At 50.4% G+C, this 71,505-nt stretch overlaps 2 protein-coding genes across 2 annotated transcripts; both read left to right on the forward strand.

The window, feature by feature from the left end:
- The first annotated feature begins 388 nt into the window (after window positions 1–388).
- On the forward strand, window positions 389–26,139 carry LRR1 (leucine rich repeat protein 1). The gene is made up of 4 exons (XM_075330908.1): window positions 389–693; window positions 7,192–7,290; window positions 9,011–9,738; window positions 24,408–26,139. The coding sequence occupies exons 1-4, from the start codon at window positions 415–417 to the stop codon at window positions 24,661–24,663; spliced, it is 1,362 nt and encodes a 453-aa protein (XP_075187023.1). The 5' UTR covers window positions 389–414; the 3' UTR covers window positions 24,664–26,139.
- A 6,303-nt stretch (window positions 26,140–32,442) lies between these two features.
- On the forward strand, window positions 32,443–37,487 carry MGAT2 (alpha-1,6-mannosyl-glycoprotein 2-beta-N-acetylglucosaminyltransferase). The gene is made up of 2 exons (XM_075330943.1): window positions 32,443–32,549; window positions 35,630–37,487. Exon 2 carries the CDS (start codon window positions 35,920–35,922, stop codon window positions 37,219–37,221), a length of 1,302 nt encoding a protein of 433 aa, XP_075187058.1. The 5' UTR covers window positions 32,443–32,549; window positions 35,630–35,919; the 3' UTR covers window positions 37,222–37,487.
- Window positions 37,488–71,505: the final 34,018 nt, after the last annotated feature.

The following is a 71,505-nucleotide window of genomic DNA, read 5'->3' on the forward strand; positions in this document are numbered from 1 at the left end:
CGCAGAAAAACACAAACATCTGCGAAAAAGGAGACAGAAACTAAATGTATTCAGCGCACGTTGTAACACGGTGAAGTGCACGGAGCCACAAATCTACAACAAATCCCGCAATAAAAAGAAAGGTCAACGTGAAAATTAATAAAGTTACGGCTCTTGGAGGAAAAGAATGAAAAATAAAACAAAAGAGGAAGAAAAATCACCAGGAAGGGGTTAATATGACAAAAAGTGACTGTAATTTTCAAGAGAGAAGAGAAGCAGTGTTTTTTTTGGTTGCTATTGACAACTGCACATTTCCCACTACACACAGGAGCTGGGTTTTACTAGCCTGGACAGACACCATAGAGAGTGAGGCGCTCTAGCCCGTCCTCTCTATCGCCTGGGCGGAGTAAGAGGAGCGATGACGTCACCAGTCTGATGCGCGGGAACACGAAGCTGTCGTTGCCATGGCGGGATAGAGCGGCCTCTGCTCTCTATGACCCTGGCGGACTAACAACAGGACTCAGCGCCATGAAGCTGCAGTGTGAGGTGGAGGTGATCAACCGGCTGCTCCCGACATTCGGCCTGAGGAACAGAGGGAGAGGAGCCCGGGCTGTGCTGTCTGTGGGGAGACAGGCGGAGAAAGGCTCCGGGCAGCGGGGACCCATCTACCTGATGGTCTGCACCATAAAGGACAAGGCTGGCTCCAGATACAAGGCGAGTGCTGCTCCTTATCACTGTGTGTGGAAAGAGGTTCTGCAGCAGCACTTCCTGACTGAGAGACTGACATTCCTATAATCCAGAATGGCTCCAGATTAGCAGATCTCCTGGATCAGAGATTCTAGGGTTATTGCTTCCTTAGGAGCCACACTGGTATAGATAATAGGGGCCACGCACCCCCTGACCATTCCCTGCCTGTACTGGAGAGGCGCTACCCACCCCCCCCCCTGTATTGGAGAGGAGGTGCTCTCCCCCCCCCCCCCCCTGTATTGGAGAGGAGGCGCTCTCCCCCCCCCCCCCTGTATTGGAGAGGAGGCGCTCTCCCCCCCCCCTCCTGTATTGGAGAGGAGGCGCTCTCCCCCCCCCCTCCTGTATTGGAGAGGAGGCGCTCTCCCCCCCCCCCCTCCTGTATTGGAGAGGAGGCGCTCTCCCCCCCCTCCTGTATTGGAGAGGAGGCGCTCTCCCCCCCCCCCCTCCTGTATTGGAGAGGAGGCGCTCTCCCCCCCCCCCCTCCTGTATTGGAGAGGAGGCGCTCTCCCCCCCCCCCTCCTGTATTGTAGAGGAGGCGCTCTCCCCCCCCCCCTCCTGTATTGGAGAGGAGGCGCTCCCCCCCCCCTTGTATTGGAGAGGAGGCGCTCTCTCCCCCCCCCCCTTGTATTGGAGAGGAGGCGCTCTCCCCCCCCTCTTGTATTGGAGAGGAGGCGCTCTCCCCCCCCCCCCCTTGTATTGGAGAGGAGGCGCTCTCCCCCCCCCCCCCTTGTATTGGAGAGGAGGCGCTCTCCCCCCCCTCTTGTATTGGAGAGGAGGCGCTCTCCCCCCCCCCCCCTCTTGTATTGGAGAGGAGGCGCTCTCCCCTCCCCCCCCTCCTCCTGTATTGGAGAGGAGGCGCTCTCCCCCCCCCCCCCCTGTATTGGAGAGGAGGCGCTCTCCCCCCCCCCTCCTGTATTGGAGAGGAGGCGCTCTCCCCCCCTCCTGTATTGGAGAGGAGGCGCTCTCCCCCCCCCCCTCCTGTATTGGAGAGGAGGCGCTCTCCCCCCCCCCCCTCCTGTATTGGAGAGGAGGCGCTCTCCCCCCCCCCTCCTGTATTGTAGAGGAGGCGCTCTCCCCCCCCCCTCCTGTATTGGAGAGGAGGCGCTCCCCCCCCCCCTTGTATTGGAGAGGAGGCGCTCTCTCCCCCCCCCCCCCTTGTATTGGAGAGGAGGCGCTCTCCCCCCCCTCTTGTATTGGAGAGGAGGCGCTCTCCCCCCCCCCCCCTTGTATTGGAGAGGAGGCGCTCTCCCCCCCCCCCCCCTTGTATTGGAGAGGAGGCGCTCTCCCCCCCCTCTTGTATTGGAGAGGAGGCGCTCTCCCCCCCCCCCCCTCTTGTATTGGAGAGGAGGCGCTCTCCCCTCCCCCCCTCCTCCTGTATTGGAGAGGAGGCGCTCTCCCCCCCCCCCCCCCTGTATTGGAGAGGAGGCGCTCTCCCCCCCCCCCCCCTCCTCCTGTATTGGAGAGGAGGCGCTCTTCCCCCCCCCCCCCCTGTATTGGAGAGGAGGCGCCCCCCCCCCCCCCCCCCCCCCCCTGTATTGGAGAGGAGGCGCCCTCCCCCCCCCCCCTGTATTGGAGAGGAGGCGCCCTCCCCCCCCCCCCCCTGTATTGGAGAGGAGGCGCCCTCCCCCCCCCCTCTTGTATTGGAGAGGAGGCCCTCCCCCCCTCCCCACTCCCCCCCTCTCCACTCCCCCCTCTCCCTCTTCCCCTCTCTCCCTCTTCCCCCCTCTCCCTCTTCCCCCCTCTCCCTCTCCTGTATTGGAGAGGAGGCGCTCCCCTCCCCCTCTCCTGTATTGGAGAGGAGGCGCTCCCCTCCCCCTCTCCTGTATTGGAGAGGAGGCGCCCCCCCTCCCCCTCTCCTGTATTGGAGAGGAGGCGCCCCCCTCCCCCTCTCCTGTATTGGAGAGGAGGCGCTCCCCTCCCCCTCTCCTGTATTGGAGAGGAGGCGCTCCCCTCCCCCTCTCCTGTATTGGAGAGGAGGCGCTTCTCCCCCCCCTCCCCCTCTCCTGTATTGGAGAGGAGGCGCTTCCCCCCCCCCCTCCCCCTCTCCCCTCTCCTATATTGGAGAGGAGGCGCTCCCCCCCCCCCCCTCCCCATCTCCTGTATTGGAGAGGAGGCGCTCCCCCCCCCTCCCCATCTCCTGTATTGGAGAGGAGGCGCCCCCCCCCCCCCCCCCCCCTCCCCATCTCCTGTATTGGAGAGGAGGCGCTTCTCCCCCCCCCCCCCTCTCCTGTATTGGAGGGAAGGCCCCCCCCTCTCCTGTATTGGAGGGAAGGCGCCCCCCCCCCTCTCCTGTATTGGAGGGAAGGCGCCCCCCCCCTCTCCTGTATTGGAGGGAAGGCGCTCCCCCCCCCCCCTCCTGTATTGGAGAGGAGGCGCTCCCCCCCCCTTCTCGCCTGTATATGAAAGGTGCTCCCCCCCCCCCCTCTCGCCTGTATATGAGAGGTGCTCCCCCCCCCCCTCTCGCCTGTATATGAGAGTTGCTCTCGCCTGTATATGAGAGGCGGCTCCCCCCCCATATCTGTGGAGGTCTCTAGTGCCTCCTAAAGTGGCAGAGATTGGTGCACGAGTCCGTCGGTCATGGGGCAGGTGCCCTCTGTGCCGAGTAGATGCGACAGGCTCTGGGTAACGCCCTTTAGGCTGCTGCATGTGTTGCGCGACCAAACACATTTATGCCGCCATATTAAATCATTAGATGTAATGCAGCTATACGCGCTGTGTCCAGGTCCTGTATATAGCAGAGTGACTCCTACGATTGGTTATTAGATCAGTGGGGTCTGATTACCAACGCCACTCCCCCACCGTCGGCAGCTCCTACTGTGGGCAGAACAGCACAGCGCCATACCCTTCATAGTGGATGTTCTTGGGTACTACAGCTCACGTTCACTTCAATATGAGCTGAGCGGTTTCTGTTGTACAGACTCCTGTGCTGATTCATCAGATTTTTTGCTGTATTTTTGTCGTAAACCACTTTGAGTTGCACAAAACATTTGTGACTTTCTTTTTCAAAGTTGCCCAAAAACATTGATACTTTTTGGTGTTTTCACACTAGTCCTGGCAACAATCACTAAATTGGAAGCCGCCCGGTGAATTCTTAAGTTACGCCACTTTAGTGCCATTAACTCGTGCCAAAAATGTACTCTCCAGTCCCTGACTGCAGTAACATTTGTGAGGAGGTGCACGCCAGTGATACGATGCGCCTAAATCATGAACAGGCTTCTGTCAGCACAGAGGGGAGCGGAGATATAGAAAAAACATACAGGGGGGAAGGGGCACGTAAATGTCCGCACCATGATGCACCGAGCATCTGTACTAGGTTTGAACAGTCATTCTATTGTGGCCTTGTCCCTTTAAAAGGAAACTGGTTTGATACCGTATGAACACTGGCCCATCACCTATTATGACATATAATTGGGGCTCCTTCAACTCTTCATACCTTCCTCCCACATGATCATGGGGGCCAATCGTTGTCATGGCAACCCCAGGTCAAGTGACCACCTCCGGGTTACCTGGCTACGGTGGCCTGTTAGACCATGCCAAGAGCTATAGCTGTCAAAATATAGTGATGCAGAATCAATTTTTATTTTCTAAATTTTTTTGTGTGATCAAGGCAAAACATAAAAAGGCACATTTTTATCGCTTTAATTCTACTGACTTGTAGAATAAAGCCGTGTTATCACTTTTACCAAACGGTGAACGACCTAAAAATATCACAATTTTTGAATTATTGTATTTTCATTCTGTCTCTTGAAAATTGGAATAAAAAGTGTTTAAAAAAAAAATGTTGTGTCCCAAAATGGTACCAATAAAAACGTGAACTCAACCCACAAATAAAAAGGTCCTCACATGACTGTCGAGAGAAAATAAACAAAATATATAGCTCTCAAAAAATGGTGATGCAAAAACTTTATTTAAAGTTTTGTTTAAGTGTGTGATGGTATCCAAACATAAAAACCTGGTATCTGTAATCTCCTCACCGCCCCCAAGAATAAAGCCGCCTGATCACTTATACTGTACAGTGAACGGTAGAAAAAATAAATTCTTGACCTACAGTTGATTTGTTTGTTCTTCCTCCCAAAGATGGCAGTACGATACGGCTCACATTTATCCTGCGCTCTACGCTGAGCACTTACATCGGGGATTACATATAAATCTCTAAAATCCGTGATTCAAGCGAAACTCCTGAGAAGATTCACCATAATGAGGCAGATGAGGACACTGTCTCTCTCTGGCCTATAATCCAGTAGTGTCCTTCTTTTTAAGCGTTCATAAAAGTGCGGTCAGTTTTGTACATTTCTGAAAAGATGGACACCACTCAACAGGGGCCAGACGCAATCCTGTTGCCTCCTTATAGTGAATAGATCCATCGGGAACGTCATCTGAATCACATCATTCAGAGATTTAGATGTAAACCCCAACATAAGTGATCAGCGTAGAGAACAGGATAAATGTAATCCAAAATGTCATATAAAATGATCCCAATAAAAGCGTCAACTCATTTCACAAAAAAAATATAAAGTCCCCACTAAGGTCTCTCAGTGGAAGTATACAGGGTATCCATATTACCGGTAACACAGAGGCTCTGGAAAAGCGCTTTGGTTCAACCCCCACCCCCTAAAAAAAGCCAAAACAAAACCGCAGAATCGCACATCCAAATACCCGCCCCTCCTTTCTGAGCATCGCAGTGTGCCTAAACCACATCTGGTGACCACCTGTTTTGCATTTCTGTAGTGAGGGGACACTTAATTTACCAGGTGAGTGTCTCCAGAAGCACGAGCTGGGAACAACAATGTATGAGCACTACAATGGCAGACTTTCAATTGTCACTCAGCAACATCCATTGCTGCTTGTTTCTGGAAAACACCCCGGGTGTCAACATAGTTGCTACACCTGTGGATAAATTCACAGACTGGTGTCCTTTCCAAAATGGGGTCACTTCAGGGGGGATTCAACTCTTCAGGCACTTATGGTGTCCCCAAACTTTTCTAGAAAAATCAGTGCTCCAAGGGTCAAACGGTGCTCCCTCCCTCCTCAGTTTTGCCATGTGGCCAATCGGTACTGTATAGTCACATATGTTGTATTGCCACGCTCGACAGAATTCGTGTGACACATCTTGGTGCTATTGTTGCCTATTTTCCTGTGTGAAAAGTAAAATCTGGCACTAAAACCAGATTTTTGCAGTAAAAACTAATTCATCTTTCTTCACCGCCCACTGGTATAAAATTCCTTGACACATCTGTACTGGTGATATAATCACTGCACCCCTGGGTGAATTCAGTGAGAACTGTAGATTTTAAAATGGGGTCACTTGTGGGGGTTTCTGCTGTTCTGACACCTCAGGGCCTGTGACATAGCACCCGCAAACCATTCCAGCTAAATCTACTTAAATATGGTGCTCTGTTTCAGCAGAGCTTTGCACTGGCCTAAAAAGTAGTTTCTACCACATACGGGGTATTGGTGAATTTAGGAGTAATTGTGTAACAAATTGTATTTTGATTTCTCCTCTTACCCTTTTGAAAATTAAAAACTTGGGGCCAAAGCAATATTGTATTGGAAAAAATAGGAATTTTTCAATGAATCTGCCCAATGTTATACAATTCTGTAAATCGCATGAGGGTGAGTAATGCTCACTACACCCCTAGGGGTCACCTGTGAGGGGTTTTGTTATTTTGATATGTCGAATGGGGGGCTCTTCAAATGTGACATAGCATCTACAATGTATTGCAGCCAAAATGGTGCTCTTTCCCCCAAAATATGGATTATTTGTGTACTCGGGAAAAACTGCACAATAAATTGTACTCTGCATATTCTCTGTATTTTAAATTTGGGGCAAAATTACCATAAAAATGGGTGCTTTTATGCTTCAAAGTTAAAAAAAAAATGTCTGTGAAGCATCTGGGGGTTCAAGATGCCATTCCATTCCTTGAGGGGTCTAATTTCTAAAATGGGATCACTTGTGGGGGAGCCTCACTGTCTAGGCACATAAAGAGGTCAAAGTAGTGAAAACTCCTGATATATTCATGGCAAGTATACGGGATCCCACCACTAGGTGGCGCCTGCACACCACAATCGCAGACTTTGATTCGTAGTTTTCTTTGTGTTTGAGCCATTTGTCACAGCAAGGAATTGATCTGCTCCAGGTAATATCACTAGTGATCACTATGGAGGCGCGCAGAAGACTTGTGTATCTTCTGGGCAAAGATATTACTATGGAGTCTGGATTCCCAAGATGATGACTAGAACGGTGTATTAGACTATTAACCATTTAGTAGGTTACTATTGGCTGCTGATCAACTTTTCAATAAACCTTGAAAGCAGAAAATAAGTGTTGTAAGTGAAATATTTGTAAACAGTCGCACAATGTGACACTTTGCAGTTTGTTTCCTAGTAAATATACTTGGTTAATGAAATTGTGCTCTCCCATAATCTGGTTTCTGCCTCTAATCACTCGTCTCTTTTCCCGTACAGCTCCAGGAGAACATTGAGAATTTGTTTTCCAAGTTTGTAAGTGAAGGAAAGGCCACAATACGACTGCGAGAGCCGGCGGTAGATATATGTCTCAGCAAGGTATGTGCGCGAGTGTACATGTGTATATATAGAGCTCTGATAGCTTTCTATGGCCCTACAAGGAGAACAGCAAGTTTTCCCTATTGAAACTGTATCCAACAACACCTTTTATAAAAGCTCAACTGCGCCACATACAAAGGAAGAAGCCTTTCTTAATTATTCTGTGCAATTTGCTAATTAGTGGCTGGCAGTGCCTGGTGCCTCTGTGCCCACCATTGCCGCCTTTCTTGCCTTGGTTGATGCATGTGACTTAGCCTATGTTATCCAAACAGTCTGCTACACTCTGCACAGTTGGGATCAAGCCCTGTGCAGACAGCGAGCAGCGTGGAAAACATCATCCACATCACTCTAGGCAGAGGAGACGACATGCACGGTCAGGAGACGGCTGTCTGACCAATGAGTATACAATGCACAGCATGAAAAAGCTGATACAATGTAATCAGTTATTTAAATATATTTCTGGAATGGTTTTATTAAATAAAAAAAATAGCCATATTACACAAAATCAGTGTCAGAAAAGCTATTTCTTATTTTTTTTTACTTTTCCGTCTTACAGCAGTGACTGAAAGCCGGCGGCTGCATTTCCAGAGCAGATTATCACCATAGCTACAGGTTGTGCTTTTGGGCATGACAGGTTCCCTTTAATTGGATTTTTTGCAAAGACTAGACAGGAAAGTTTCTAAGGCCTTTTATTATTGTGGATGTGTAAAACAGATGGTAAAAATGGACATACAGATGACACCTGGTAGGTATACAGTATACCATGCAAATATAGTTTTCCTGGATTTTAAAACTAAGCTTCCTCCTGTTTGCTCATCTGAACTCAATTCTTGATCAGACGGACATGTTTTCAGTCAACCGACCGCACAGTAACAAGGGTTATCCTATCTGCTAGTGCATGAGTGACTTTCCACATGGTCCTTAGGTTTCTGTTGACATAATCATAGCGTTCACCATTGTAATGAGAGCTGGCCCCTGCACTCAGTGTGCAAGTGAGCGCAGGAACTGCACCAGGTAAGCACTAGACCTGTACACAGTGGGCGAGCACGGCATCGGGCAGGCTGGCTGGCGAGCACCGTAATGATGGGCAGTCCGGCTCTTTTTGGTGGTCCGGTTCCCATGGCTCCGCTCACCAAAAAAGAGGCGGCTCATTCGGATCGTTCTTGGCTCCCTATTAAATTTAAGATTATAGTAACGCCTATGAAGCCCCAACCACCCTCGGCTTAACCCCACCCACTTACAAGGAACCAATTAGGTTGGTGAGTGGGTGGGGTTTAGCCACGGGTGGGTGGGATTTCAGCAGCAAAAAGAGCAGTTTAGAGAATTTAGTGGCTCTCACTGGGGATCCGGCTCCTGTCGGTCACAGCAGGGAGCCGCCTCTTTGTGTCGGATCGTTCACGACCGACTCATCACTAGAGCACCGGGCTGGCTGGTGAGCGCGGCATGTATGGATCCATTCATATCTGCGATTTCTGCCCGTTATTGGACTTCACTTTCAAAAGTGTCAACCATAGATTTAGTCCCACAGTTCAGTGAGGGCAGCAGCAAATGACCTCCGCGGGTCCCACCACCAGTCAGTGCTGTACGGCTGCTAACCGAGCCCCATTCTGTGGCTGAGCCTATAGACTACAATAGCACAGTTGTCGGTGTGGGGGGGGATCTACCTACTCCCAGATTCTGGCTTTTACCTACTAACATTTCTGTGTTTTCGTTGTTTCAGGCTGATGTCTGTAACCTGAAGAACTTCCTTTCTGCAGTGAGTTTAGCACACAGGGGCACGGATGCCAGCCCTGTGCCCCTGTCACGTCTGACTCCTGCCAAGACCTCTGAAATTGAAAAACCCAGAACCAGAATGATTATTACTTGCAAGAAGGACTATCCCCTGACAAAGAGCTTCCCCTATTCTCTGGAGCATCTCCAGGTCTCCTACTGCAAGCTGGCTCGTGTGGACATGCGGATGCTTTGCCTCAAGAAGCTTCAGAAGCTCGACCTCAGCAACAACCACATCAAGAAGCTGCCGAAGACCATCGGGGACCTGCTGGGCCTCCAGGAGCTGAGCCTGCACCGCAACTTTCTGGAGACGTTCGAGGTCGAGCTGTGCGACTCCACCTGGAGGAAGTCTCTGAAGTCTTTGGACTTGAGTGAAAACAAACTCAAGGCTCTTCCCATCCAGTTCTGTAATTTCACAGAACTTGTCAACCTGAAGCTCGACGGCAATGAACTCGTGCAGTTGCCGTTTGCGGTTGGCAGGATGAGTAAGCTGCGCTTCTTCTCCGCCACCAAAAATAAGCTTCCATATCTCCCCAACAGCTTCAAAAAGCTGGCGCTGGAGAATCTGGATCTCTTCGGGAATCCCTTTGTAAAAGCGAATCCGATGACTCCCGACATCCAGCTGAAGTTCCCTCTTACCTTACTGGAAACCGCTTCAAGGGCAACGCTCGGCTATAGGTAGGGCATGACTTGGGCTGTTTGTTTTGTTTTTTATAACACCTCCCTGTCGTCTGTGAATTTATCAATGCTGGAAAAGCATGGCAAGTATTTTCTTGAAAGACTGGTTGCTGTTAGTTTTAAACCGGAATGTTTCCATTCACATCATATCTATAGGCTGCATAGGAATTGTGTTGGGATGTATATCTGTATGTTTCTGTGTCCATATCCTGGTTGGTGGTGGTCTGATAGGTGGTACATAGTAAAGCCGGCAATGTTCATGGGTTTTAACATCTTCACGACACATGGCGCGCTGGGTATGTCATGGATCGTGTGAAGTTAATCCCTGCCGCCTGCCGCGGGTAGTCTGCAGTGATCCCTGCACATGTCAGCTGATTTGAACAGCTGACATGTGCGGCTATCAAGCACGAGTGGATCCGCTCTCCATTCGCACCTGTTATCCCCTTGCATCTTGCTGTCAAAATGTGACAGCGAGATGAAACAGTGCGCCGCGGTAAGCATTCACTTACCCAGCGCCATCAGAAGTCACGTGACATAATCACATGGATCCGATGGTAGCACAGGGTCATGTGATGACTCGTGTAGCTATCATGAGTCACTTCCTTACACCCGGCAGACTGCCGTTGTAATAGGAGAGCTGCTTTTCTGCAGATCTCAGCTGTGTAGCTGTGATCTGGAAAAATGGAAGAGCGATCAGACTGCTGATCCTTATAGTCTCCTAGGGGGGACTAGTAAAATAAAGTTTTTTTTCAAAAATTTAAAAAAATAAAACCTAAAAGTTCAAATGACCCCCCCCCCCCCACCCCCATTTGCCCCATTGAAAATGGTTAAAAAAATAATACACACATTTGGTATCTCTGATCTGTCAAAATATAAAATCAATTAATCTGATCGGTAAATGGCGTAACGGCAAAAAAAATTCCAAACGCCAAAATTAGTTTTTTTGGGCGCGGCGTATTTTGCACAACATGTGATAACAGGCGATGAAATTGTAGCATCTGTGCAAAAATGGTACCACAGGACCATGGGTGTTATGCTGCCTATCCATAGGAGGACACTAAGTAGATGCAAAAGCATAGCTCCTCCTCTGCAGTATACACCCCCTGGCCGGGCCAGGCAGCCTCAGTTTTAGCTTAGTGTCTGTAGGAGGCACTTCCTTTCAAAATTTGCTATTTTTTGAGGGCGACGGTTTCCTTTTGGGACCGATCTCCCACTACCATCAACGGGCGGGAACGTGGAGTGTCGCCTCCACGTACCCCCTCCTGCGACGCTGGAGCCTGGGCTGGACGAAGGGTTCCACAGACACCGATTTTCCAGGGCAGAGGCACAATTCCTCAGCACCTCTTTGCAGGCTCTTGAGTTGAACATGGCACCTGTGTGACCGGACACAGCAAGCTGACTCTGCTATTTTCACTGCCTGGACTGAAGCACTGTTTAAGGTGAGATCCCCCCTGACTGGTTTCCCAGACAAAGGGAGAAAAGACGGTGCAGGAAAGGCTCCCAGGACTGCTGAATTTGCTGTATTTATTATGAGAAAGTCCCTTGCTGATTGCAAGGAGGAGAGCCCCAGGGATCCTGAACACAGTGTTAACTTTTCTCTCGCTTGCTCGCTGGAGGAGGGGGAAGTCCCTCGCTGTTTGCAGAAAGTCCTGCACAGATAATTTACCGGTGGCAGGGGGAGGGCCCAGAGCTCAGGAACTCACACTGTTTATTTGCTCTGTTTCTTTGCTCTAGCAGAAAAGCCGGCAGCGATAACCACCAGTGACAAGCTGTGTGCTGACTGGAGGGAGATGTCACAGAAGCTCCCTTCTCGACGTTTTTTACTACCCACAGCAGGGGGGGGGGCACACTGATTTCTGCTTCGAGCTCTTTTAGCGCTAAGCCCCGCCCCCCACGGCCGCGATTGGTAATGTCTAAAACCTCTTCCTCCACATGAGAGAAGTCTGCAGGAGCCTTTATCAGATGGTGTTTATATACATGTTCTCTTACAACCACCCAAACTTCTATGTGATCCACATGAATATATAAAGATAAAAGCTTGAAATCTCTTCCATTGGAATACATGTACACTAATTCCTTCCAGCCAAAGGAAATCTAACCTGCTTCTAGACTTCATCCTCTGGAAAATCTTGTATCATAAACTATTCTTGGTGGTACTCCTTCCATCCTGCTCCATTATTTTCTACTCTTCTGAAACAGCCCTCTTGTGGAGCGACTATACATGATAAAGGCCGTTGGGCTGAAACGTCCACCATCTTTTGTCGCCATCAAATAAATAATCACTTTTTTGTAAAGAAAAAAACTTTTTGTCTTCATTTTATCAACAAGAGAGTGCAGTGTCTATTATATAATACGTTCTGGGACTATTGACCCCACACTAGCACCTCTAATGAAACCATACTCTAGCTGAGTGCACACCAATACCGTATAACTCTATTATTCAGCCTACACTGCCTGCCATGCTGAGCTACCGTGTAAACACACCTCTTCTCTCTGTGAGTCCTATGCCCCTATAGCCCCCCAAGAACCCCCCCGCCGCAACCGTCAGCCCAGAGCCTAGGGCTCCCAGCCCACCGGAATGGGCACAGTTTCTGTCCCAATCCTTGGAAAAACTGTCACAGAACCTGGTTCTGGCTATGCAATGTCGTCCTCAACACCCTTCTGGGCCCCTGGACGTAACGCAGCCTGAGGATACCCCTATGGAGGATCCTTCTGAGGTAATATGGGCACATGCTTCACCGGTTGCAGGGATCAGGAAAAGCGCACACGGCCGGGTGTCTCCAGCACTCTCTCTCATGGCCCCCATGGCTCTCCCTCGGGAACACACAGGGCAGGCTGTCCCACACGCTCCACGGCTTCTGAAGAGCTGGAGGAGGGAGAATGCTGTTTGTACCAGGAGGACTCCTTGGTTTCAGCCTCCCCAGATGATCAAACTGCAATAGATTCCCTTATAGCAGCAATCAACCAAACTCTGCGTGTGGAGGATCCCCCATCCACTATCACTGACTATGCGGTCTCCTTTAAGTGAGCAAGGAAACCCCAAAAGGTTTTCGCTGATCACCCTGAGTTTCAGGATATCCTCACAAAGCAAAGGGAGAAGCCTGACAGGCGCTTCGGTAACCGAAAACTCATGGAGTCCCGGTACCCTTTTGCCTCACCTGCCCCTAAGGGCTGGGCCGATCCGCCCTCTGTGGACCCCCCCCCCCCCCCCCCCCCGGTCTCCCGCCTTCCCACAAAGACGCTCCTGTCTTTACCCGATGGTTCCTCCATCAAGGACCCGACAGACAGACAGGTGGAGCACCTCGCCCGCTCTGCTTTTGAGGCTGCGGGTTCCTCCCTCTCGCCCTCCTTTGCCTCTGTGTGGGTCGCAAAGGCGATCTCGGTCTGGGCAGAATCCCTTAACACTTCGCTTGAGGAATTCCAGTTCACTCATACCTTCACAGAGGTAACAGCTCAAATTGCCGCTGCGGCGGAGTACCTCATGCAGGCCTCCATGGACGCTGCTACCTGCGCAGCGTTTGCCGCCTCAAATACCATAGCCATTCGTAGAGCTCTCTGGCTCCGACAATGGCGAGCGGACTCTGCCTCCAAGAAGTCTCTCACGGGCCTTCCCTTTTTTCCCAGACCGATTGTTTGGCGAACGTCTGGACAAGCTCATTTCTGACGCCACGGGAGGAAACAGTACCTCCCTCCTACAGCTCAAGTCCAGGACGTCCTTCACCAGACGTCCACAGTCCTCGTTCCGCTCCTTTCAGAACTCATTTGGTTGGTCGACATCCCGTGCTGTCTCCGCCACCAGCCGCGGACTACGCAGGGACCGACCTTCTCAGCTCTCCCCGAAACCCACTTCATCATGGCAGCCTAGACCAAAACAGTCCAGGACTAGGGAGACTCGGCCACGACGTTTTCCCCCCTCATGACTCCTTCGGCGCCCCGGAAGACACACTCATTGTAGGAGGTCGACTGCGGTTCTTTCAACACATCTGGGCTGTCGCCTCAGACGACAAATGGGTGCGAGACCTTGTCTTCCGGTTACCACATAGAATTTCGGACCCGACCCCCCGAGTCGGTTCTTTCTCTCAAACCCCTCCCAAAGACTCGAAAACGACACAAAGCTTTTTTCTCAGCAAACCACTCGCTCCAAACAGCAGGAGTGATAATACCTGTCCCAGACGACGAGAAGTTCAAGGGTTTTTATTCCAACCTCTTTGTGGTCCCCAAAAAGGATGGGTCAGTTCGACCCATCCTGGACCTCAAACACCTGAACAAACATGTGCACGTACGGAGATTCAGAATGGAGTCCCTAAGGTCCATTATTGCATCCATGGTCGAAGGGGAATTCCTCGCCTCCATAGACTTCAAGGACGCGTACCTGCACATACCCATCGCCCCAGATCACCAAAAGTTCCTCCGCTTCGCAGTTCAGGACTCCCACTTTCAATTCGTAGCTCTACCCTTCGGCCTTGCCACCGCACCAAGGGTATTCACCAAAGTCATGGCGGCCGCCATGAGCGTCCTTCACGCCAGGGGAGTAGTCGTTCTCCCTTACTTGGACGACCTCCTCATCAAGTCCCCCTCCTTCCGCGACTGCTCAACCAGCGTACAGATCACTGTGGACACCCTATCCCGCTTAGGGTGGCTAGTGAATCTAGACAAATCATCCCCGATCCCATCACGATCCATCACCTTCCTGGGCATGTCCCTGGACACCCGTCAGGGCTTGATCTTTCTCCCTCAGGACAACGCGATCGCTCTTCAATGAGCGGTACGCTGCCTTCTACGTCCTCCGTCTCGCTCCATTCGATTCAGCATGAAAGTGCTTGGCAGGATGGTGGCGGCTATGGAAGCAGTACCCTTTGCTCAACTGCACCTCCGCCCACTGCAGCTAGCCCTTCTAGCGGCCTGGGACAAGAGCCCCTTCTCCCTGGACAGACATCTTCACCTGACGCCTTCAGTCAGGTATGCACTCCGCTGGTGGCTTCGGTCCTCATCCCTATCGAAGGGGAGATCTTTTCTCCCAGTGAACTGGCTGGTCCTGACCACGGACGCCAGCCTCCTAGGCTGGGGAGCAGTGTACCGGCACCACACTGCTCAAGGACGTTGGACGCCCCAGGAGTCTTCCCTACCCATTAACATCCTGGAATTCCGCACGATCTTCCTCGCGCTCAGAGCGTTCTGCCCTCTGCTAGTGGGTCGTCAATTCGAGTCCAACCGGACAATGCGACAGCTGTAGCCTATATCAATCGGCAGGGGGGCACCCGCAGAAAAGCGGCTTATCTCGAGGCCCACAAGATCCTCAGCTGGGCTGAATCGACGGGATCAGTGATATCAGCGGTACACATACCGGGGGTAGAGAACTGGGCAGCAGACTTTCTAAGTCGCCAAGGCCTGGCCGCCGGAGAATGGTCTCTCCACCTAGATGTGTTTCTACACATCTGCACTCGCTGGGGCACACCAGACGTGGACCTACTGGCCTCAAGGTTGAATGCAAAAGGTACCCGCGTTCATAGCCAGGTCACGCGACCCGCAGTCCATCGGCGCGGATGCTCTAGTCTGCTCCTGGCTCCACTTCCGCCTGCCTTACATATTTCCACCTCTACCCCTGCTGCCGCGGGTAATCAGGAAGATCAAGGCAGAAAGAGTCCCGGTGATACTGATAGCACCGGACTGGCCCAGGCGCGCCTGGTACGCCGAATTAGTACAAATGCTCGCAGACGTACCGTGGCGCCTTCCAGACATCCCAGGCTTGCTGACCCAAGGGCCCATTTCCCATCAGAACTCCAGAGCCCTGAAGCTGACTGCATGGCCATTGAGACCTGGGTATTAACAAGAGCGGGATTCTCCCCCGCGGTTATTTCCACCATGATCAGCGCCGAAAACCTGCTTCATCCCGCATTTACCACCGTACGTGGGAAATCTTCCTTTCATGGTGCAGGGAAACTAACGTCGAGCCTATGCCTCTGGCCATCCCCAGAATTCTCGACTTTCTACAGTCTGGCTTGCAAGCGGGGTTGGCTCTCAGTTCCCTTAAAGGGCAGGTCTCAGCGCTCTCAATCTTCTACCAATGCCGCCTGGCTCAAAAAACACAAGTCAAGACCTTCCTCCAGGGCGTTTCCCATCTAGTTCCCCCGTACAAACGGCCGCTGGACCCATGGGACCTCAACCTCGTTCTGGACGGTCTCCAGAGGTCTCCCTTTGAACCCCTCAAGGAATCCTCCCTTGCTCTTCTGTCCTGGAAGGTAATGTTCCTGGTGGCAATTACGTCCATCAGACGGGTTTCGGAGCTAGCAGCACTCTCTTGCCGCAAGCCTTTTCTGATCTTTCACCAGGACAAGGTGGTTCTGCCCTCCCTTCCGGTTTTCCTTCTAAAGGTTCTTACCCAGTTTCATTTGAACAAGGATATTGTTCTGCCTTCCTTTTGTCCACACCCAATCCATAGGGTGGAAAGGTTCCTATATTCACTAGGCCTTGTGAGGGCTCTCAGATATTACGTACCCAGGACAGCCCCCTTTAGGAAAACTGACTCTTTGTTCGTCATTCCTGAGGGGCCTAAGAAGGGACAGGCAGCTTCAAAGGCGACTCTGGCTCGCTGGATTCGCTCTACGATCCAGGAAGTCTACCGCTTGCAACTCAAGCCCATTCCTAGTGGGTTGTGGGCTCATTCCACACGAGCAGTTGGCGCTTCGTGGGCCATTCGGCATCGGGCTTCAGTGAAACAGGTGTGTAAGGCTGCGACCTGGTCTAGCCTACATACGTTTTCAAAGCATTACAGAGTCCATACCCAGGTTTCAGCTGAGGCAAATCTGGGTAGGAAAATTCTGCAAACTGCAGTAGAGCACCCCTCTCAGTAGGCGCTGCAAGCTGTCTGGGACTGGTTCCTAGTCCTTGGGTTGTGTTTTCTTCTTTTATTTTTCCCACCCATGGACTTCTTTAGGACGTCCCATGGTCCTGTGTCCCCCAATGAGGCGTCAGAGAAAAACGGATTTTTGTGTACTCACCATAAAATTGTTTTCTCTTGGCCATCCTTGGGGGACACAGCACCCACCCTGTTGCCCTGTTGGGCCTTGTTTCTCTCAGTACCTTATTTGGTTATGACTCTTCTTTTCTCATGTTCCTCTGTTGAGAAGTTTTTACTGTCTTTTTTTCTCCTACTGCTTGTGTACTAAAACTGAGGCTGCCTGGCCTGGCCAGGGGGTGTATACTGCAGAGGAGGAGCTATGCTTTTGCATCTACTTAGTGTCTTCCTATGGCTAGGCAGCATAACACCCATGGTCCTGTGTCCCCCAATGATGGCTAAGAGAAAACGATTTTACGGTGAGTACACAAAAATCCGTTTGTCATTGAGTCATAGATCCTGAAAAATGAGAAAGCTACGGATCGTACAAAATGGCGCAGAAAGTGCGCCATTTTTTTGGACAAACTTGTGAATTTTTTTTTTAGTCCTTAGATAAAAGTAAACCTATACACTGTGTGCAGAATTATTAGGCAAGTTGTATTTTAGAGGATTTTTTTTTATTCTTGATCAACAACTATGTTCTCATCAACCTAAAAGACTAAAAATAAATATCAAAGCTTAATATTTTTGGAAGTTGGAGTGGGTTTTTTTTTTAGATTTGGCTATCTTAGGAGGATGCAATCAAATACATCCAGTATATCATAAACATGTTTCTTGCATATGGATACTCCAGAAGATATGAGAACTCAGAAAAAGCGGAGTCATAATCCAAAGTTTATATTAAAAAGGTATAAGTTTATTAGATACAAAATTCATACAAATAATGCACAGTAAAAACTGGGGGAATGAGGTACAAGGAACAGCTATACTACCACAGTGAGGGTAATAGGTGAGCATAACAAAATTCAAATGGCATGTAGTGCAGCCCACATCCGGTGCAGTTAATAACAGTACAACAGTGCTGCAATCTGGTTTAGCCAATTTTTACAATACCCTATATTACCATCAGTAACCCTAGGGAGCCACCTCCCACCATATACTATAGGCCTGTAACAATATGATGAGTATTAGTAATATGGTTAAAGAGGCAGAGATCCCAGTGGTCACATAAGATTACATCTCAGGTGTAAAGTAGAAGACAGGCATCCAGAGCTCAGCACATATAATGCAGCCAATTACATCAGATGTGTAGCAGAGCTGCACAGCAGCCAAAGTAGGATGAAAGTTTTAAATAAGATTATAAATACTCACCCATGGTATGAAAAGTGGTAGGACTGTCCAGGGGGCCCCGACGCTGCGTTTCGCGTAGGGATTCCTACCACTTTTCATACCATGGGTGAGCATTTATAATCTTATTTAAAACTTTCATCCTACTTTGGCTGCTGTGCAGCTCTGCTACACATCTGATGTAATTGGCTGCATTATATGTGCTGAGCTCTGGATGCCTGTCTTCTACTTTACACCTGAGATGTAATCTTATGTGACCACTGGGATCTCTGCCTCTTTAACCATATTACTAATACTCATCATATTGTTACAGGCCTATAGTATATGGTGGGAGGTGGCTCCCTAGGGTTACTGATGGTAATATAGGGTGTTGTAAAAATTGGCTAAACCAGATTGCAGCACTGTTGTACTGTTATTAACTGCACCGGATGTGGGCTGCACTACATGCCATTTGAATTTTGTTATACTCACCTATTACCCTCACTGTGGTAGTATAGCTGTTCCTTGTACCTCATTCCCCCAGTTTTTACTGTGCATTATTTGTATGAATTTTGTATCTAATAAACTTATACCTTTTTAATATAAACTTTGGATTATGACTCCGCTTTTTCTGAGTTCTCATATCTTAGGAGGATTTCTGTTTGTGCAGGTAACTATTACTGTGCAGAATTATTAGGCAACTTAATAAAAACCAAATATGTTCCCATCTCACTTGTTTATTTTCCCCAGGTAAACCAATATAACTGCACAAAATATAGAAATAAACATTTGACATGCAAACACAAAACCCCAAAAAATTAGTGACCAATATAGCCACCTGTCTTTATGATGACACTCAATAGCCTACCATCCATAGATTCTGTCATTGCTTGATCTGTTTACGATCAACATTGCATGCAGCAGCCACCACAGCCTCCAGACACTGTTCCGAGAGGTGTACTGTTTTCCTTCCCTGTAGATCTCACATTTTATGAGGCACCACAGGTTCTCTATGGGGTTCAGATCAGGTGAACAAGGGGGCCATGTCATTATTTTTTCATCTTTTAGACCTTTACTGGCCAGCCACGCTGTGGAGTAGTTGGATGCATGTGATGGAGCATTGTCCTGCATGAAAATCATGTTTTTCTTGAACGATGTCGACTTCTTCCTGTACCACTGCTTGAAGAAGTTTTCTTCCAGAAACTGGCAGTAGGTCTAGGAGTTGAGCTTCACTCCATCCTCAACCCGAAAAGGTCCCACAAGTTCATCTTTGATGATACCAGCCCATACCAGTGCCCACCTCCACCTTGCTGGCGTCTGAGTCGGAGTGGAGCTCTCTGCCCTTTACTGATCCAGCCTCTGGCCCATCGAGAGTCACTCTCATTTCATCAGTCCATAAAACCTTTGAAAAATCAGTCTTCAGATATTTCTTGGCTCAGTCTTGACGTTTTATCTTATTTTTCCTGTTCAGAGGTGGTGGTTTTTCAGCCTTCTTTATCTTGGCCATGTCCCTGAGTATGGCACACCGCGTGCTTTTTGATACTTTAGTAACGTTGCAGCTCTGAAATATGGCCAAACTGGTGGCAAATGGCATCTTGGCAGCGTCACGCTTGATTTTCCTCAATTCATGGGCAGTTATTTTGCGCCTTTTTTGCCCAACACGCTTCTTGCGTCCCTGTTGGCTATTTGCAATGAAACGCTTGATTGTTCGGTGATCACGCTGCAAAAGTTTGGCAATTTCAAGACTGCTGCATCCCTCTGCAAGACATGTAACAATTTTGGACTTTTCAGAGCCCGTCAAATCTCTCTTCTGACCCATTTTGCTAAAGGAAAAGGAAGTTGCCTAATAATTAATATATAGGGTGTTGATGTCATTACACCGCACCCCTCCTCATTACAGAGATGCATATCACCTGATTTACTTAATTGGTAGTTGGCTCTCAGCCTATACAGCTTGGAGTAGGACGACATGTATAAAAAGTATCATGTGATCAAAATACTCATTTGCCTAATAATTCAGTACATAGTGGATATGTTTGGTGTCTATGACAGGCAGTTGCACTTTTTTTGCAAATTGTTTTCCAGTACACTATATGGTAAAACTAATGGTACAACCCGTCCCGCAAAAAATAATCCCTTTATATGGCAAGATTGATGGAAAAATAAAAAAAAGTTACGGCTCTCAGAAGAAAAGGAGTAAAAAAAACAAAACGGAAAATCGCCACAGTTGAAGGGGTTAAAGCAATTGGCCAGGACTGATGCTAAGGATAGGTCATCGGTATCAGATCTGAGGGGTCTGCGTATTAACTCTTTGTTGTTTGCAGCAAATACAAAGTCTACAGAGCCAGAACGTCACATCTCTATACACTATATTACCCGTTCTTGGCTGCTGCAGCTCAGCTCCTATTGAAGTGAATAGGAGCGAGCTGAACTGCAATGCCAATCATTTTTGGCGCTGTTCTGGCTCTGTACACTGTACTTCAGAAATCTGACCCCATTTACCTGATATTGCTGACCTGTCCTGAAGAGAGGTCCATATTATGGTCCCGGAAAACCCCCTTAGGCCCTGTGCGCACGCTGCAGATTTCGTTGCGTATTTGCTGCAGAGATTGTGTCTAACATTGCTGCAGTCATTCCCCAGCAAATCCTATGGGTTTTTAAAAAAATGCTGTGCGCACTGTTTTTTTTTATTATTTTTTTTTTATACCTGCGGATTTACCCGCTGCGGAATTAATGAGCATGTCACTTCTTATCCGCAGGTACCTGCATTTTTTTGCCATAGATAATGGTAAAAATCCGTGGGGACCAACTTGTGTTAAATCCGCGGTAAAATCGAATGCAGATTTCGTTGCAGTTTTGGTGCTGTTTTTTACCGAGGGTGCTGGATTCTTTAAGAGGGTCCGTTTTTTACTTTAGAAAAAGGCACTTTCTAGTGTGCACATCGCCTTAACCCTGCAACCTGTCGATCATACTTTAGTTATATACCTGTTCATGGGGTATGGTATACCCCTAAACTGTTTCTTGTACATAGCCTCAGTATTGCTTGGAATGGTAGAATTAGACTTAAAGGGGTTGTCCACTACTAGGCAGTACTAGTGTAGTATACTTCTAGGTATAGTATAATAGTATACTACTAGGTAGTAGTACTATACTACCCTCTGTGGGTGTTAAGGCTCACGTGACGTGACGACATGTGAGTCCCGCATCCAATCAGGGCCGGCTTCTGTTTCTCCGCCTTCGGATAAACAAGTTAACAGGAAGCGAGCACCGCTGCTGCCGATCACTTCCTGTTGATTGCTCCTGTGTATGAATGGAGCGCGACAGAAGCTGGTCCTGATTGGACGGAGGGCTCGTGTGACATCACAACGCAGCCCCTACACTGCTGGAACCACCCCGGCCGTGGAGGTGAGTTCAGCCTTTTTTTGGTTACCTGGGGTAATCGTGTCATTAGTTGTCCTAGCAGTGGACACCCCCTTTAATGCATTGCCTGACATTCATACTTTTTAGAAAATTTACACAAAAAATACCAAACTAATACAATATAATCTTATTAAAGTGAAAAAACTCACAGAAAAATAAGACCTTATCTACACTATTTTTATAGTGTTATTTACACTAGTATTCTGGAAGGTTTCTCGCAGATCTGCTGCGTCTTCTCCACGAGCCGTGCACAGTGCTGTCTTCTATTCCACACACCGTACGGCCGTGTTCTTGTCATTTCTCCTTGTGCCGTTTGCCCCATAGCCACTGGTTCTTTAGTCATAGCCATCTTTACCCTTGATGAATTGTGTCTGATGTGCTGGGCCGTAGCCAGGTCCGTCCTCCATAGGTCCCGGGGTGATTGATTTTCTGTCATTTTGTGGTATTCTCTATTCATTGCACACCTAGGGAAGGAAACCTCGGCTGTGCCTGCGGCTCACAGATCTGCTCATGGCCTGTTTCTGCCCCTGCTCCGCCGTTCCGATCACATCATTTAGGCGTTATTCAGATGTTCTTTGTTTTAAAAAAAGGATAATTTTCACTTGTGCGGGATCCAATTTTTGCAAGTAGGACGGAAAACGGACATGATCTGCTTTTATGGTGGGGGATTACAGAGAATCTGTCTGCTTCACTGTATGACGAATGTTACATTTAAAAGGGGAAAACAAAAGTCTTCATGTGGCCGATACACGTGACCTTATCACCATCTTTCAGGATTCACCTTTCCCATTATTCACCTGAAGGAGGAGGACATGGAAACTCAAGAAGAGCCTGTCTCCTCGGCACACAGTACAGACGCCTCTGTAATAGGAGCCCTCGGCCATCGCTTTGTTTTTGTTCTTCTCTTCTTGGAAACTGTGACAAATAGAGTACAGATTCCTCGAAAGGGAAAGGCAAACAGAAGACGACGGACACAGCACTTGGCACTTTAGGTTTAGTGAATAGTGAGGGCCTCAACACGCTGACCCCCAAAACTTAATGTCAAAAGTTGTTCTGTTTGTGGTTGTTGTTTTGTTAAAGGGAACCTGTCGGGTCCCATATGCGTTCTAACCTACAAGCAGGAGCCTGTGTGAGCTAATAACTCCTTCCTACCCATCCCTGTGTTGTAACATTGTGTAATATGAAAGTAATAAAAATTGTTTTATTACTTACATATTCCCTATGTAAATAGCATAGTGTCTAGTCCCCTGGGCGTCGCATCGCCCCGTGGGTATTTGCTTGCTTTGCATGGTATCGCGCCCCTGTGGGTGGGTGGATGGGTAGGAAGGGGTTATTAGGCCACGCAGGCTCCTGCTTGTAGGTTAGAACGCATTTGGGACCTGACAGGTTCCCTTTAACCTCCTAATGACAGACTCTCTGTACACGGATGAATGTGCGGAGTCGGCTGAGGAGCTGATCTCTTTACATTGCCGGCACCTTACAGCAACTTATGCAGTGCTTTGGTTTTGTTTGTTTTTTTTTGTTAACCCTAAGATGTAAAAAAAAAATCGCATTGGTGTCTCCATAATAATCCTGACCTGCTGAATTATGTTCTAAGTCATTTTAACCGCACAATGAGCGCTGCAAAATCAAAGCCATAAAACCACAGCAGAATTGCATTCTTTTGTTCTCCATTTCATCATATTTTGGAATTTTTTTGTCCCCTATTGTACTATTTTTTTTTTTTAATTATTTTTTTTTTTTTGTACATTATATGGTAAAATTAATGTCGTCCTTCAAAATGAGAACTCCTTTCACAAAAAGTAAGCCCCTGTGTGGCTGTGCGGATAGACAGACAAAGGAGTATAGCTCCTGTAGGAAGAGGAAAGAGTGAATAATTACCTGGTCCTGAGGGGCTGAATTATAGGTTCCATATATACTTCTATATCTACTGGCAAGATGTAAATGTTAAAGGGGGTCTTCTCAGAGGTTGCTTTTGATCAAGACTAAGCTGTAATACCAGACACAGCCACAATTGTATGTGAGGCGCTGTGCCTAAGAGACAGTACATGGATGTTCACTGCTGGTGGCCTGTTACTGAGTTTCACCATGTCAGAGTTTGTCTTGTTTTCCTTGGACTGTGTGCCAGGCAGGGCTCAATGGGTCGAGGTGGTAGTTTAGCAAGAATTGGAGCGGGAAACTGGGGAGAAGCCCAGCACACCTATGGTGACCACTTGGGTGATTCACAGAACAAGTCTCCTCCAAAGTCTGGTGATGGCGGCCTTACAACGCTCCATCCGATGCTCGGCACTGTGCGGTGGGGATGCGCGGCGCGGTGCTGTGCTGTGGGGATGCGCGGCGCGGTGGGGATGCTCGGCGCGGTGCATAGGGATGTGTGGCTCGGCGCTGTGCTGTGGGGATGCTCGGCGCAGTGCGTAGGGATGTGCGGCTCGGTGCTGTGTGGTGGGGATGTGCGGCTCAGCGCTGTGCGGTGGGGATGTGCGGCTCAGCGCTGTGCAGTGGGGATGCTCGGCGCGGTGCATGGGTATATGCGGCTGTTGCATACAGGACACGTCTCCTCCACAGTCCGGTGGTGGCTTTACACCGCTCCATCCCACACTCTGCATTGCTTAGGATGTACGTCCCAATACTTTGTGCACGTAGTGAATACTGACAGCTCTATCACAGCGGTCTGTCACTGCTACAGAGAAGTGGGGGGGCGCCGTGCTCCAGATTAAAAAGACCCCCAGTGACACACATTCTGTGGATGGGTAATGTTACGTTTCATCCTTCCTTATATACGCTTGTGTTCTCTATATCTGCTCCTCAGGAGCTGGCTCCACCTTTGCCACCCACAGTCCAGGGTGACATACTCTATATGTTTTCCTTATTGCTGATGATAACCTCATTCCTTGCCCTCTTTTCTGCTCCCACACTTGGTCTCTGACCTATTTCTCCGCTGCTTGTTAAACCTGCCTCTTCTGATTACTGCTGTGTGGATGTGACTGTGACCGCACATAAGGAACCTACCGTACAAAACTGAAAGGAAACGAGCAATGATGGGACAATTCTTTATTGCTGAGATTTCTATTTATTCTCCTTTCTTTAGAATCCCATACGGACCACAAGTGATCCCCAAGCATCTGTGCCAAGATCTGTCGCTGGCCAAGACGTGTGACTGTGGCGGGCCGTGCCTGTCTTCCTTCATCCAGACGATTGTCGTAATGAATCTACACCAGGTGTCTCAAACCGTGGTGCTCGTGGACTCCATGGGGGGCACTGAGGCCCCCATCATCTGCTACTTCTGCTCCCTCACCTGCTACTCCATGTTCCTCGATAAATACCTGCAAAGCACCAGAGTGTGAAGTGAAGAGCTGCCATCGGAGCGGCGGAGCCTCACAATCCGCTCCCTGAGCGTTGGGATCGCAGAGCCTTGTGCCTTTGTCTGCGCCCCTGATTCATGATGAACAGACAGTAGTACATAGCGCAACGGTGTGGGACTACAACCCCCAGCATGGCGTGACCCCTGCCTCCAGCACTGCTGAGAGTTGTACGCTGGCTACGTTTTGAGTTTGCACACATTGAACGATGGTAAATTTGCTTGATTTGTAGGCTGGGTTACAAGAGACTTCAGTTTTACACAAAACATATCTGCATTTATTTTCGAGAATGCCCTGAGGGGGTGGCATTGCACAGCGATCACACCCATCAGCCCTGCACCCAATTTACCATATGCTGCACCCAATCTACCGTACGCAATGTTCCTTTTAACCACTTTTATTAATGGTTTGTAGCAACATCTTGTCTCGCACTCGGAGCAGCTCCTTTCTTTCCTTAAGCGATTGCAGTTTCTTAAAGGCTTATTCCCATCTTAGCAGTGCATTACTTATTCATGGAAGAGGTGATAACTTGCTGACCACCGGGACCCCTAATGATCCTGGGAACTGGCCTTTTCATTTGTCTGATCAGCTGGTGTCTGGACCAGTGGGGGTCCCAATCCCCTCCAATCAGTAATACATCACCTACTAAGATGGGAATATGGCAGCCATATTTATTAATGTGCGCTGACGGAACGCTATCTCGGCTGCCTCTCCCACACACAGGCGCTCCCGATCAGCAGAGGCATCCAGATTTGTTTTTCTTCTATGAGAATGTTGCAGACACACCGCTGCCAGCAGCTGATCAGTCTGAAATCAGACATGGCAGATCGACCTCTTCACCGCCGAGCAGTCGCCCGGCGCCCCATCCACAATAGACCGTCCACCAAACCCATCGATATTGGCGGATAGTGTAAAGAGTATGGGGCCTTAATGACAAATGTATCTGTTTGCAAGAACCACATAAGGTCTGGTCTACAAACAGTACATTAGGTGCTGGGATATGCATCTTTTTTTTTTTTTAAACTGGTACCACACAAGACCATTGATGCTCTCACGGTCTATGGTTGCCACTTAGAGATGCAGGTGTCTCCGATTTATTTAGCACTGGCAAAGTACGACCTGGCAGGCCGCACAGAACGGTACTAGGACAACACTTGTGGATATAGTTTTCTGATTATGGATATGAGGAATGTGCAGCTGATGTCCTCTGTAGAAGTGGGGTGCATTATTCATCCAAATCATCCCCCATTATCTACCCTCTATGCAGGAGGTTACACCTTCGCCTATACTTCATTACACGTGCCTCAGTCATCAGAAGTCTTATCACCTCGTGTAAAGGGTTAACAAACGTAACATTGCAGCATAATGATCTGTCCACACGGCGACCTCTCCTGGACGTCAGGTTTTCAGGAAAATTAGAATATTTTTAAATTGTAATAAATGTAACTTATTTATTGAAAATGGTCTGGTGTGGGTTTTTTTTGGGTTTTTTTTTGTGACCCTTTGGCGTGATTGTGTCATTTTCTTGAGGGCCGCAGTCTTGGGGTGTCTCAGATCTGTATCTCCCTCTGTCCTGTGGCCGCAGTCTCGGGGTGTCTCAGATCTGTATCTCCCTCCGTCTTGTGGCCGCAGTCTCGGGGTGTCTCAGATCTGTATCTCCCTCCGTCTTGGGGCCGCAGTCTCGGGGTGTCTCAGGTCTGTATCTCTTCCTGTCTTGTGGCCGCAGTCTCGGGGTGTCTCAGGTCTGTATCTCTTCCTGTCTTGTGGCCGCAGTCTCGGGGTGTCTCAGATCTGTATCTCCCTCCGTCTTGGGGCCGCAGTCTCAGGGTGTCTCAGGTCTGTATCTCCCTCCGTCTTGTGGCTGCAGTCTCGGGGTGTCTCAGATCTGTATCTCCCTCCGTCTTGGGGCCGCAGTCTCAGGGTGTCTCAGGTCTGTATCTCCCTCCGTCTTGTGGCCGCAGTCTCGGGGTGTCTCAGGTCTGTATCTCCCCCCGTCTTGTGGCTGCAGTCTCGGGGTGTCTCAGGTCTGTATCTCCCTCCGTCTTGTGGCTGCAGTCTCGGGGTGTCTCAGATCTGTATCTCCCTCCGTCTTGGGGCCGCAGTCTCAGGGTGTCTCAGGTCTGTATCTCCCTCCGTCTTGGGGCCGCAGTCTCAGGGTGTCTCAGGTCTGTATCTCTTCCTGTCTTGTGGCCGCAGTCTCGGGGTGTCTCAGATCTGTATCTCCCTCCGTCTTGGGGCCGCAGTCTCAGGGTGTCTCAGGTCTGTATCTCCCTCCGTCTTGTGGCCGCAGTCTCGGGGTGTCTCAGGTCTGTATCTCCCTCCGTCTTGTGGCCGCAGTCTTGGGGTGTCTCAGGTCTGTATCTCTTCCTGTCTTGGGGCCGCAGTCTCGGGGTGTCTCAGGTCTGTATCTCTTCCTGTCTTGTGGCCGCAGTCTCGGGGGTGTCTCAGATCTGTATCTCCCTCTGTCTTGTGGCCGCAGTCTCGGGGTGTCTCAGATCTGTATCTCTTCCTGTCTTGTGGCTGCAGTCTCGGGGTGTCTCAGGTCTGTATCTCCCCCCGTCTTGTGGCCGCAGTCTCGGGGTGTCTCAGATCTGTATCTCCCTCCGTCTTGTGGCTGCAGTCTCGGGGTGTCTCAGGTCTGTATCTCCCTCCGTCTTGTGGCTGCAGTCTCGGGGTGTCTCAGGTCTGTATCTCCCTCCGTCTTGTGGCTGCAGTCTCGGGGTGTCTCAGGTCTGTATCTCCCTCCGTCTTGTGGCTGCAGTCTCGGGGTGTCTCAGGTCTGTATCTCCCTCCGTCTTGTGGCCGCAGTCTCGGGGTGTCTCAGGTCTGTATCTCCCTCCGTCTTGTGGCTGCAGTCTCGGGGTGTCTCAGGTCTGTATCTCCCTCCGTCTTGTGGCTGCAGTCTCGGGGTGTCTCAGGTCTGTATCTCCCTCTGTCTTGTGGCCGCAGTCTCGGGGTGTCTCAGGTCTGTATCTCCCTCCGTCTTGTGGCTGCAGTCTCGGGGTGTCTCAGGTCTGTATCTCCCTCTGTCTTGTGGCCGCAGTCTCGGGGTGTCTCAGGTCTGTATCTCCCTCCGTCTTGTGGCTGCAGTCTCGGGGTGTCTCAGGTCTGTATCTCCCTCCGTCTTGTGGCCGCAGTCTCGGGGTGTCTCAGGTCTGTATCTCCCTCCGTCTTGTGGCCGCAGTCTCGGGGTGTCTCAGATCTGTATCTCCCTCCGTCTTGTGGCTGCAGTCTCGGGGTGTCTCAGGTCTGTATCTCCCTCCGTCTTGTGGCCGCAGTCTCGGGGTGTCTCAGGTCTGTATCTCCCTCCGTCTTGTGGCTGCAGTCTCGGGGTGTCTCAGGTCTGTATCTCCCTCTGTCTTGTGGCCGCAGTCTCGGGGTGTCTCAGGTCTGTATCTCCCTCTGTCTTGGGGTGTATCAGATCTGCTTCTCGCTCTTTCTCGTGTATTGTATAACGTTACATGTCAGTCAGCCCTGCGCTCTCTGGTTCGGGGTGAACAGGACCTGGATGCCAGATGGCAGCAATAATAGCAGCAGCTGTCGATGTCACAAATGCCATTGTGAGCGGAGACGTTAATATTTTGCTATAAGTGATCTGCAGGCGGTATGAAGTCTCCTATTTTCTCCAATGTCTTGTTCTGGCGGCTGGGACTCTGCAGTGCACGGATTACTTTGCATTTCTCAGTTACATGGGTGACATTGTCATTCATACTGAAAGTAACATGCAGCCTAAAATAACACCAGACAGGAAGCCGCCCCTCCCCCGAGCACAGTGTCACCATATTGCAGGGTGTGGGGATTTTTTTTGGTATATAAAGGTCAAGGTAAAGAATAATGGTGTCACTCCTGCCCTAGCTGAATATCACTGATAGTATAGAATATTATATAGACTGGTTCACGGTTTTTTTTGGTTTTTTTTTAGCGATCCGAGCACAAGTCTAGAGTTTGGGTCCGCAACCAGCAGCTGTAAGAGAAAGCATTATATGGAGCCAGGTGTACAGCGCCTCACACGCTTTGGTGGTCATTCCTGGTACTGCAGTTCAGATCATATTCACTTCAATATGAACTGGCCTGCAGTGCTGCGTATGGCCACTGTGTGGTGCTCTGCTCCATTCAGTTTATATCCAGCCGCTATTGCAGCAATCAGATGAACAGGGACAGTGGATATCAGGATCTATAGTCTGAGTTTTGCTCCGGGGCTCTGGTCAGTCAATCTGATTTCTCTGATTTGTTGTGAGACGCCTGGTTAGTAAAATACATGGACACATGAGCAGCTCCATAGACTCTAATGGGAACCAGTTCTAGCTGGAAAAATCTCATGTGAAAATAAAGCTATCTGAATGAGGGCAGGCCCTGCTATCCGAATCCTACACTCGCTGAGTTGCTCTTAGGCCTTGTGCGCACTAGGCGTTTTTAGCGGCGGTTTTTACCGCGTTTTTGTGCTGAAAACGCAGTGACATTGCTTCCCCAGCAATGTCTATGGGTTTTCATAAGTGCTGTCCTCACACAGCGTTTTTTTGTAGCTGCGTTTTTGTGGTGACCACAAAAACGCAGCATGTCAATTATTTCTGCGTTTTTCACTGCGTTTTTCACCCATTGAGTTCAATGAGATGTTCAACAACGCAATGAAAAACGCATATAGCCGCGTTTCTATGACTAAAAACGCAGCTATATACGCAAGGGGTGGGTACTACAGTGACGTGTACAGGAAGAGGATTCCTTCTTTTGATAAACACAGAAGCATGAATCCTCCCGGTACCGTCACCGCTGCTTCCACAACCCGCCCGGTGCCATGTCAGCTCCGTGCGGCGCCATGTCTGGGCGGGAGGTGGAGGCAGCGGCGAAAACAAAAGTGAACAGTGGGAAAAAAAAAAAAAAATGTCATACATACTCAGCCGTGTCTGCAGGGTCCCGGTGCCATGCCCGCTCCCAGCCCCTGTCCCGATACCGCCGCTCTGGCTGTGTGCAGTCTCCCCGGGGCAGGACCTTGCTTGCAGGACCTGGCGGTGGATCACTTGATGCAGTCACCTGACGCATCAGCTGATCGTAGTCTCGCCGTCTTTTTCGCGCCCGGCCGGCTATCAGCTGATCCTGCCGTCAGGGGACTTCATCAGCTGATTACCGGCAGCGATCGGACGGGATCAGACTCCTGTCCAATCGATCGCTGCAGGAGCTGCCGGTAATCAGCACAGCACATAAGTGAGTATTATTTTTTTTTTTTTTTCTACCGATGCATCAGCTGATTGTATAATCAATCGGCTTTTATACAATCAGCTGATGTGTCATGTGATTCACGTAGTTTAACCTGACATCATCTGATCGCTTTGCCTTCCAGCAAACCGATCAGATGATATTGGATCCGGATTGGACGACGCGGGACCCTAACCCAGGATTACTGCGGAGGGGGGGGGGGGGTTCTTTATTTCAATAAAGATGGAGTCACTAATTGTGTTGTGTTTTATTTCTAATAAAAATATTTTTCTGTGTGTTGTTGTTTTTTTTTTTTTAATCATTACTAGAAATTCATGGTGGCCATGTCTAATATTGGCGTGACACTATGAATTTCGGGCTTAGGGCTAGCTGATAATATACAGCTAGCCCTAACTCCATTATTACCTAGCTAGCCACCCGTCACCAGGGCAGCTGGAAGAGTTGGATACAGCGCCAGAAGATGGCACTTCTATGAAAGCGCCATTTTCTGGGGTGGCTGCGGACTGCAATTCGCAGTGGGGGTGACCAGAAATCTTGGGCACCCTGCACTGTGGATTCCAATCCCCAGCTGCCTAGTTGTACCCGGCTGGACTCAAAAATTAGGCGAAGCCCAGGTCATTTTTTTTTTTTTTTTTTTTTTTATTATTTCATGAAATTCATGAAATAATTAAAAAAAAAAGGGCTTCTCTATATTTTTGGTTCCCAGCCGGGTACAAATAGGTAGCTGGGGGTTGGGGGCAGCCCGTACCTGCCTGCTGTACCCGGCTATCATACAAAAATATGGCGAAGCCCATGTCATTTTTTTTTTTCTTTTTGGGCAAAAAACTGCCTACAGTCCTGGATGGAGGATGCTGAGCCTTGTAGTTCTGCAGCTGCTGTCTGCTCTCCTGCATACACTAGTGAATGGAGGGTGCTGAGACTTGTAGTTCTGCATCTGCTGTCTGCTCTCCTGCATACACTAGTGAATGGAGGATGCTGAGACTTGTAGTTCTGCAGCTGCTGTCTGCTCTCCTGCATACACTAGTGAATGGAGGATGCTGAGACTTGTAGTTCTGCAGCTGCTGTCTGCTCTCCTGCATACACTAGTGAATGGAGGATGCTGAGACTTGTAGTTCTGCAGCTGCTGTCTGCTCTCCTGCATACAATGAACATTTTGAAGAAGGAAATGACATCAGACCTTTTTCTTTTTCTTCATCAACAATCTTTAATGGCATTGTGCACTGATTAAAAACGCAGTGAGCAAAAACGCAGCAAAAAACGCACCAAAACGCATGTGTTTTTGCCGCGGGTGCGTTTTTTGAGACAAAAACGCACATAAAAACGCAGCGTGAAAAAAACGCCTAGTGCGCACATACCCTTAGTTGCCTCTATTTTTTAGATGGGTTCATGGACATCCCGTGGCCTGGATCATGCATCATCTCTGCCTTACACTTGAGCCCAAACCTTCCTCTTCAGGATGTTTATGTAGGTAAATGAGATCTGCGCTGTCACATACATATTGTTACCAGGTCTGGGGTGTGTCTGCCATCCGCAGAGTCACGCTAACATTCGCCCTGCAGCCATGTTAACGGCATGAGGTGCTAAGTGCCAGAACAATAATTAATGCAAGGAAATTTCTATTGCAACTATTTCTACAAAACCTCGCTGTTCGTTATACTTTACACTGCAGCATTGCTTCTGTTAAATGAGAAAAACTGGGCAAACTTTGTTCATACAGCGCCACTGCTGACTACAGGCTTAGTCTGGTACTGCGGCACGACCTGACTAAAGAGAATAGACCTGAGCTGTTCCATTAGCAGGACTGCTGCTAGGGAGAGCAGACATTATTTAAGAGCTGCTGTTGTCACCCAGCCTCAGCCTGAGGAATAGAATTAGCCTCAATGCTATAAAAGCCATTTATAAAGCTGACTAGGCCATCCAATCACAGTGCAGCTTTTATTTCTTATCTGTACTGTGATTGGTTGCCATGTTTTAATGCTCAAAAAGACCAATCATAGGCAGCTTTAATTTCTTATTGCACAATTGAAAAGTGAAATATGTACTGTGATTGGTTGCTATGAGCAAAAAAAAAAACAACTATTCATACATCCACTCCCCCTCTTTATCATATCAGGACGCTATTTTGTCGAAGCCGCTGTGAAACAGCTACATGAAATTGATCTTACGTGTAATAACCGCCCTCCTCTTTTTCATCTATTTCCTGATAATATTATACTGTTTTTCATTCGCTGTCTGTCCTGTCATGTTACACTAGTCCCGCCTTCTCAATCCCTTTCACGCTGTTTATTGGTTATCCCTGCAAAACAGCGAGTCTTTTGATTGGTGAGTCGCGTTTGTGAGCCTCCCTTTTTTTTTTTTTTTTTTTGCAACAAAATCTCCTATTGGATATTTTTAGTCCCGCCTTCCAGTAGTCATTGGCTAATGTAGGAACTACTTCCCCAGTCTTGTTCAATCAGCTTAATCGTGGTGAATTAACCCTTTTCTGCCCACAGGGGATAACAGTTTAGTGTCTCCCAATCCGCAGCGGCACGTCACGACTTCTGCGAGCGAATGGGATCATTGAGGAGGCGGAGCCGGAGACGCTGGGTCAGGGAGCTCGCCGTGGGGTGGGGGGGGACACAGGCACAGAGCTGACAGCACGGCGGCGGCAGGAGGCTCAGGTGAGGCGGTGACCCGCGGGAGAGGCGGGGACCCGGGGAGAGGCGGGGCTCCAGCCTGTTACGTCTGAGGGCTCGGTGATGACGTCATGTGACCGTTATGTGCAGTGTCGCCGATGTGCGGGCTGAGGCGAGCACGATGGGAGCTGTTGTGTTCCCCTCGGCCTCGGTCCCGCTGTCTGTAAGCGGCATACATGATGGATGGCATCCGGAGCACGGGTCCTGTCTGGTCTGGAGGAAGGAGCCGAGGGCTCCGCGTGTACTGCACCCGGTGATGAGGCGCCCCCCGGACCCGTGTGCGGAGACTGCAACACTACAACTCCCAGCATGCCTCCTGTATTATACTCCAGAGCTGCACTCACTATTCTGCTGGTGCAGTCACTGTGTACATACATTACATTACTGATCCTGAGTTACCTCCTGTATTATACTCCAGAGCTGCACTCACTATTCTGCTGGTGGAGTCACTGTGTACATACATTACATTACTGATCCTGAGTTACCTCCTGTATTATACTCCAGAGCTGCACTCACTATTCTGCTGGTGCAGTCACTGTGTACATACATTACATTACTGATCCTGAGTTACATCCTGTATTATACTCCAGAGCTGCACTCACTATTCTGCTGGTGCAGTCACTGTGTGCATACATTACATTACTGATCCTGAGTTACATCCTGTATTATACTCCAGAGCTGCACTCACTATTCTGCTGGTGCAGTCACTGTGTGCATACATTACATTACTGATCCTGAGTTACATCCTGTATTATACTCCAGGAGCTGCGCTCACTATTCTGCTGGTGCAGTCACTGTGTGCATACATTACATTACTGATCCTGAGTTACATCCTGTATTATACTCCAGAGCTGCGCTCACTATTCTGCTGGTGCAGTCACTGTGTACATACATTACTGATCCTGAGTTACCTCCTGTATCATACTCCAGAGCTGCACTCACTATTCTGCTGGTGCAGTCACTGTGTACATACATTACTGATCCTGAGTTACCTCCTGTATCATACTCCAGAGCTGCACTCACTAGTGCATAGTAGGATGTGTAGTTTCACCGCAGGCTGCAGCGCACAGTGTAATATTTACCCTGCGCTCATTTATTTCCTCTTACCCGGAAGAGTCCTCTGCTGAATCCAGCTGAGCGAGAGAATCTTTTACTGGCCTCAAGATTGGGTAATACGGACATCATTGTGTAATAGGATATATATTTTTTTTTTTTGCTTTCCGACTATATGAAAATATCTTGAAATCTTGTGAGTTTCACTAAAGGCCCCGTCACACACAGAGATAAATGGTAGATCTGTGGTTTATGGTAGATCTGTGGTTGCAGTGAAATCATGGACATATTATATTGTTCCACTTGTACACAGTCACAAACCTGGCACTGATTGTCCACAATTTCACTGCAACCACAGATCTGCCGCAGCTTTATCTCTGTGTCAGACAGGGCCTTAAGCCTCATATTAGACAGACCGTTCTTGTAGAGGTAGATCAATTCCCTCTAGTCTCATTATCATCACAGGCAGGATCACAATGTCAGTTAACACCTATATATGCACAATTCACAATAGGTGATGTCACAGCCCACCTCCTCCCTATCCTGTACAATGACTATCTAGATAAGACAGGATCCACCATTCACTTTAGGTGATGTCACAGCTCACCTCCTCTTTTATAATAACACCTCTATTTACAGTAGATAACACAGGATCCACCATTCACTATAGGTGGTATCACAGTCACCTCCTCCCCCTCCTGTACAATGACTATATAGATCACACCGGATCCACCATTCCCAGTAGCGATGTCCCTGGTTATGGAGGTCCGGCTTTCTGTAGTGACTCGCGGGGATCTTGTATATTGCAGTTCTCTGGTGCATTGATCTTTGTGACAATTCCCAGTACTCTTATGCCCAGCAGCCATTAATCTCCATCACATGATGACTCTCCGGTGCCCGCGGTCAGTCGTGCCGTCCCCTGATAGCGGTCGGTGCTCCCGGCTGTACTGCGCCTCTATAGACGACATTTCTACCCGATCGTCTGCAGCGCCTCTAGATTTGTGATCAGAAAGTTTATTGTTCCTGTACTGAGAACGAGGAAGATGTCCTGGATTGTAAGAATAAAAATAGGCTCCAAACTGGGAATATGATATTAATGTCCCTTCCAGGGGCCCTCGGGGGCCGGCGTCGTGGTGGGCACTGGACCCTCTGATCGCTCTATGGAAAGAGTCACAGCCTCCAGATCAATGCAAATCAGAACTCTGGGAAAAAACAGACGCCTGGACCTGTGCTTCTGGTGCTGACGTTATGGATTGTAGGCGACCCCCTCCCCCGCTACAGGACTGATACTCCGGAGGTGCCATCAATCATTATTAACCGTCATAGTTACATAACATAGTACTGGAGTGAGGATCCATCAGCTCTCACCTGAGCCTGGTACCGTCACTGCGGAGGACAGTGATTGGCTGCAGCGTTCACATTATTATTATTATTTATTTATAGAGCACCATTAGTTCCATGGTGCTGTACATGAGAAGGGGGTTACATACAGAACACATACACAAGTTACAGTAGACAGACTAGTACAGAGGGAAGAGGGCCCTGCCCTTGCGGGCTTACATTCTATAGGATTAGGGGAGGAGACAGTAGGTGGGGTGTAGATGGGGCAGCAGCTCCGCACGGTGGTGGGGCGGCAGCTCCGCACGGTGGTACATTCATAATGATTGGTGGGACCACCGGAGCCTCAGCCCTGAGCGGTGGGGGGTTTACAGACCACTATTTTCATATCACCTTTTCTGCTTTGAGTTTGGGGTTTAATGTAACCATATTAGTGGGTTCTGAGTCGGGACCTCCTCTGATTTTGGACTCTGGTTTTGTATTGGCCACATTTTGGCTCATTCTGGAGAGGTGAAGACCATTAGAGAGGTCGGGGGTCCCGGTAATGACCCCCCTGATGTCTGCTCTCGTGGTTAGGGGATCCCCATGTAGTTAGTGCAGTATTTCTGTGTTTTGCTTTGTCCTTTTCCTCGTTTTTCGTTCCCAGGCGTAACTGTGTTCTCTATCTTTTTCAGGGGGAGCGTCGGTGAGGACAGAGCGGCGTGTCCTTATGTAGCAGATGTTGCACGGAGCCTGTTCCCAGCCGGCGCTCTGCTGCAGTCTGTGCGTGTGAAGCTGGGGGGATAAGAGATGCATCTGATCGCCCACTTGGAGCCGCGACTCACATCCTCATCAGATGGGAAGATGAGTTAGCCAAAGAGATCTGTTCTTTTAATGTTTCCGTCTGGGCTTTGATTTGGATCCCACAGGCCGGCCCTGTGCGAGTTACTCCAACAACCTCCTCTCCCTCTAATTGCTGCGGATCATGAGGTGCCGAATCTATAAGAGGAAAGTCATCATCCTCGCCCTGGTGGTGGTAGCCTGCGGTTTGGCATTGTGGAACAGTGGCAAACAAAAGAAAAATGACTTTGTGCAAGACCCAGAGGTGGAGAAACCCCACAGCCGGGTGCACGTATCTCCAGGGATTAGGAAAATGGCCAATGACTCGGTGGTGGAAAAAGCGCCGAAGCCGGAAGTGGATAATATGACCTTGGTGTACAGGTCCGTGGTTTTCCAACTCAATTTTGACCAAACTATTAAAAATGTGGAAAAGGTAAACCGCCCTCCGGACGATGTGGTGATAGTGGTGCAGGTGCACAACCGTCCCGAATTCTTGCGCCAACTTTTGGAATCGTTGCGCAGAGCTAAGGGCATCGAGAATGTGCTATTGATCTTCAGCCACGACTACTGGTCCCCGGAAATTAACCAGATTGTGGCCAGCGTAGATTTCTGTCAAGTGCTTCAGATCTTTTTCCCCTTCAGCATCCAGCTCTACCCGAACGAGTTCCCCGGGCACGACCCCAAGGATTGCCCCAGGGACATCGAGAAGAAGGACGCCATCAAGCTCGGCTGCATCAACGCCGAATACCCGGATTCGTTCGGACATTACAGAGAAGCCAAGTTCTCGCAGACGAAGCATCACTGGTGGTGGAAGCTGCATTTTGTGTGGGAGAAGATCAAAGCCCTAAAAGACCACAAGGGTCTGGTCCTGTTCATCGAAGAAGATCATTACCTAGCCCCCGACTTTTACTACGTCCTTAAGAAGATGTGGAACAGGAAGATCGAGGAGTGTCCAGACTGTGACGTCATGACCCTCGGGACCTACGCCCGTCTCCAGACATTCTCCGAGAAAGCGGATAAAGTGGAGGTGAAGACTTGGAAGTCTACGGAGCACAATATGGGGATGGCCATGAGCAGGGACGCCTACCAGCGACTCCTCCAGTGCACGGACACTTTCTGCTCTTACGACGACTATAACTGGGACTGGACCCTTCAGCACCTGACTGTTACTTGTCTTCCTAAGTTCTGGAAAGTGATCGTCCCCGAGGTTCCCAGGATCTATCACATCGGGAGCTGCGGGATGCACCATAAGAAATCCTGTAAACCGACGACAGAAAGTGCCAAACTGGAAGCCCTGTTCTCAGGCAACCAGCAGTACCTGTTCCCCGAAAACCTGGCCATCAGCAGACGATACTCCATGGCGGCTTTGTCGCCTCACGTGAAAAACGGGGGATGGGGAGACATTAGAGACCACGAGTTATGTAAGAGCTACCGCAGACTGCAGTGACGTACAGACCTCCTCCAGCTTTCTAAGGTTGTCCCATGGCGTCCTGTGCAGCGGAATATACAAATTTACGCTCTAATTTCAATAATCAGTTTTTTTTGTTAAATGTCGTCCCATAATTGTCCGTCGTCTCTATCCGCCTGGAATCGGACGAGAAGGAAAAAAAACTTTGATTTCTGCCTCATTATTTCTAAATACTAATTCTGGACTTGCATTATGTATAACACGGCCATACAGATTCTTTTCAGAATAAACAAATATGAAGGATGGCAGGTGGTCATGGTCACTTCGTCAGGAGGGTGGCGGGGGCGCTTCCCAGTACTCAGGTGGCAGGGGCGCTTCCCAGTACTCAGGTGGCAGGGGCGCTTCCCAGTACTCTGCTCGTGTTGCGGGGGCGCTTCCCAGTACTCAGGTGGCGGGGGCACTTCCCAGTGCTCGGCTCGGGTGGCGGGGGGGGCTTCCCAGTACTCAGGTGGCGGGGGCGCTTCCCAATACTCTGCTCAGGTGGCAGGGGCGCTTCCCAGTACTCTGCTCGGGTGGCGGGGGCCGCTTCCCAGTACTCAGGTGGCGGGGGCGCTTCCCAGTACTCTGCTCGTGTGGCGGGGGCGCTTCCCAGTACTCTGCTCGGGTGGCGGGGGCGCTTCCCAGTACTCTGCTCGGGTGGCGGGGGCGCTTCCCAGTACTCTGCTCGGGTGGCGGGGGCGCTTCCCAGTTCTCTGCTAGGGTGGCGGGGGCGCTTCCCAGTAATCTGCTCGGGTGGCGGGGGCGCTTCCCAGTACTCTGCTCGGGTGGCGGGGGCGCTTCCCAGTACTCTGCTCGGATGGCGGGGGCGCTTCCCAGTACTCTGCTCGGATGGCGGGGGCGCTTCCCAGTACTCTGCTCGGATGGCGGGGGCGCTTCCCAGTACTCTGCTCTGGTGGCGGGGGCGCTTCCCAGTACTCAGGTGGTGGGGGCGCTTCCCAGGACTCAGCTCGGGTGGCGGGGGCGCTTCCCAGTACTCAGGTTGGGTGGCGGGGGTGATTCCTAGTACTCTGCTTGGATGGCGGGGGGCGCTTCCCAGGACTCGGCTCAGGTGATGGGGGCACTTCCCAGGACCCAGATCGGGTGGTGGGGGCGCTTCCCAGGACTCGGCTTGGGTGATGGGGGCACTTCCCAGGACTCGGCTTGGGTGATGGGGGCACTTCCCAGGACTCGGCTCGGGTGATGGGGGCACTTCCCAGGACCCAGCTTGGGTGGTGGGGGCGCTTCCCAGGACTCGGTCGGGTGGTGGGGACGCTTTCCAGGACTCGGCTCGGGTGGTGGGGGCGCTTCCCAGGACTCGGCTCGGGTGGAGGGGGCGCTTCCCAGGACTCGGCTCGGGTGGAGGGGGCGCTTCCCAGGACTCGGCTCAGGTGATGTGGGCACTTCCCAGGACCCAGCTCGGGTGGTGGGGGCACTTCCCAGGACCTGGCTTGGGTTGTGGGGACGCTTCTCAGTACTCTGCTCGGGTGGTGGGGGCGCTTCCCAGTACTCTGCTCGGGTGGTGGGGGCGCTTCCCAGTACTCTGCTCGGGTGGTGGGGGCGCTTCCCAGGACTCGGTTCAGGTGATGGATGCACTTCCCAGGACCTGGCTTGGGTGGTGGGGACGCTTCCCAGTACTCTGCTCGGGTGGTGGGGGCACTTCCCAGTATCCAGCTTTGGTATGTTTTAGGTCTCGCTTCCTCAGTGTAATAGAATTGGTGCGCCTCTTTTTGGGTTGACTTCCATTGAAGGCTATTAGTGGACCACTAGAGATGTCAGGTTAACCCTTTCTTTAGCTTTCGGTCTAATGTATTTTCAAATCTATAGGGTGCAGCTAAAATCTTCCAGAGCCTTCATTAATAGCTAAACTTATCTTTTAAACCTTTTTATATTGTAGTTACTCTGTTATTTCTCATGGCACCAAAATTGACAAACAGACATCCCCTTTCCCTTTTGGGCAGGGACACTCCACTGTAACATGTCCGATCCTACAGAAGACAGCCTTTCCGGCCATACATGTGTTTCCAGGAGGTTTAACAGAGGCACAAAACTGAAATGATTGTATAGGATTCTGATTTTGAGGCATTTAGTAAACTGGCCGTGTTATTAGCCCCGGTGCAAAGATGAGTCTCGTCACGTTAATATCTGTGGATGGCGGGTGCAGATTCAGCTCCCGGAAAACCTCATTAAATCTCACTGTGGCCCCTGTAGCAGTGTGCGAAATAGTGACCCCTGAGCCTGATTGGCCGAGAGCAGACCCCACTATTGTAGCAGAGCGGCTGATTCCTTAGATTATAGGGAGTACAGAATGACAGCGGCGCTGGTTCTGATCCGCACGCTCCTCCAGGTGATAGTGCACTTAATATTCCTTGCACTCGGCTCCAGGTCCAAGCACACAATGTCATAAAATATTTACTCAGCGAGATAGAAGACAAAGGCCGGCGGCTCCAGTTTCCAGAAAAGCTTCTGCTGCCGATCTTTGCACATGATATCGGGTTTCACATTGCACGCCCGGAAAAGCTCGTTTTGTGGCAACAAAAAGAACTTGCCCCAAGAAGCAGAGGAGCGAGCCGTGACCGCAGGCTCCGAAAACACAGGGTGTAGCGTATAGACGCATTGGAGCTGTGTACACAAAACGGGGGGACACTTAGAAATCAGGGCTCTTTCCGGTTTTGTCTCAATTGTCAGTTTAAAGTCTTCATACCCCCTAATACAGAGCAACTACCACTCCTACTATGGCGGAGCAGCCAGTGACTGTCCAGGCATGCTGGGGGTGGTTGTTCCACAGCAGCTGGTAAGCCGCGGCGTGCGGACCTCTGCCCCAGTGGTGGGCAAAGTCCATGAACTGCTTAGGCCTCATTCACACATCAGTTTTTTGCCATCAGGCACTATCCGGCGAATTGTGGATAAAACTGATATGGCGCCGGATCCGTTTTTTCCTCATAGACTTGTATTAGGGCCGGATTGTGCCGCATGACCTTGCGTTTCATCCGACGTGCGCCCCATCCGGTGTAATTTGTTTGTCCAGCTGCCGGAAAGGACGCACCATGTAACGTTTTTTGGCAACAGCAAAAAAAACGGACCGCGCCGTCCGGCGTGTTGTATAATGAAAGGCTATGGGCGCCGGATCTGTCGTAATGCGGCTAAAAACGCATAACAGAGACGGATTCCGTTTTTTTAAACTGAGCATGCTCAGTATCAACAAATCCCCGAAAAACAGAAGAAATGGATAGAAAAAAATTATGTGACCCATTTTTTCGATGGACCAGTCGCATCAGTTTTCACAACGGATTGTGCCTGATGGCAAAAAACTGATGTGGGAAAGGAGCCTTAACGATGCAGCCATGTTTTATATTTTTGGGGGTGGGAAAGGGGGTCCACTTCTAATTCCAGAAGCTAAATGTTGTTTTTTGTTGGTGGGGGGGGTTATTTGTTGTTATGTCCTGCAATAAAATAACCCTTCCTACAGCTCAGGTGTAATTTTGAGTGACAGCTTCATGTGCTGAACAATGGGTGAACCCAAAAAATCCAGCCATTTCTATATGTTTTATTCTTTACAGCATTCCAAACTAATGCATGGTGTTTTTGAATTGTTGCTATGTAGAGGTTGTGTTTGTTGTTTTTATTTATAAAAACTATTAGTTATTTTTTTTTTGTTACTTTGTATTAAAAAAAAAAATTTTTTCACATTTTTTTATTTTTTTTTTAATTCATCAGTAATTTTTTTATGTGGCGCCTAAATTACAGTTTTTCTTTTTTTTCCCCTTTGTATTCGACAAACTTCTGGGTAAATGTTGGCATCGCCTCTGCCGGTTAGGCTGCTTTCACAATAGCAAACGGCATATAACCGGATCCTTTTAGAAATGCGTTGTCATTTCAATGCATTTGCAATGGAATTGCACAAGATGCGGTCACATGCGGTTGCGTGCGACACACACTGGATCTTGTGTTTTGCGGTATTTTCCCTTTTTTTAAAAAACGCTTCGGCAAAAGCTCACTGGATCCGATGCATTGCGGCGTTACCTGCAATGTAGTTGAATGGACGCCGGATCCTGCTGTACCGGAAGTCTCCGGATCCTGTGATAGACAGGATCCTGTTTTCTGTACTCTGCATGGTCAGTACAGATCTTTCTTTCAAGTAGAATGATCCACTAAAATAACAATTGCGGTTGCATGCGTTTGACATTAAATCCACAGGATCCGGTCATATGTGGGGGTTTTTTGCTGACCGGCAAAAAACTGCTGATGTGCAAGCACCCTTACTGGCTCCGGTGACTTCATGCTCTTAAAAAGAGCATTGAAGTTAAGCAGAGAACGTTTATTTTGGGCAATCCCGGAATCCGAGAACAGTGGGAATTAAGTGGTGACATATCTTCACTCGCAGGTGCCGGCTCTGTACGTCATGCAGCATGAAGGGGTTAATGTTCTGTTTGCTCACAATGGCGCAGATTGTGCCGACCCCATCATTTTACATTTGTTAGATTTCTAGTTAATGTTTAACAAATCTGAGCCCGGGATGAACCCAAAGAACAGGAAATGAAGCAAAACCTAACGGGAAATTCTCCGGCACACAATACTGATAACCGGTGTCTGTCACTGTATACAGCCGGTGAATGTCACTGGACCGGCATATAATGCCCAATCTATACAGTCTGGTCTATATATGTTAGTATCATTTTATTGTCCCACATTTTGGCACTGTCACTTTTTTTTTCCTACTACATTGGCACATCATGGAGGCAGGCAGCGTGTAAACAAGACGAAAAATGACCCTTAGACAAACAGTAAACATAAAAAAACTGATTAGAACAGTTAGTAAAAATAAATCAGTAAAATAATAATAAAAGCACTAATCTTGTTCCCAGAAGAAGCCGCATCTCCTCTACAAGACTGGGATGGATCCGGAACTCTTGTGCACTGCGCTCTCCAGACCGGGTCATGGGGTTTATTACATGATGGTTTCCAGTACATGGAAGTAATGTCCGGCTGCCCCTGGCGGTGTCTTATCTGATAACACTGAGATGTAGAGGTTTCCCCATCTTCATAGAGGCCTATGTGTCCTGCTGGTCCTGATGGCTGCTATAGATCGGCTCCCGGCAGCTCTGGTGGTTTCCATTGTTGGGGTCGTTGGTTCAACTCTGACCAAGAACAATGGAGATTCCACCTCTCAGATTCATCTTAGAAAAGGACATCAGTGACTGCAGAAGACACAGATCTTCATCTTTATGTTCTGCCTTTTGGTACTGGTAGACATATTAATGACCCACATAATTGTTTGATTTCGGGTGGCACGTTACATCAGTGGTTCGCACCAGTATCGCTGGGGTCATGGGTTCAACTCCAACTGAGGACGATGAGATTCTACTACTCAGATACATTATAGAAATTACAAATGGAGGCTGTTCTTCTTTTCATGACCTGCCTGTGAGTGCGAGAGTTATATTGATGATTTGTCCATATAATCATAGTCAGGCAGCTCTGTAGCTCAGTGGTGATCTCTGGTGCTTTGCCGCTCTGAGGTCCTTAGTTCAATCCTGACTGAGGTCAATGTGATTATATGCTACAGGATGACAGGAAAATGTAATTGTGGCCTCCAAAGGCAATAATTTTTGTGACCTTCCCATAGGAGCTGTAAAGGTGGCTTTACACACTGCAACATGGCAAACGACATCGCTGTAACGTCACCGGTTTTGTGACGTTATAGCGACCTCCCCAGTGACATTGCAGTGTGTGAAACACATCAGCGACCCGGCCCCTGCTGTGAAGTTGTGATCGCTACAAATCGTTCAGGACCATTCTTTGGTCCTTTGTTTCCCGCTGTGCAGCATGATCGCTAGAAAGTCTCAGTGTGTAAAGGGGACTTTACAGCGACTTCGTTAGCGACTTCCTTTTCAAAAAGCTGCTTTACAACGTCCCCAATGACTAGCTAGGTCGTTCTGCAGGTCCGGATCGCTGTTGCGTCGTTGGCCAGGTCTGCCTGTTTGACAGCTCACCAGAGACTTTGTAGCGATCCCGGCCAGGTTGGGATCGCTGGTGGGATCGCTAGAAAGTCTCAGTGTGTAAAGGAGTCTTAAGTCATATCACTGACTGAGGCAGATATCAGCTCTTGGGCAGCACAGTGGCTCAGTGGTTAGCGATGCTGTGAGATATAATGCTGTGGTTGTTGCTTCAACTCTTGACTGCATTCCCAAACACAAATGCACTGTTGAAATGTGTGACTGCAAAGGGAACCTGCTCCAGTTTTTTCATTCTGTTCCCATAAGTGCTCCTAGAGATATCACTGACTTAGCTAGACACTATTTCTTGGGCAGCACTGTGGCTCAGTGGTTAGTGCTGGTACTTTGCAGCATTGGAGTCCTGGGTTCAACTCTAAACTGAAGTTCAGCAGACTCCCTTTCTTTGATATCAGTGACTCTCTTCTTACTTTTCATGGTCTGCCCATAGGAGCTGGCGTCATATCACTGAGTTAGCTAGAGACCATCTCTTGGGCAGCACAGTGGCTCAGTGGTTAGAGCTGGTGCTTTGCAGCATTGGAGTCCGGGGTTCTAATCCCACCAAGGATGAGATCTGCAAGGAGTGTGGAGCCTGTGCTGTCCTCTATGCTGGTGTCACTGGTATCAGAGTCTGGGGTGGTGTCCAGGAGGGCACTGCAATATGGCTGCTTGTCTGTCATCTTCATTGGGCAAGTATCCTGAGCAGTGTGCCTGTCCTTGGAGAGTAAACTGATACAGAAGACAATTATTAGTAATCACTTACTATATAAAGTTCAGGTGTCTGGGGGCATCTGAGCTGTGACAACCACCTTTTGGACTTAGGCTCTTTTATCGCAAAAAAGGTACTAAGTCCAAAAGGTGTGTTTTGTTTTTTTTTCCACAGCTCTGATGTTCTCCTTGAGAAGCAGCTGAATATATAGTTACTTCCATCCTAATACTACTTGAGTCACTATATTCATTAAAGGCGGCACACCACTGACCCCGGCACACCACTGACTCCGGCACAACACTGACCCCGGCACAACACTGACCCCGGCACAACACTGACCCCGGCACACTGCCTCCTAGCTCCTGATACCAGGATCACCACCACAGCTCTGCCATCACCAGCCCCTACCTGAGTGTCCAGAGCACAAGTGGAAACCCACACAAACACAACATGCAGACTCATTACACAAACCATCCTTGCTGGGATCAGAACCCAGGCCTCCAACACCACAGCCCATCAAGCACCAACCACTGAGCCACCGTGCTGCCTGAGAGCTGCCATCTGCCTCAGTCAGTGATATGGCTGCCAGCTCCTATGGGAAGGTCATAAAAACCAGAGGAGGATCCAGCAACAATTTCCAGAGGACCCCCGAGCAGCACCTGCTGCAAACTCCTTGCAGATCTCATCCTTGGTGGGATTAGAACTCAGGACTCCAATGCTGCAAAGCACCAGCTCTAACCACTGAGCTGCTAAGAGTGTTTGTGTGTGTGTGTTTGTGTGTGTGTATATATATATATATATATATATATATATATATATATATATATATATATATATATATATATATATATATATATATATATATATATATATATATATATATATATATATATATATATATATATATATATATATATATATATATATATATATATATATATATATATATATATATATATATATATATATATATATATATGTATATATATATGTATATGTATATATATGTATATATATATGTATATATATGTATATATATGTATATATATGTATATATATGTATATATATATATATATATACATATATATACATATATATACATATATATATATTAGTAAGTCAGTGAAATGACTGCCAGCATCTATGGGAAGACTATGAAAAGTAAGAAGACTCAGCGATATCAAAGAAAGGGAGTCTGATGAGCTTTAGTTGGAGTTGAACCCAGGACTCCCATAATGCAAATGTCGCGGGCGGGGAGGAGGGTGTCAGCACACCGCGCTCACCCCTTCTGCTCGGGTCCGGCAGCTGCTCCTGGTGGCTCGAGCTGTGGGCCGGATCCCGGGGTTTCTCGAGCGACACTCCTCGCCCGTGAGTGAAAGGGGGTGTTTGTTGGGTGTGGGAATTGTTATAGTTCGTGACGCCACCCACGGTTGTGGTGATTGCACCACCGCTGCTCAGTATGGGGGTCCCGGGGATGGTGATGCGGAGCAGCCAGGTGTTGTGTTGCCCCTCTGTAGGTAGGGGTTGGTGATCCCGGGGCCCGGTGATGAGATGTGAAGTGTGGGGCCTGGAGGGCGCAGGGACGCGGGGGCAGCGCTGTGCCTTGCGGCACTATGGTACTCACTCAGCCTGACACACGGACACAGTTTGTACGGTAAACCAACGGCTGGTAGGACGGTCCCACAGACGGCTGCACCTGCACTCCCGGTAGGTGACGGTGATGTCCCTCTTCCTTGCACCTGTGTTGACTGATGGTAGCGGTGGATTCCCTCCGGTTACCCGCTCCCCGGCTGCAATCTGGGCCGGAGGAGCTCTACAATTTGCCCGCAGGCGCTGGCCCTGAGAAACTTGTGCCGTGGCGGTGGCGGTGTCTCTCCAATACGGGTTGGGCTGTTGCCTTCAATGGGGACTTGGTTGTTGGGGGATCTGCGTCCCCGTCACTGACGGATTTGGCAAATCTGGCGACTCCTAGCCTTGCCGGGGTCCGAGAGGCCCCTGCCCTGATGCTGACCGTCCTTCGGAACACTGCTCCAGACCACCGGGCACACAGCCAACGGGGTCCTTCCAGGAACTTCCAAACGGTCCCCCTCCAGACAGTCACCGCCGTTGCTGACCTTGCTGTTCTGGCCCTCACAAAGCTGGACCCTTCAGGCTGTCTTTCTCTTCTGTCACTTCTCCTCCTTTCCTCCTTTTCCACTTCTCTACTTTCACTTTCACTTTCCTTAACTCCCAAACTGAACTCTCCTCTTTACTCTTGCCCTGCCTGGGCTATCTGCCTGGTTACTTCCTGCCTCCAGAGCTGTGAGCTCCTTGGTGGGCGGAGCCAACCGCCTGGCCCACCCCCTGGTGTGCATCATCAACCTCTGGAGGAAGGCAACAAGGATTTCTGGTTAGCTGTGACGTGCCTACCTGGAGTGTGGGGTGTGGTGGTGTGTGACCTGTGTCCCCTGGCTTGCCCAGGGCGACACATTCCCCCTTAGCAAAATGCAGACCGTCCGCGGGCTGCCGTCCTACACCGGTTTTATTTTTCTGTAAAAAGGGGATAACAGGGTTAAGCAAACATAAAGACATTTTTAATCAAAACTCTTCCCAAGACGGGAGGCACATTTTCTTAAACGTTGCAACGGTATACGGTCACGGTTTCCGCTCTCTCCCACCCAAGCAACCTGGCCCGGATGCTGCCCCTAAAACCCAGGCAGCACCCCTTGACCCACAGTCCAGCACAAGTCACCCGAGCGGGATCTGTCCTTCCCCTCCAGAGGGTGGCCACCGGTTCCTTTGGTGGCTGGGCCCTAGCCTGCTCTGCTGAGGGCCCTCCCTCCAACCTGCCTCTCCGGAGGCGGTATTGCGGAAACGGTAACGGTACCCAACATATTTACAAGCCACTCAACGTTTGTTGTGCCCTGCTAGTTCACGGGCTTGTCCATGGATAGTTCCCATGCCAATAAACTTAAACGGTCCCCACGGGGACAACGGTGCCGGCTCCTGCCGGTTCAATCACAAAAGCAAATCAGGTAAAGTACTCGGTATCATTTTCATTTTCCTTATCATTTCAGAACTTTTTCAAAACTTTTTCAAACAAACTGCAACACTCTTACATTTGCGGACCCCTTTCATTCATAGAACGGTCTCCCTGTACCTAAGTGGGGGTCTACCTAGGTTGGAACGGGTGGACCTTCGGGGCCCGGTGTCAGTGGTGCTAGACAGTGGGGTAGAGGGAACAATCGGTTCCTCCTCCCTGCTATAGTGTGGAGCAGGCGGAGGTGCAGGGGGGCTGGGTACAGGTTCATCCCTGGGCACCGGCACTGGTTCTGGCTCACGGTTGACCGCTTCCACTACTTCTTCATCCACGGGTTGTGGGAACAGTATCACTGGAAGAATCACCGCGCCGTCCTGTGTAGGCCAGTCTGCTGGGAAGTCACCCATTACAGTGTGGATTACCTCTGCTGCCTTCTCCACTGGTGGAGGAACCGGTACTTCAGCCTCTGCCTTCAGCGCTGGGGGGCATTTTTTTAGATGGTCCCGGGAAACTGTGGCTAGGGTGTCCCCTTGGTCACGACTGATCTGGTAAGTCTTCCCGTCTCCCCATTCTGTGGGTTGTATGACATAAGGGACTTGCTCCCACTGATCATCCAGCTTGTGGGTTTTCCTCTTCCGTTTCAGCACCACATCCCCTGGCTGGAAAGGACCTGCGGTCGCCTTCTGGTTGAACCGGTGCTCCTGCTGCTCTCGACTTCGACTGAGGTTTTTCTCCACATACTCCTGGATTTGCCGGTACTGTGCCCTCCTCCGACTTTCCCACTCTGCCGTTGAGGGGAGTGCTTCCGGGGCTTCCAACCCCATCTCCAGATCCACCGGCAGGCGGCCAGGCCGAGCCCTCATCAGATACGCTGGGGTGCACTTCGTCGAGCTGGACGGGATATTATTATACATGTCGACCAAGTCAGGTAGCTTTTCCGGCCACATGTTCCGTTCTTCCAGCGGTAGCGTCTTGAGGAGCCCCAGGACCAAGTGATTCATTTTCTCGCACATGCCGTTGGTTTGGGCGTGGTACGGAGTGGTCCGGATCTTCTTGCAGCCGTACAACTGGCAGAATTCGTGAAACACCTCTGCTTCAAAAGCCGGGCCTTGGTCAGTCAGCACCTTCTCGGGGTACCCATGGGGTCGGCAGAAATAAGCCTGGAACGCTCGAGCAGCGGTTCGACCAGTTAGGTCCTTAACGGGGACTACCACCATAAATCTTGAGTAGTGGTCTACCATGGTCAATGCGTAGGTGTACCCACTTCGGCTAGGGGTGAGCTTGACATGGTCCAGGGCGACCAGCTCCAGCGGCTGATGGGTGACTATGGGCTGTAACGGTGCCCTCTGGCTAGTCTCGTCCTTTCTCCTCAGTGTACAAGGACCACACTCTCGACACCAGGCTTCCACCGATTCACGCATCCCACTCCAATAGAACCGCTCCCTCAACAGCATCTCCAGCTTCTTCCACCCGAAGTGGCCAGCACCATCATGGTATGCCCGCAGGACAGTAGCGACCTCAGCTTGAGGAACGATCAACTGGCATGTCTTCTCATGGGTCTTCGGGTTGATCAGCTCACGGTACAGCCTCCCTTGGTGTAGGTAAAGCCGTTTTCGTTCTTTCCACAAGCGTTGAGCTTCGGCTGGAGCGGCAGGGTCTATTCCCATAGCACCTTGTTCCACCAGAGTCTTGACAAGGCGGACTGCCGGCGCTTGGTCCTGGACGTCCTGCCACTCTTGACTGGGCCGCGGGTCCAGATCCACCCTTTGCTGACAGACTTGTACCCTCTCAGTAGGCAGCTGGTGAAACGCAGGCAACTCGATCTCCTCGAGGTCGTCATCCTCGCACCCCTCTTCTGACAAATGGGGCATCCGGGAGAGTGCATCAGCATTTATGTTGACACGACCAGCTCGGTACTTTATAGTGAAATCATAGTTGGCTAGCCGGGCTACCCACCGCTGCTCCAGCGCGCCCAACTTGGCCGTGTTCAGGTGAGTCAGCGGGTTGTTGTCCGTAAACGCTGTGAATTTGGCTGCCGCCAAGTAGTGGCGGAACCGCTCCGTGATAGCCCACACCAACGCCAATAGCTCAAGCTTGAAGGAGCTATAGTTCTCAGGGTTCCTTTCGGTCGGCCGGAGTTTTCGGCTAGCATAGGCAATCACCTTCTCCTTTCCATCCTGGCCCTGGGATAGGACCGCTCCTAGCCCCACATTACTGGCGTCCGTGTGGAGGATGAACGGGCTCCCATAGTCAGGGTACGCCAGGACCTCTTCTCCAGTCAAGGCCGCCTTCAACTGGCAAAAGGACTCCTCATGCTTGTCCTCCCACGACAGTGGGGCCCCAATGGGTCTACCACCTTTGGTCTGTCCCACGAGGAGATCTTGCATGGGGGCAGCCATCTTCGTGTATCCCTTTATAAAGCGTCGATAGTACCCCACCAGACCCAGGAACTGCCTTACTTCCCTCACTGTAGTTGGTCTCGGCCAGCTCTGGATGGCAGTAATCTTCTCAGGGTCGGGGGGCGACACCATCCGCACTCACCACATGCCCTAGATACTGCACTCTGGGTTTCAGCAGGTGGCATTTTGAGGGCTTCAACTTCATCCCGTACTGGGCAAGGGACGCGAACACCTCGGCCAGGTGCTCCAGATGGGCTTCATACGTCTGGGAATAAACAATCACATCATCCAAATACAGCAGGACGGTCTCGAAGTTTAAATGTCCCAGACAGCACTCCATCAACCGTTGGAAGGTCCCAGGGGCATTGCACAGCCCAAACGGCATGCTATTGAATTCGCAGAGTCCCATCGGGGTGGTGAAGGCGGTCTTCTCCCGGTCTTCTGGGGCCACGGCCACTTGCCAGTATCCGCTGGTGAGGTCAAGGGTCGAGAAGTAGTTTGCGGTTCTCAGTGCAGCCAAGGACTCTTCAATACGAGGTAAGGGATAGGCATCTTTATGGGTTATCTGGTTGATCTTCCGGTAGTCCACACACATCCGCATGGTACCATCCTTCTTCTTGACCAGTACCAACGGAGCGGCCCAGGGACTACAGCTGTCCCGAATAACCCCTGCCTCCTTCATATTCCTCAACATATCTTTGGCACACTGGTAATGTGCAGGGGGAATAGGTCTATACTTCTCTTTGATAGGGGGATGTTCACCTGTGGGAATGTGGTGTTGAACCCCCTTGATCCGCCCAAAGTCTAGGGGGTGCTTACTGAAAACCTGTTCGTACTCCTGCACCACCCGGTGTACCCCGGCCCTGTAATGTGTAGGGGTATCGTCAGTGCCTACATGTAGCTGTTGGTGCCACTCCTTTGTGTCCCCCTGGGGTGGGGAAGTGCTGGGGGTAGGTGGGAGTGTGGATGGACTGGCTTCCTGGATAGTGTGAGGGTCCAGGGTGAGCAGCTTGGCAATGGTGGCATACCGGGGGAGCCTGACTTCTTCCTCCCCACAGTTCAACACTCTCACGGGCACTCTCCCTTTCTTCACATCTACCACCCCTCGGGCGGCCACTACAGTGGGCCAGTGCTCGGAGGGCATGGGCTCCATCATCGCAGGGTAGTCACGCCCCTGAGGCCCTACTGCTGCCCTACACCAGATCATCATCTCACTCCTAGGGGGCACAGTCAATGGAGCAACATCCATCACTCTCACTCCACCAATCTCCCCTCCTGTTGAGCTTACATGCTGGCGGTACATCAGGGCGCGGATCTCACGCTGCATAGCCCTCTGCCGGCTCCCCGCCGCGGTGGCGGCTAGCTGTTGCAATAGGTTCAACACATCAGCCATGCAGTGTTCCATCACATTGGTTCCCAGCACTATTTTCGGGTTATGATCACTGGGTTCATTCATGATCACAATCATACCCTGGTGTTGCAGTTCAGCTTGCCCCACTGTCATAGCCACTTGTTTATACCCCACCTGGGTCAATGGAAGTCCATTAGCGGCAATCAAATTTATACTATCGTCTGGAGGCGCCAGCTCGTCTGTGGCCCAATACTGCCGATACAACGTGTACGGTATGGTAGTTACCTGTGATCCAGTGTCCAAGAGAGCCATCACTGGTATGCCGTCCACAGCCACGGGGATGATAGGGCGGGCCCCGACATATCGGTCTCGCCAGTCCGGGGGGCCACGGTGTTCTACTCCTGAGGATTGGCCCGGGGCCCCAGGGGTTGCTCGTTTAACGGGCACTGTCGGTAATAATGACCCGGCTTACGGCACTTGTAGCAGATTGGAGGTCTGCTCCGCGGGTTGTTAGCGCTTCTCCGCTGCATCCAGGGAACATCTTCGGGACTGTCAGCAAGCTGTATCTGCGCTGGAGGCTGAGATCTGGTCAGAGGTTGTAGCGCAGCAAGGATCTTGGCAAGGTCTCCGTCCAGGCGACGGACCTGGGCTGCCAGTTCTTCCACGGTGCTGCTCGGGGCTGCAGGTATTAAGGAGGTTGGTTTGGCTGGGGCCGCCACAACGGGAGCTGTCTCGACAGGCCACGGGACGGGTTCCAGGACTTCAGCAGCTGGGGGCTGTAGTGCCTTGATAGCCCGCTCCTTTAACACAGCAAAGTCCACATCAGGGTGTTCCAGGGCCCACAGCCGGAGTTGTTTACGATCCTCAGGGGACCTCATCCCCTGCGCAAATTGCTCCACTAACATCTTGTTGCTATCCGCCTCATTAATAGAGTTCACCCGCTTCAGCGTGCGGAGGGCGGTCTGCAGACGTAGAGCATAGTCCCGAATGCTATCCCCAGCTCGTTGCCGGCACTGGTAAAACTGCATCCTCAGCTCAGCTTCAGTCCGGGTCTCGAAGGCAGTCTGTAGCTTCTCGAAGATGGTGGCTACAGAGAGCCGGTCCCCCTCGGCCCAGGTCTCCGCCTCCTGCTCCGCCGCACCGGTTAGCTGGCCTAGCACTATCGCTGCACGTTGCTTATCAGTCAGGGGATACAGCTCTAGCAACGGGTTAAGCTTTTTCCGGAAGGCCTGTAGGGCATCCGGTTTCCCGTCATACCGCGGTAGCCAGGCAGCTCCGGGCGCATAGGGCAAGGAGAATGGCATGACCTGAGCAAACGCGGGGGCCGCGGCACCTCCCGCCGGTACGACCGGGACCTGGGCAGGCCCATTCTTATCCGCGGGTGCCGCTGCGGCTGCGACCACCGCTCCTCCAGCGGCTCCGTTGGGCGCAGACATCTTGTTTCCGTCCCCCTTAGCTCTTTCCGGCCCCTCCTCTCTCGGGGCGGAGTTTTGGCCTTCGCGCTTCTACTGCTCGAGAAGACGCTCGAGCGGGAACTTTTCGCGCCAAAGATGGCGGCTTCTGAAATTTTTCTGCCGGATGCCTCCGGCGGTAACAAGGCGCACCTCTACCTGACGGCAGAGCGGTAAGATCCTGTTCGTGACGCCAAGTTGTCGCGGGCGGGGAGGAGGGTGTCAGCACACCGCGCTCACCCCTTCTGCTCGGGTCCGGCAGCTGCTCCTGGTGGCTCGAGCTGTGGGCTGGATCCTGGGGTTTCTCGAGCGACACTCCTCGCCCGTGAGTGAAAGGGGGTGTTTGTTGGGTGTGGGAATTGTTATAGTTCGTGACGCCACCCACGGTTGTGGTGATTGCACCACCGCTGCTCAGTATGGGGGTCCCGGGGATGGTGATGCGGAGCAGCCAGGTGTTGTGTTGCCCCTCTGTGGGTAGGGGTTGGTGATCCCGGGGCCCGGTGATGAGATGTGAAGTGTGGGGCCTGGAGGTCGCAGGGACGCGGGGGCAGCGCTGTGCCTTGCGGCACTATGGTACTCACTCAGCCTGACACACGGACACAGTTTGTACGGTAAACCAACGGCTGGTAGGACGGTCCCACAGACGGCTGCACCTGCACTCCCGGTAGGTGACGGTGATGTCCCTCTTCCTTGCACCTGTGTTGACTGATGGTAGCGGTGGATTCCCTCCGGTTACCCGCTCCCCGGCTGCAATCTGGGCCGGAGGAGCTCTACACTTTGCCCGCAGGCGCTGGCCCTGAGAAACTTGTGCCGTGGCGGTGGCGGTGTCTCTCCAATACGGGTTGGGCTGTTGCCTTCAATGGGGACTTGGTTGTTGGGGGATCTGCGTCCCCGTCTCTGACGGATTTGGCAAATCTGGCGACTCCTAGCCTTGCCGGGGTCCGAGAGGCCCCTGCCCTGATGCTGACCGTCCTTCGGAACACTGCTCCAGACCACCGGGCACACAGCCAACGGGGTCCTTCCAGGAACTTCCAAACGGTCCCCCTCCAGACAGTCACCGCCGTTGCTGACCTTGCTGTTCTGGCCCTCACAAAGCTGGACCCTTCAGGCTGTCTTTCTCGTCTGTCACTTCTCCTCCTTTCCTCCTTTTCCACTTCTCTACTTTCACTTTCACTTTCCTTAACTCCCAAACTGAACTCTCCTCTTTACTCTTGCCCTGCCTGGGCTATCTGCCTGGTTACTTCCTGCCTCCAGAGCTGTGAGCTGTGAGCTCCTTGGTGGGCGGAGCCAACCGCCTGGCCCACCCCCTGGTGTGCATCATCAACCTCTGGAGGAAGGCAACAAGGATTTCTGGTTAGCTGTGATGTGCCTACCTGGAGTGTGGGGTGTGGTGGTGTGTGACCTGTGTCCCCTGGCTTGCCCAGGGCGACACACAAAGCTCCAGCTCTAACCACTGAGCCACTGTGCTACCCAAGAGCTGACTTTTCCCTCAGTCAGTGATATGGCTCCTATGGGCAGGTCATAAAAAAACCTAGCACGTTCACTTTGGAGGCCACAATGGCAATTTCCAGTTACCCTGCGCAGTCAACCCACATTCACCTTAGTCAGAATCGAACTCAGGACACTAGAGCTGCAAAGCACCAGCAATCACCACTGAGCTACCACACAGCCTGACTATGAATGCTCGGACTGGTCATCAATATGACTCTCAGAACCTATGGGCAGGTCATTAAAAGTAGGAACTGGATCCTTTTGCAGGTACTGATAGCAATTTACAGAGAGACCCCCAGTCAGGTAACTTAACTAAGGACCCCAGAGGCACAAAGCACCAGAAATAACCACTGAGCTACTGTGGAGCTTAGCATCTCCCTGCTGTGCAGGTCATCAATATGACTCCAACAAATACAGGCAGGTCCTGAAAAGGAAGAACCAGCTCCATTTGCAATTTCTTTATTGTATCTGAGAGGTGGAAGCTCCTCATCCTCACTCAGGATTGAACTAAGGACCCCAGTGCTGCAAAGTAACTAAGCTAACCACTGAGCTACCATTGTACCTGAGGACTCACACATGGCCAGGTCATCACTATGACTCAGAACAGATCAGTGGATTTACTTCTTTTTTGTGAAAAAAACAAACATTTTAATATGACAAACACATTGATTAATGATTAATGATTAAATAAACACCCCCATCCGCCATATTCAGATTGCAAAAAGCAACCTACTAAGTAGCAGTTCAGTATAAGTCCAGAAAGGTTCTCGTTCTTCTGCTCCTTATCTTACAGTAGATAACACAGGGTCCATCATTCACAAAAAGTGATGTCACAGCTCACCTCCTCCCTCTCCTGTACAATCACTGTCTAACACAGGATCTACCATTTACAATAGGTGATGTCACAGCTCACCTCCTCCTCCTGTCCAATAACGATGTACAGTAGATAGCACAGCATCCATGATCTACAATAGGTGATGTCTCAGCTCACCTCCTCACTCTTCTTTTCAATAACTATATACAGTACATGGCACAGGATCCACGATACACAATAGCAGATGTCACAGCTCACCTCCTCCTCCTCCTGTACAATGACTGATAGCATATACAGTAGAAAACACAGGATCCACTATTTACAATAGGTGATATCACAGCTCACTTCATCCTCCTGTACAATAATTTTAAACAGTAGATCCACCATTCACTATAGGTGGTATCACAGCTCACCTCTTTCTCTTCCTGTACAATAACTGGTAACACCTCTATATACAGTAGATAACATAGAATCCACAATTCACTATAGGTGATATCACAGCTCAGCTCCTCCCCCTCCTGTACAATGACTATCTAGATCCACCATTCCCAGTAGCGATGTCCCTGGTTATGGAGGTCCGGCTTTCTGTAGTGACTCGCGGGGATCTTGTATATTGCAGTTCTCTTGTGCATTGATCTTTGTGACAATTCCCAGTACTCTTATGTCCAGCAGCCATTAATCTCCATCACATGATGACTCTCCGGTGCCCGCGGTCAGTCGTGCCGTCCCCTGATAGCGGTCGGTGCTCCCGGTGTACTGCGCCTCTATAGACGACATTTCTACCCGATCGTCTGCAGCGCCTCTAGATTTGTGATCAGAAAGTTTATTGTTCCTGTACTGAGAACCGACTTATATAAAGAGGAAGACGTTCTGGATTGTAAGAATAAAAATAGGCTCCAAACTGGGAATATGATATTAATGTCCCTTCCAGGGGCCCTCGGGGGCCGGCGTCGTGGTGGGCACTGGACCCTCTAATCGCTCTCTGGAAAGAGTCACAGCCTCCAGATCAATGCAAATCAGAACTCACAAAGCAGTCACAAATCCTAGATACACCTTGCACCACACCAGTCAGGCACACCAACGAGCTGCTTAAGCAGGAATAGGGCCGCCCACCTAGGGGTCAGGCAGGGAGGTAGGAGGTGTCAAGTTAGTTCTGGAGTAGCCCTCGAGCTGTGAGGAGCTCTGAGGAAGCTGGGAGTTGTAGCTCCCAGGAGAGAAGTAAACTAGGTCGCAGACGGTGGTCTGGACCTAGAGGAGTCGGAGAACCCATCGAGGAGGACGGCCAGCAGCCTGGTCTTATCACCGGTCCGGGAGCGAAGGCACGGCGGGGTACACGGACTCTAGGTCGGGGAGAAGCTTCAGGCAACCCGGCAATTAACCTGTGGAGGACAGGGCCTTTATGGACTGTTCCCACCCAGCTCAGAGATCGGGGGGCACTAGCGCAACGAGGGGGATAGGGCTTTCCTAGCAAGCAGCCCACTGAAATCCCAAGTGTGAGCTCCTGAGAACAGGCTCCCTCACTTAGCCACAGTGGGGAGCAGGGCCCGGACAGCTCCAAGCTACCGGGCCACATTTAACTGCTGCTGCCAATCACTAGGTGTGCCTATGATTGGCTGCAGTGGTCACATGTCCACTTGTGAAGAGGAAGTATAAAGAATGTAAGGATGGGGTGAAGCCATTTATCCAAAAGATCCAAGTATACGATTTTCACCACCAAAATGCAAGGCCACGTGTTGTTCATACTACTGTGAGCAGCCTGCGTGGCCTAAACGTGCTCCCGTGGCTGCAGGGTCTCCCATCGATCACATCTGGGACGTCATTGGTCTCTGCCAGCAGAGGATCTTGATGATTTCCCCAAATCCATTCACTGCAGAACATTCCTCAGACGACCATTAATATCATCAGTGATACAGATCAGATCACCACTCGCGGCCTCGCTTCTTTCCGGTGGCGCCTTTTTTTTGGCCCGTTCTTCCCTCGTGCCCTCGGCGTCTGCGCTCACATAATAATCCAATAATTACTGAATTAATCAAAGCAAAGTCAATGTAATCTATTCCTGGTGATCTTCCCAGCCACTGCAATAACCCGGGCGTCGCCTCTTCCCACTGCCGCAGGTAACACAAATATGATTCCACGCGGATCGGGCGGTCACATTCCTGTACGGATGTCAGTCAGTGTAAATGCTGTCAGGTGGGATGTTTTCTATATAAGACACCATCAATCGGGGTCAGGATCCATTTTTTTTTACGCCAATAGATCTTAAATACAGTCCAATAGAATTCTTCTGTTTTGTGCATGCAGCTCCACTGCAAAACGATATGTCTCTGTGGTTACACAGTACAACTAAGTCTCGAAGCGGGACTAAGACCTGTTTGGATGATCTACTGATGTGTGTGGGACGCCCCTGCGGTAACCAGGTGTCACAAAAACAAGGTAACAATAAGGTAACAGCTCGGGTTCTACATGACTGTGCCAGTCATTACACACACCAGCACACCAGGACATTTACACTCACAACCAGGGCAGGAGACCCCCCTTATAGCCGGGTGACAGGGTTGGGCTCTGTGAGCTAACAGGTAACCAACTGGGAAGGGAGGGACCAGACCTGGGGGAGGAGAGGGTGACCTGGGAAGTGTGGGTAGTCTACGGAAGAAAGAAAGGAGTTGAGAGCGAAAGGAGAGAGCGAGAGAAAGGAGTTGAGGAGAGGAGTGAGAAGTGAGCGGTAGTAAATGGACAGGTGTAAAGACAGACAAAGGAATCTTGATACACAGAGAATGTAGCAAACACCTGAGTAGAAAGATCAGCCACTCAGAGGAGAAAGAAGCTGGAGACCGAGAGAGCAAGCTCCAAGGACAGAGGGATCCTGTGGGGTGGACATCCAGGGCTCACAGCACTTTGCACGCACGGGGTGCAGATCCCAGAACAGACCAGGACTTCAGGCCCTCTGTTAACTCTACCAGGCGGGTGGGTTTCCAGGACTCATCTGCCACCCTTTAATGTCTGAGGCATCAGCAGCAAAGCGGGATCGGTACACATACCCTTAAATAGTCCAATCTGCCTGCGGCAGGACCTAGACACCAGGAGGACCTCCAAGTGCTCCACGCCAGGGAGGACCCATACACACAGGAGTACATCGATGGGAGAGTGGCCCCAGGTTGGCTGGCACAGGGACACAGGACGTCTCCAGGGTGCAAACCCAGCTGTAAGTAAAGAGACCAAACTGCACTCCCCTGTCTGGACTGAGTTATTTCCCTGCGCCTCCACGTTAACCCCTCACCTGCCCCTGAGGAAAAGCCCTACTCGCGGAGGGCTCCACCATCCATGCTGCCCCCATCCATCATCCCCAGCGGTAACCCGCAGCGGCGGCCCTACCATCCCTGGCCGCACACCGCGAGTGGTGTAGTCGGACTATTTATTTTATTTTCCCCTTTTTATTTAAAACTGGTTTATGGCGCCCCCAGATCCGGAACCCCTCGAGCCACGGACCGTCCGGATCCGAGCAGCCCGACTGCCCCAGGGCGCGACATTTTATGCGTCCATCTTTGAAGAAACGGCCTGTAGAAATACCAGTGTGTGAACGCTGCCGTATAATCAATATTTGGGATTGATTCTATAGAGAGTCCACAAAGCCATAAAAGGGCTGCGACGCTGATGTCATCATTTTGAAGATTATGTGACGGTAACATCCAGAATTTTACCAGGAATCGTGTCAAGGCAGGTCCAGTGATCACAAGGGATTGTCAGCAACTGTTTATTTATCCTGCAGCGCCTCCACAGGGCAGATGGAGTATTACATAGTTCTCGTAATGCGCGGCTGTGCTCGGTCCTCCACCATTACATTCGCTCTTTGTAGCCGCTGATCCCTGAACTTTATCCTGATAAATATTTGCAGACTATGGCAAGCTCTGTGCTCCCGGGTGGTGATGGTGGACATATCGTACACATTACACAGGATTGAGACCTGACTTGTTTTTTCCTTCTTTAGGAGACTTACTCTGCAGACATAGTGGAGCATTCACCTCACTCCTTATTGAGAAGACGTGCACACTCAGATGGGGGGATAAGCTGCTGACTGTTGGGACCCCCTAAGATCAAGGCCTAAAAGTGGTCTTGAATGGAGTGGATTTGTGCATGTAAATACTGTGCTCCACTCTGTCTAAGGGACTGTCTGAGAAAGCAATATATCCAGGCAGTCCTATACACAATGAATGCAGCAGAGGATAAGTGCGCTCATCTCCTCTCTATTCTATAATGGGATGGATCCAGACCTCTTGTACACTGCGCTCTTCAGACCGGGTCATGGGGTTTATTACTAATGGTTTCCAGTACATGAAAGTATCAGTAATGTCCGGCAGTCCCTGACGGTTTCTGATGTGATAACTCTGAGATGTGTAGGTTTTCCCCATCTTCATAGAGGCCTATACATCCTGCTGGTCCTGATGGCTGCTATAGATCGGCTCCCGGCAGCTCTGGTGGTTTCCATTGTTGGGGTCATTGGTTCAACTCTGACCAAGAACAATGGAGAATCCACCTCTCAGATTCCTTTTAGAAAAGGACATCAGTGACTTTAATGACCCACACCGCTCTTGGTTTTTGGGTGGCATGTTACATCAGTGGTTAGCATCATTGCTTGTGTTGCTGGGGTCATGGGTTCAACTCCAACTGAGGACGATGAGATTCTGCTGTTCAGATACATTATAGAAATTACAAATGGAGGCAGTTCTTCTTTTCATGACCTGCCTGTGAGTGCGAGAGTTATATTGATGATTCGTCCACATATTCATAGTTAGGCAGCTCTGTAGCTCAGTGGTGATCTCTGGTGCTTTGCATCTCTGAGGTCCATAGTTCAATCGTGACTGAGGACAATGAGATACATGGTACAGGGTGTATCTGGAAAATGTAATTGTGGCCTCCAAAGGCAACAATTTTTGAGACCTTCCCATAGGAGCTGACGTCATATCACTGACTGAGGAAGCTATCTCCTCCCGGGCAGCACAGTGGCTCAGTGGTTAGAGCTTTGCAGCATTCAAGTCCAGGGTTCCAATCCCATCAAGGATGAGATCTGCAAGGAGTGTGGAGCCTGTGCTGTCCTCTATGCTTGTGTCACTGGTATCAGAGTCTGGGCTGGTGGCCAGGAGGGCACTGCAATATGGCTGCTTGTCTGTCTTCATTGAGCAAGTATGCTGAGCAGTGTGCCTGTCCTTTGAGAATAAACTGATACAGAAGCCAATTATTAGGATGGAATCACTTACTATAGATATATAAGTTCAGGTGTCTGGGGGCATCTGAGCTGTGAAAAACACCTTTTGGACTTAGATTCTTTTATAGCAAGAAATATTCTAAGTCCAAAAGATGGTGCTTTTTTTTTTTTTTTTTCTCCTTCTTCCCACAGCTCTGATGTTCTCCTTGAGAAGCAGCTGAATATATAGTTACTTCCATCCTAATACACAGATACTACTTGAGTCACTAGATTCATTAAAGACAGACCCCCTGCAGCGCACAGCCCACTAGCTCCTGATACCAGGATCACCACCACACACTACAGCTCCTGCCATCACAAGCCCCTAGCTTCAAGTGGAAATCCACACAAACACAGGGAGAAGACACAGGCTCCTCACAGAAACCATCACTGGGTGGGATCAGAACCCTGGACTTCAACACCTCAAACCACCTGCACCAACCACTGAGCTAACGTGCTGCCCGGGAGCTGATGCCTGCCTCAGTCAGTGATATGACGCCCCCCTCCTATGGGAAAGTCATAAAAACTTCAGCAGGTTCCATTTTCAATATCCAGAGTGACCCCCGAGCCATATAATCACATTGTTCTCAGTCAGGATTGAACTAAGGACCTCATAGATGAAAGGCACCAGAGATCACCACTGAGCTCCCTGACTATGCATATATGGACGAATCATCAATATAACTCTCGCGCTCATAGGCAGGTCATGAAAAGGCAGAACTGGCTCCATTTGCAAATGTGGCGCCCCTGACCTGGTCAGGCACCACTGAGTACTGCACCCATGCTGGGGACAGTACAATACAGGTAATCCAGAAGGCTGACCGGGGTGTGGAACACAGGCGCATAGTAATCAGCTCTCACACATGTACCCATGAGAGGACCCCTGGGGATCCCAGGAGGGGGAAAAGCCTTCACCTTCACTGGAATAGTGGAGGGGGCCAAAAGCCTCCATCTCCTCTCAAGGGGTGTGGTAAGAGAGTCTGGTTGCTAGGTGACGTAGGCAGGCACAAAAGGGAAAGGAGGAGTAAACAGTCTAGAGTCTGCAGCAGAGTGTGGAGGAGTGAGGAGCAGGAAAGTGAAGCTCTGACAGGAGTGATCTGGCCCAGGCGACAAGCACACGGCAAACGAAGGGGAGAGAGGCTTCAGCATCTTCCCTGGGTGACCCCCATAGGGACTCAAAGTCGGGGTTACCCCAAACCACCAAGGGCTAAGGAAGGCGAGTTAGTAGTCACCCTCACAAGTCAGCCTGAAGGACACCTGGTTCCCACTTGGTTCATCCCAGCTACGCCCGGGTCACTCACCCTGCCATCAACTGTGAGTAAAAACCCTGAAAGACATCCTGCCTGTGTTGAGTCATTCTGCGCCTTGTAGTTCTACACATCTACACAGGGCCCTGGGGCTTGCCTCACTCTCAGGAGGCTATTACAACTAACTGCACCCACCATCAGCCCCAGGCGTCCCTTAACCTGCAGTGGCGGTCCCCACTGACCGCAATACTGAGAGTGGCGTCACGACAAGAAGAAGATCTCCTACCTGTGACCAGATCCAGCTGAGTGGAGTCCCTGAAGGTAATGCACCGACACAACACCTGTGGGGCTTCACATCTGGCGTCACGAACAGGATAAGGACTAGACCTGTTGAGACAGGTGACCATGTGCCTGGGCGGTCCGCTTGAAAAATTGGAAGCGCCGCCATATTGCCACCATGAAAAGCGCGCTGAAAAACAACAGCAGCCCGCGGTGGAAGAAGTTACCGCCCACGAAGAGGTGTGGCTACCCAGAGATCCCCTGCAGAGTTCTGACCTCGCTTGTGAAGAGAGCGGAAGCGTCCAGAGACGTCGGGACAGAAAGGGAGCCAGAAGCCTGCTGCTGGGAGAGGAGCTGCTGAAAGAGGCAGAGCGGAAACTGGACAGCTTGCTACTAGAGGCAACGGCGAGTCCACTGCTGGGAAATCGTGCAGAAGAGGGCGCAGAAGAAATGGCGTCTGACCGCAGAAACCCAGAACCGGGCTCCGCTGCCTGGTGGTATCGGGAGCTGGCCCAGTTCTGCGACCGACTGGAGACCCGGGTCGTGGAGCAGATCAGGGAAGAACGCATGGAACTTCTGGAGATGGCTGCCGCGGTTCAGGCCTATGAGAGGGGAACCGCACGACGAGTGCCAGACCGGACGGCGACGACTCAGACCCCGATGCTGCCACCGATGGGTGAGTCCAGTATTACCCCTGCCAGCCCGGATGCCCCGACCCCTGCTGCCACGCCCGCGGTCCCTGAAGAGGCGCCCGGCGCGGCGACGCTGAGCCAGGCCGCAGCCACGCCATACAGGGCGCGGCCCGCCAAGACCCGGCCGCCGCAGCGATGCCCTGCTCGGCCCGCCAAGACCAGGCCGCCGCAGCGATGCCCTGCTCGGCCCGCCAAGACCCGGCCGCCGCAGCGATGCCCTGCTCGGCCCGCCAAGCCCCGGCCGCCGCAGCGATGCCCTGCTCGGCCCACCAAGACCCGATCCCTGCAGCGACGCCCAGCCCAGCCTGCACAGATCCCATCGCAGCTGCGACGCCGATCCAGGCCGCCGCCATACAGGGCGCGGCCCGCCAAGACCAGGCCGCCGCCATACAGGGCGCGGCCCGCCAAGACCAGGCCGCCGCCATACAGGGCGCGGCCCGCCAAGACCAGGCCGCCACCATGCCAGGCGCGGCCCGCCAAGAGATTGCATCACCATTTACCCCGGCCTGCAAGGCCAGAGCAGACACCGCTCCCCAGTCCAAAGAGGTCCCTGCTGGAAAGCCCACGCTGGGGGAGGACCCCGCATACTGGCAGCTAAAGGCTGACATGGAGACCAAGTTTCCACAATGGTTGGTGGACCAGTACATGCTCCCTCCGCATACCCCCAAGAGGATTCCAGCAACCCCTGCAGCAACCACGCCAAAGAGTCCCCCGCCTGGGCCTGCTGAAGAAAGCCCATCCCCAACACTGCCACCAAAGGAGTGCCAAGAAGAACTAAGGGGGAGAGGAGGCCAGGAAACTGAGGAGCTGACTCAGGAGCCACCAGCAGTGGATCCATGCCCCGAGCCAGAGATGCTGCCGTATTCCCGCTGGGACGAGGAAGACCTGACACCTTCTGCTGAGGAAGATCTGCCCCAAAGCCTCACCTGGGAGCTTGTAAGCTGCACCTCGCAGAATCCAACCCGCAAGATACAGCGCCGCAGTAGAACCCAGTCTTTCCCTGCACCGCCATCCCCAGAGCAGAGAGAAGTCACGGCCAGAGACCTACAAGAAAAACGGTTCCTGAGAAGGTCCAAAGCCCAGGTCAGAGGACCCCTTTGTAGAGGAGTAGTGGAGGACTTCAGCCTAAAGTCAGGATACGGGTTCATTGTTGCACCTGGTATCAAAGAAGGTATCTTCGTCAATAGAAGAGATGTGAGAGCTCATCTGCCCAGAGGACACCCTGGCAGAAACTTAAAAATGGGAGACTCCGTACAATTTACCATGCATCAAGGAGAAAGAGGCTGGTATGCGCTAGATGTAGTACCATGTCCCAAAGAAGAAAGGAAAGACAGTAATAAAGAAAGAAAAGACCAAAGACCTAATGATGAGACCACTACAGATGAGGAAAAAGGTCAAGAAACCAACAGGTGCCGCAGCCCTACAGGCCCAAGCCCTGGTGAAGAGGAGTCTGCATAAGTTCAAGTAAAGTACAGCAAGTTTTGACCAGTTGGAAAGTTTGTTTTGCAACGTTTTAAAAGTTCAAGTATGTGCCCACATAAACTGATGTGAGAAATAAACCTTAAGGCTATGAACTGGCTATAGCCACAAACTCTCGCAGTGTAAATAGTTACACCAGAGGGCACCACCACCACCAGAGTCAGCCTGTTTAGGGGCTTGGCTCGTCTGCAACCAGGAGGAGCCCGTCCGTATATAGGGCCTTGGCTCACCTGCGACCAGAGAGCATGCCTGTTTATGGGGCCTGGCTCTCCACCACAAAGAGGGTACCTGGTCAGCACCAACTGTGGAGGCCGCCTCTACATCCTGCCAGAAGAGGCTGAAGGCGCGGATCCACCAAGCCAGGTATACCCTGAAACCACCAGCCCATGAAAGCCGCCTCTACATCCTGCCAGAAGTGGCTGAAGCCGCGGCCAACGGGAGAGGCAGATTGGAGGAAAGGTCTGGGGAAGTAGATGGCCCAGATCTGGTTACCAAAAGGACCGGTGACCTGCCTCCTGAAAGGGTTTGGGTGGGTTAACGGACTTGTGGGTGGAGGGTGGTGATGTATGGTACCTGGTGCTTTTAAATGTTTTACATGTTTTAATGTTTTATGCATTTTAAAATGTTGTCTTGCAGCCCGAGGACGTGCTGGTGATAACTAAGGGGGAATGTGGCGCCCCTGACCTGGTCAGGCACCACTGAGTACTGCACCCATGCTGGGGACAGTACAATACAGGTAATCCAGAAGGCTGACCGGGGTGTGGAACACAGGCGCATAGTGATCAGGTCTCACACATGTACCCATGAGAGGACCCCTGGGGATCCCAGGAGGGGGAAAAGCCTTCACCTTCACTGGAATAGTGGAGGGGGCCAAAAGCCTCCATCTCCTCTCAAGGGGTGTGGTAAGAGAGTCTGGTTGCTAGGTGACGTAGGCAGGCACAAAAGGGAAAGGAGGAGTAAACAGTCTAGAGTCTGCAGCAGAGTGTGGAGGAGTGAGGAGCAGGAAAGTGAAGCTCTGACAGGAGCAGCAGTGAAGGTCCCAGATGTGAGCCAGTTCAGAGCAGAGTCCAGGGAGCTCTGAGGAGAGCTGACCCCTTCCCCTGGGCTGCTGTAGTCTGACAGCGTCCGCGCAGTGGCTACCGACGGGGGAGAACGGTCAACTAGGAGTGCTACCCGAAACCCATCTCAGCTAGAGAGAAGAGCACGGAGTGGGAAGTAAGGAGACTGCTGGAGAGTACCAGGCCCAAACGGGCGGCAGATCCCGAAGCGGAGATAGATCCAGCTTTCTTTTGCTAAACCTGCCGGTGTGGGGCTCTCAAAGCCCACGCCACAACACCACAAAAGCCGCAGCCACGTAGCCACAGTTAGGGCCCATAGGTCACAGGAGGCAAGAAGCTGGAGTGATCTGGCCCAGGCGACAAGCACACGGCAAACGAAGGGGAGAGAGGCTTCAGCATCTTCCCTGGGTGACCCCCATAGGGACTCAAAGTCGGGGTTACCCCAAACCACCAAGGGCTAAGGAAGGCGAGTTAGTAGTCACCCTCACAAGTCAGCCTGAAGGACACCTGGTTCCCACTTGGTTCATCCCAGCTACGCCCGGGTCACTCACCCTGCCATCAACTGTGAGTAAAAACCCTGAAAGACATCCTGCCTGTGTTGAGTCATTCTGCGCCTTGTAGTTCTACACATCTACACAGGGCCCTGGGGCTTGCCTCACTCTCAGGAGGCTATTACAACTAACTGCACCCACCATCAGCCCCAGGCGTCCCTTAACCTGCAGTGGCGGTCCCCACTGACCGCAATACTGAGAGTGGCGTCACGACAAGAAGAAGATCTCCTACCTGTGACCAGATCCAGCCGAGTGGAGTCCCTGAAGGTAATGCACCGACACAACACCTGTGGGGCTTCACACAACTTCTATAATGTATCTCAACAGTAGAATCTCATCGTCCTCAGTTGGAGTTGAACCCATGACCCCAGCAATATAAAGTAATGGTGCTAACCACTGCTGTAAGGTGCCATCCGAAAACCAATAGCGGTGTGGGTCATTAATATGTCTACCAACACCAAAAGGCGGATCGTAAAGAGGAAGATCCAGCTCCTCTGCAGTCACCGCTGTCCTTTTCTGAGATGAATATGGGAGGTGGAATCTCCATTGTTTTTGGTCAGAGTTGAACCAACGCCCCCAACAATGGAAACCACCAGAGCTGCCGGGAGCCGATCTATAGCAGCCATCAGGACCAGCAGGACACATAGGCCTCTATGAAGATGGGGAAACCTCTACATCTCAGAGTTATCACATCAGACACCGTCGGGGCAGCCAGACACTGCCGGATATTACTGACACTTGCATGTACTGGAAACCTTCAGTAATAAAGCCAATGACCCGGTCTGGAGAGCGCAGTGTACAAGAGTTCTGGATCCATCCCATTATAGAATAGAGAGGAGATGAGCGCACTTATCCTCTGCTGCATTCATTGTGTATAGGACTGCCTGGATATATTGCTTTCTCAGACAGTCCCTTAGACAGAGTGGAGCACACTATTTACATTCACAGATCCACTCCATTCAAGACCACTTTTAGGCCTTGATCTTGGGGGTTCCCAACAGTCAGCAGCTTATACCCCCATCTGAGTGTGCACGGCTTCTCAATAAGAAGTGAGGGGAATGCTCCACTATGTCTGCAGAGAAAGTCTCCTATAGAAGAGAAAAAACAAGTCAGGTCTCAATCCTGTGTAATGTGTACGATATGTCCACCATCACCACCCGGGAGCACAGAGCTTGCCATAGTCTGCAAATATTTGTCAGGATAAAGTTCAGGGATCAGCGGCAACAAAGAGCGAATGTAATGGTGGAGAACCGAGCACAGCCGTGCATTATGAGATCTATGTAATACTTAATCTGCCCTGCGGGAGCGCTGCAGGAAAAATGAGCAGTTGCTGACAATCCCTGGTGATCAGTGGACCCGCTTTGACACGATTTCTGGTAAAATTCTGGAAGCTACCATCAGATCATCTTCAAAATGATGACATCAGCGTTGCAGCCTTTTTATGGCCTCACGGACTCTCTATAGAATCGATCAGAAATATTGATAATACGGCAGCGTTCACACGTTTGTATTTCTACAGGCCGTTTCTTCAAAGATGGACGCATCACACATCAGTAGATCATCTAAAACAGGTCTTAGTCCCGCTTCTAGACTTAATTGTAGTTTGTTACCATGGAGACAAATCACTTTGCAGTGGAGCTGCATGCACAAAACGGTAGAATATTATTGGACTGTATTTAAGATCTATTGGAGTAAAAAAAAGATGGATCCTGACCCCGATCGATGGTGTCTTATACAGAAAACATCCCACCTGACAGCATTTACAATGACTGACATCCGTACAGGAATGTGACCGCCCGATCCGCGTGGAATCATATTTGTGTAACCTGCGGCAGTAGGAAGAGGCGACGCCCGGGTTATTGCAGTCGCTGGGAAAATCACCAGGAATAGATTAGATTGACATGGCTTCGATTAATTCAGTAATTATTGGATTATTATGTGAGCGCAGACGCCGAGGGCACAAGGGAAGAACGGGCCAAAAAAAAGGCGCCACCGGAAAGAAGCGAGGCCGCGAGTGGTGATCTGATCTGTATCACTGATGATATTAATGGTCGTCTGAGGAATGTTCTGCAGTGAATGGATTTGGGGAAAATCATCAAGATCCTCTGCTGGCAGAGACCAATGACGTCCCAGATGTAATCGATGGGAGACCCTGCAGCCACGGGAGCACGTTTAGGCCACGCAGGCTGCTCACAGTAGTGTGATTAGAGAGTAGTGTGGCCTTGCATTTTGGTGCTGAAAAACATCTCCTGGGATACTTTGGATAAATGGCCGCACCACATCCCCTACATTCTTTATACTTCCTCTTCACAGGTGGGCATGTGACCACTGCAGCCAATCATAGGCTGCAGAAATGGTCAATAATTTGCCACACCTAGTGATTGGCTGCAACAGTTAAAACATGGGAGGTTCCACATCTCAAACTCAAAGCAGAAAAGGTGATAAGAAAATAGTGGTCTGTAAACCCCCCACCGCTCAGGGCTGAGGCTCCGGTGGTCCCGTCAGTCATTATGAATGTGAATACTGCAGCCAATCGCTGTCCTCCGCAGTGACGGTACCGGGCGTAGGTGAGAGCTGATGGGTCCGCACTCCATTGCCACATGACGGTTAATAATGATTGATGGCACCTCCGGAGTATCAGTCCTGGAGCGGGGGAGGGGGTCGCCTACAATCCATAACGTCAGCACCAGAAGCACAGGTCCAGGCGTCTGTTTCCTCCCTGAGTTCTGATTTGCATTGATCTGGAGGCTGTGACTCTTTTCAGAGAGCGATCAGAGGGTCCAGTGCCCCCCACGACGCCGGCCCCCGAGGGCCCCTGGAAGGGACATTAATATCATATTCCCAGTTTGGAGCCTATTTTTATTCTTACAATCCAGGACGTCTTCCTCTTTATATAAGTCGGTTCTCAGTACAGGAACAATAAACTTTCTGATCACAAATCTAGAGACGCTGCAGACGATCGGGTAGTAATGTCGTCTATAGAGGCGCAGTACACCGGGAGCACCGACCGCTATCAGGAGACAGCACGACTGACCGCGGGTACCGGAGTGTCATCATGTGATGGAGATTAATGGCTGCTGGGCATAAGAGTACTGGGAATTGTCACAAAGATCAATGCACCAGAGAACTGCAATATACAAGATCCCCGCGAGTCACTACAGAAAGCCAGACCTCAATAACCAGGGACATCGCTACTGGGAATGGAGGATCATATGTTATCTAGTCATTGTACAGGAGGGGGAGGAGGTGAGCTGTGATACCACCTATAGTGAATGGTGGATCCTGTGTTATCTACTGTATAAAATTATTGTACAGGAGGAAGATGAAGTGGGATGTGATATCACCTATTGCAAATGGTGGATCCTGTGTTATCTACTGTCTATAGTGATTGTACAGGAGAGGGAGGAGGTGAGCTGTGAGATCACTTATTGTGAATGATGGACCCTGTATTATTTACTGTAGGAGGAGGAGAAGAAGGAGAACCTTTCTGGACTTATACTGAACCGCTACTTAGCAGGTTGCTTTCTGGGATCTGACTATGGGGGATGGGGGCGTTTACAAATTGATCAATGTGTTTGTCATATGGAAATATTTAAAAATAAAAAATAAAATATCTGATTAAAAAATAAAAAAAAGTAAATACTCTGATCAGTTCTGAGTGATAGTGATGACTTGGCCATATGTTAGTCCTCAGGAACAATGGTAGCTCAGTGGTTAGCTTGGTCACTTTGCAGCATTGGGGTCCTTCGTTCAATCCTGAGTGAGGATGAGGAGCTTCCACCTCTCTGATGCTTTATGGAAATTGCCATCAGTATTTGCAAATGGAGCTGGTTCTTCCTTTTCAGGACCTGCCTGTATTTGTTGGAGTCATATTGATGACCTGCACAGCAGGGAGATGCTAAGCTCCATAGTAGCTCAGTGGTTATTTCTGTTGTTTTGTGGCTCTGGGGTCCTTAGTTAGATTCCGGACTGGGGGGTCTCTCTGGAAATTGCTATCAGTACCTGGAAATGGATCCAGATCTTCCTTTTAATGACCTGCCCATAGGTTCTGAGAGTCCTATTGATGACCAGTCCAAGCATTCATAGTCAGGCTGTGTGGTAGCTCAGTGGTGATTGCTGGTGCTTTGCAGCTCTGGGGTCCAGAGTTAGATTCTGACTAAGGGCAATGTGGTGTGACTGGAAATTGCAATTCTGCCCTCGAAAGGGAATCTGCTGGGGTCTTTTAATGACCTTCCCATAGGAGCTGGCAGCCATATCACTGACTGAGGGACATGTCAGCTCTTGGGCAACTCAGTGGCTCAGTGGTAAGAGCTGGTGCTTTTCAGTATTGGAGGCCTGGGTTCAACTCCAACTGAAGTTCATCAGACTCCCTTTTTTTGACATTTCTGACTCTTCTTACTTTTCATGGTCTTCATATATACAGTATATATATTTATAAATATAAATAAACCCTTGGGCAGCACAGTAGCTCAATCGTTAGAGCTGGTGCTTTGCAGCATTGGAGTCCTGGGTTCTAATCCCACCAAGGATGAGATCTGCGAGGAGTTTGGAGCAGGTGCCGCTCGGGGGTCCTCTGGAAATTGTTGCTGGAGCCTCTTCTGGTTTTTATGACCTTCCCATAGGAGCTGGCAGCCATATCACTGACTGAGGCAGATGGCAGCTCTCAGGCAGCATGGTGGCTCAGTGGTTGGTGCTTGATGGGCTGTGGTGTTGGAGGCCTGGGTTCTGATCCCAGCAAGGATGGTTTGTGTAATGAGTCTGCATGTTGTGTTTGTGTGGGTTTCCACTTGTGCTCTGGACACTCAGGTAGGGGCTGGTGATGGCAGAGCTGTGGTGGTGATCCTGGTATCAGGAGCTAGGCGGCAGTGTGCTCTGGGGGCAGTGTGCTCTGGGGGCAGTGTGCTCTGGGGGCAGTGTGCTCTGGGGGCAGTGTGCTCTGGGGGCAGTGTGCCTTTAATGAATCTAGTGACTCAAGCAGTATCTGTGTATTAGGAAGGAAGTGACTATATATTCAGCTGCTTCTCAAGGAGAACATCAGAGCTGTGGGAAAAGGAGGAAAAAAAACAAACACCTTTTGGACTTAGGCTCTCTTATAGCAAGAAATATACTAAGTCCAAAAGGTGTTTTTCACAGCTCAGATGCCCCCAGACACCTGAACTTTATATAGTAAGTGATTACTAATAATTGGCTTCTGTATCAGTTTATTCTCCAAGGACAGGCACACTGCTCAGGATACTTGCCCAATGAAGATGACAGACAAGCAGCCATATTGCAGTGCCCTCCTGGACACCACCCCAGACTCTGATACCAGTGACACCAGCATAGAGGACAGCACAGGCTCCACACTCCTTGCAGATCTCATCCTTGGTGTGATTAGAACCCGGGACTCCAATGCTGCAAAGCACCAGCTCTAACCACTGAGCCACTGTGCTGCCCAAGAGCTGATATCTGCCTCAGTCAGTGATATGACGCCAGCTCCTATGGGCAGACCATGAAAAGTAAAAGAGAGTCACTGATATCAAAGAAAGGGAGTCTGCTGAACTTCAGTTTGATTTGAACCCAGGACTCCAATGCTGCAAAGTACCAGCACTAACCACTGAGCGGACATTTGCCTAAGTCAGTGATATGACTCAACACCGATGGGAAGGTCTGGAAAAGTAGAGGAGGCCCCAATTACAATCTATAGAGTGATCCTGAGCAGTATAATCTTATCGTCTTCAGTCGGAGTTGAATTAAGGACCCCAGAGAGGCAAAGTAACCGAGCTAACCACTGAGCTACCATGCTGCCTGACTATTAACACATGGCCAGGTCATCAATATGACTCAGATCAGAGGATTTACTTCTTTTTCATATCAGATATTTTTTTTATTAAACATTTGAATATAACAAACACATTGATCATCTTCTACCCAGAACATCCCCTCCCTCCCCCGACACCCCACACCCACATTCATTTTCAGATCTAGAAAGCAACCTACTAACTAGCGTTTCGGTAAAGGTCCATAAAGGTTATCCTTCTTCACAAAATGTCTTATATTTGTCCGTTCTTCCACTCCCACAGTCTTCTTTATGGATGTCACTCATCAGTTGTCCTCAATTCTAGCATATCTTTTATTCTCAGGCTACCACTAGCTAGTTTTTGCCATTATCAACCTTCTTGGCCATGTCAAGACCAGGGACGCCCAGCCATGAGGCCCAGATTCTTCCAAATGTAAGTGTGGTACTCCTATTTTGTAGGTGGAGCAGATCAGTAATTTGAGGGATATACTCCTGAATGGTTGGGGAGCCTCATCATTCCAGTAAAAGGCTATTCATCTCCTAGACTGATAATAGATATCTGCTGCTGACAGAACCCAAGACACAGACGGATCCGGGGGATCACAGCACTCAGATAACTCAGTGATTAGATTTGTCCCCGGCAACCGGAATTTGTGGAGCTCAGTCCTACATTACGGTTTGGTCTCCATGCACACCAGTGTGAGGGATCACAGTCTCCATGCACACCAGTGTGAG

Source organism: Anomaloglossus baeobatrachus, chromosome 12 (assembly GCF_048569485.1).
Source record: "Anomaloglossus baeobatrachus isolate aAnoBae1 chromosome 12, aAnoBae1.hap1, whole genome shotgun sequence".
Lineage (NCBI taxonomy): Eukaryota > Metazoa > Chordata > Amphibia > Anura > Aromobatidae > Anomaloglossus > Anomaloglossus baeobatrachus.

What these genes read in the sequence shown, in the direction of transcription:
- LRR1 (XM_075330908.1), top strand. Translation starts at nt 415, where the DNA reads ATGCGCGGGAACACGAAGCTGTCGTTGCCATGGCGGGATAGAGCGGCC. An exon ending in AGGCTGGCTCCAGATACAAG is followed by an intron (nt 694 to 7,191) that starts GCGAGTGCTGCT and finishes TTTCCCGTACAG; the next exon opens with CTCCAGGAGAACATTGAGAA. An exon ending in TAGATATATGTCTCAGCAAG is followed by an intron (nt 7,291 to 9,010) that starts GTATGTGCGCGA and finishes TCGTTGTTTCAG; the next exon opens with GCTGATGTCTGTAACCTGAA.
- MGAT2 (XM_075330943.1), top strand. Translation starts at nt 35,920, where the DNA reads ATGAGGTGCCGAATCTATAAGAGGAAAGTCATCATCCTCGCCCTGGTG.